This window comes from Cyphomyrmex costatus, unplaced genomic scaffold (assembly GCF_001594065.2).
Source record: "Cyphomyrmex costatus isolate MS0001 unplaced genomic scaffold, Ccosl1.0 scaffold193, whole genome shotgun sequence".
NCBI classification, from domain to species: domain Eukaryota; kingdom Metazoa; phylum Arthropoda; class Insecta; order Hymenoptera; family Formicidae; genus Cyphomyrmex; species Cyphomyrmex costatus.
This window is the reverse complement of record NW_017275965.1, coordinates 6,204,532-6,265,479: the sequence shown is the minus strand read 5'-3', so window position 1 is coordinate 6,265,479 and position 60,948 is coordinate 6,204,532. Positions and strand designations below refer to the sequence as shown.

Genomic DNA, 60,948 nt, shown 5'->3' with positions numbered 1-60,948 from the left:
TTTTCACAAGAATAAATTGCCTTAGAACGGAGCGCATTACATTTAGAACCCTGGTCTTAATTGTGTTAGTCGAAATTTATTTTTCTTCACCTTTGCATTAAGCAATGCTGGAGTGAGCGACGTACATCGCAAAAAATAAAATACACAAACATATATCGAAATTTGCAAAAGCGACTTTTTGTCGAAGATTCAGAATAAATTCCCAAGTGTGGGTTGTTGAATGTTCAATTTTCCAGAGATATTTCAAGGTTTTTTTTTATCGCAAGAATTTCATTTCTGTTAATGAATGCTTTTGTGTTAATTGTAAAGAGCGGAGACCATTATTTTATGATTTATGTTTGAAAAAGCACCTGTGTTTTTTTTTTCTGGTGCACAGCTCAGTGCGGCACGAATGTTAATGGAAAATTGCATTCGAACGTATATTCTATTCCGGATGTATTCGCAAGTATAACGGAAAGGTCGGATATATGCGATGAATATATTTTTAAAACTCCGGAGATGCTGCGAGATTTTCATTTCGCAACAAACAATTGTGAATAATAAAAATATATACGATCCTTTTTAATTACGTCATTTCTTTATTCACGATTCTTAGCTCATTCCTTGAAATATTAACGGTAAAATATATGATACGCCAAAAGTACTTGTTAATTATTGGTACCATCCTAGTCTCAGTCCCTTGAATAAGCCTGTACGCTACTCGTTCGAAAAAGACTGAGTTATACAGTAATAGAAATGACATTGAAAGGAAAATTGCTTTCTTCCCAACTAATTATACGGAAGATCGCTCAAACATTCGACCAACATGAAACGTCACGCTGAGACGTTAATTAATAGCCAACTGGCACACGCCAACTCTGACGTTCGAAGCTTGAAAGAGGGATCAAGGAAAAGCATCGCATAAGAGTTTCCTGAAAGTCCATCATAAATAATAATTGTCACGGACATCATAGATGTGACACGACCTCGCACTTCTGTGTATACTTGCGGACGGATTTCCCGCGAAACGGTGCGCAAATATATTTTGGCAAACTACGAAATCACTATACACCTGTCCGTTTCCGAAGAAAGGAGAGATAAAATATGAGAGATCCCGAAGAGCCGACAATTCTTTTAACTGAAAAAGGAAAACTGACGCGTTTTGTTTCGTGGTAAAACGTCGCGTTGCAGCGCGACGATGACGTGCGACGCTTAGTTATTTCGGATGTATATCAGCGAAGAAGATAGTGGGGACGACGGCGGTTGCCGTCTGATCTCCGTACGTCAGTGCGTCGACGTCGACGAAGCGCGCGAGACGTCGCGGCGATCAGAAGAACAAGTCAACGACGACGTGGAGCGTCGCGAGGACGACGACGACGTGACGACGCTGGAGATCGACAAGCAAACCGTGCCATCAGGCATCCAAAACAAAGTCAATGATTTCGAATCACCGCCAAAAAAACCACCGCGAGAATTTCGCAAGAATCAATCCTTGAAGGGTCCTTCGCGAATTGTTCATGATGTGCACGCGTTTAAAGGATCTCGAAGCGCGAGTTTTGCCTTGAGTCAAGAGGTTCACGGGACGGCGACGTCCGAAGCTCTGGAGATTATCGATGGCAGAAACACCGTGGAGGAGGATGGACATACGACGGTGGTGAATCCGCAGTATCGCGACACGTTGACGCGCTCTATCCAGGCGTCCTCCAGGATCGAGGCACGAAGACGCGTCTTGAGGAGAAGCGTCTCCGCGCCTGGAACCGGTGAGCAGATCCCTGCGAATGATTCCTCGAGGAACCAAAGCGACGAGGCGACGAAGGATACCAAAGAGCACACTTGCGTCGAAAATTCGTCTTTAGAAGGAAGTGTGTCCCCTTCCTCAAATCACGACGTCACCGACAGCGTTCAGGCAACAAGATATCGTTCGAAGATTGAATCACGGTCGGGTAGATCGCAAGAATTTGCGACGAAAACGGAGCAGTTGATCGCTAGACGGATCGTGCCGCAGCTCGATCTCGCACGGCGTACGAGAGCCTCGTCTTTCGTGATCGAACGAAAGAGACATCGACCAGGTTCGAGAGCATTTTCGAGATCCACCGAGGATCTGTCACAGTGCACGATAACGAACGACGCGAGTGCCGATGGAATGCGGAATTGCGGCAGCACCGTGGCGGGTGTCGATGAGGAGGGAGGTTGCGTTCTGCTTGGGATGCGATTGCTCGAAGACGCACCCCAAATCATCCTGGTGTCTCGGCAGGACGGCAGATGCACCAGAAGAGATCGCGAGCGAGCGAGGCTTCTGAGACGCAGGAGAGTCAACGGCAGATCATCCTCGGTGCCCAGATTGAACGTGAGTGGAATTTTTTTGAGACTTTTGAGTGTTGAGCACCTGTTAATTTTGGTAACGAGTTGTCTACGATGGAAATATGTTTTTTTTTTGCAAAGATGATAAACTCTGTCCATATGATTGATAAGTATGGACAGAGAGAACAATGGACATGTGAAGAGTGAAAGGAATAGAAAATAGTTGTGATGTATAATATAAACATGCATTATATTATAATATTCATAATTATAATTTTTTTAATCTGCAGATCATTGAATTATTTTATTATTAAATTGACATTTGTATAAGTTTTCAGTTTCTTACATCAGATATTTAACTGGATTTTTAATATTTTTTTATAAAAATATATATTTTTAATATTATTAGTATTAAATAGCTTAATAATTTAACACGTTTTTAAAGTAAAATTCACATTATATTGCGTGTGCTCGATACATTAATATATTATTTTTGTGCGATCTATGTAGCAGCTAGTAATTATTAACGAATTACAGACATGACTGTTTAAAACCCGTTTCACCAGTTCATAATTTATAATAATCCGCTGCGAATAACCCGGAAACGCATGCCGGTTTTGGATAAAAAGAAAATAGCAATTTTTACGGGATAAATGTGATAGAACGGCTCGTCCAATGATAAAATATCGTCACTGGTACATGCAGGTCCGACGACGTATTTCACAAATGTTGAGAGTGGTTGACCGCGCACAATTTTCAACAGCCGCGTTGCATTCTGCATCGCTCGATGAGACGCGAAACTGTCTCCCCGCGTCTATCTTGAATCTGCCTCGGCTGTTGAATGGATGCAAATCGAGATGCATTATTTCCGGCGGGCCGCTTCGGGGAAGGTGGTTTGTTCCGCGCTATTCAGAGCGCACGTCTTCCACGTGCGAATAAATCGTGTAAGACGATGCCTCGTGCAAATAAATCGTGTAAGACGATGCCTCGTGCGACAATCGCGCCGCAAAGACGCGCTCATGTGAAGACGCTCTGCGTTCTTCTTCAGAACTGCTGCACCTACACAAGCATGTCGCTGGAGTATTTAGATGCGAGTCGATCTCGTTTGTTATTGCGCAAAGCTCCTTCGGGTATTTGCGTTGGCGAGTGCCTCGACCCAAGCGAGAATTTACCTGGCGCGACTGACGGACGCGCGAACGTATACCTCGCGCTCGACACAAACGCGCGCGTTAGCAACCGGCTCAGAATGTGCACTTGAATTTATGCACGCGGGATGCTCGCGAGACACGTTGCGAGATATTCGCGCATCCATTAACCTTTTACATATTTTAACCCTTTCATGTGTCGTGCCGCTCGATCGTGATGGCTGATCCGTTAGTTAAACGCGTAATTATTAGACCTCGGTATTAGCCAATGAATTTTAATTAATATTTAATTGAGGACAAACTTGCGTCGATGGATCTACTTTATTGTGGTCATAAATTATTAATGTTTTTAATCTTTTGTCACTTATCCGTCAAATGTTAAATTTTCATCCTTCATCTACAATTTAGATTTTCGAACTTCAATGCGGATTTTTACATTGTTCCTACATAAAAATCTGAAAAAATTCTTACAACAATTACTTATAACAATTTTAACAAGGAGTTGTTATAAGAACAAATTTGAACAAATTAAGGACAAATTAAAATATTTTAAAATGTAGCTACTCTCTAAAACTCTTAAGAGTGAATTTTGTAGAGTGAAATCTTATATTATTAAACATTGAACATTGAGCCACTCTTTTTTAAGACTGGCTCACTTTTCACTTTTTAAAGTGAGATTTCACTCTAAAGAATTTAAAGAGTAAATACAGATTTAAAAATAATTTTGTTGAGTCATTAAAATAATTTTATAGAAATCTGATACATGATGAACAATGCAAAATGTTTTGATATTCTAGTAACCAGTTCTAAAGTTCTACATAATTATTTTGATGGGGTCCAGCATTTATTATCTATAATTTTCAGATTTGTATCTAGCAAAAACTTAGATATTTCAACAAAAACATTCTTTTTATGAATTTACTTATTTTACAGATTTAAATTTATATATAAAAAAATAAAATAGCTATATTAAAGTACAGTTGTATTAAAAAATTAAAACTCTCTCTTGTTGGCTAATTTATTCTGCCAAAATCAATCTAAGCATACTGATTTGATAATTGTGTCTTATCACTTTGTTTTTTTCGAGCACACACAATACATTTGTTTGCACAAATATATCGTATTTCACATTCCGATTCCGTTCAGCGGAGCGTTATCTAAGCTTTCGCGCGTGATCCTCGATACTCTTCGGAGCGTCAAGAAACGTACGTCAGAGATAACGAATCGTCTTTCGCAAATGCCCGTGTCCGGACTTACGTCGATGTGTCGGCGAGAGCCACAATCCGGAGAAGCTAGAATTTACCTGGTGAAACTGATGCATCTTCTCAATACACGTACATGGCGACGTGTCTCGGATATCTTGACATAATACCTGCTTTACGGGAGTGTAGTACGTGTACTTGAATTCAAGTGCGTGGGTGAATCGCGTATTGCGTTGTGCTCGCAAACATGCCTAAAGAGCCGCTTGTCGAGTAGCTTGAAGCGACCGGCTTAAGTTTGTTATCTACATCGGCATACGTCTTATCACCGATGAGTACGCTAATGCTACTAATAAGAATTGCACTTGGTGCATTATAAAGTGACGCTATCGCCGGTAAGGCATTTAAAACCGAGGCATTTAAAAGCGTATTCCTTGATAGTGCACGTATTCGCAGTACAATGGAATGTTCTTCTGCCACTGTATTGAAATGTTCCATAATTCAAATATCTAGGCGCAATAAAATTGTGGCAACCATTATCTTCTCTATTAGTCATCACGAGTGCGTTCTCAAGTGCGAGAACTCAACAGTTGAGCGCTCGCTGTTAAGCCCGATCTACCTACCATACGTAAGACGCAGAACGCGGGTTGTAGGTCGCAAAATTAGAAACTAATCTAACATATTTTAATTATAATAGGTTGCAGGATGCAGAACACAGGACGTAAGAAGTTGAATGAACTTCAACTTTTGCGTCTTGCATCTTGTGTTTTATATACGTATTATGATCTACGACTTATTATAATGTGAAATACGTTTTATTTGCGACCTGCGATCTGCGTTCTGCATCTTATATGGATTGAACTTTATTGATGTAGTCTTCTATCGATTATGCAATCAAAGAAAAATACTCAAATATGTAATTAATGCTCACTCAATTACAAAGTCTGTTGAACGGGCCTAATTCTATTAGGAATTAAAAAATATTTTCAAAATTGTTTGTTTTTGTTATCATATATGTATATCTATGATTCTAAAAATTTTAATTTGTTATAGATGTAAATAAATAATATACATTTTTAACATTGTGTTTTAATATTATATTTAGAATTTATTTAACGAAATAAGAACAAAAATCAAAGTACGCAATTATTATAATTTAATAACATGGTTTACATGCAACACAAATATAAATACTTTACACATTTACTTTATTTTTGTTTTGTTTTGTTTAACTATGTGTTATTATAATCGGCAGAAACAGGTTTTTCAGTCTTGCAAAATCGTGCGTGAGGTCATCAGGCGATGATGAGCTATTTTGCAGAGACTACATTATCCCAATCTAAAAATATGTGAAGTTTACATTTCATATAATCGTATAGAATTACACAATATTTTTCAGATTTTTGCACATCACAGTGTTTGTTTTCGCGTATTGCACGTGTAAGGATTGCACGTCAATATGCATGTTCAACATGTTTAAAAGGATAAAAATTATGTTATTTTTCATATTCTATATTTAGAATTTTGTATTTTTTGATTTAGAACAATATTTATTTTCTTTATTAGCAATTTTCATTAGTCTAATTATTATATATAGATAGATGTTCTATATGCTAATCATCAGTTATATTTAAAAAGTTTTATGGGAGGGAGCTATTTAATATTAATTAACATTATTCTTTTTTATAACTTAAAAATTGCGATGCACAAAAATATTCCTGAAAGCTTTTAAAAAATTTGTTTGAAATATGTAAAGCTATTATATTGCAATTACAGGCATGTATCTCATTAAAGATTTGCTGTTCAACTATATCAAATGTAACGTTTACCGGTTTATGTATTTGATATACATAATATATAATATATAATATTCTAAACATTGTTTACCAATTTATATATAAACTGGTAAACACAATGTTTAAAATTAAAATCGAGACTTGCAGCGAATTTATCGAATAAAATACGATATTTAGCGAGGCAGAATAGTTGGGCTGTATATGTTAAGGTATCAGGTTACTAAACCAGTAAAATGATTATCAATGTGCTTATGCTTATCGTCGTTTATTCTGATATACGTCAGGGATCTGCGGAACTTTATGCAAATCCGGCCGGCAGGCCACGTATTCGCGGAATGTTAATGGACCAATGAAGTGGTCTCTCGTGACCGAAGGAAAACAACATGTTGCTTCTAGGACCAGTCTAACGTTCCGATCCAGTTTAAAACCACTTTCAGTTTTTAGAGGAGCCCTTTAGAAGGCCGTGGGAAAAACGTTCTCACGTTCGCGATCACGACAACGTAAAATATCACTTTTAAGTCTCACATTTTTGCTAGAAATTTTCGACTACGTGATATTTATAACGTTGTACTTAATTTACTACGAATATCATATATATACTAATAAGACTCTTAATATTAAACAATAATAAGTAAAGTTATTAAGGGCATGTAAGAATCAAGCGTTAATTTGTTAAGCATAATTAGATTCGCTTGAAATATTTTAATTGCAATTGTTTTAAATATATTATTTTTTACGATATATATAACACATGCTCGTTCTCGAGTAGCACTTAGGATGCATCGATATGACGTAATTATTGATGGCGATCGCATTTAGTGTAAGCTAAAGGCTTCTTCGTTACACTTCTACGACTTCCGACCTTAATATGTCTCTTTACCTTGCACTATTCTCTCTTAACCCTCAATTCTAAAGAAAATTAAATCTTTGTAATTGTACATTGAAATACTGTATATATATATATATATATACCCTTTTTACAATTTTTCTATTCTATAATTCTATCTTCTTTTTCAAACGCATCCATATTGTTCCTGAATGTGCTTTAAGAATCTTTTACTATTTTCACCATATTATAAATCTTTTAGATAAAATCATATTGAAAGAGCGTCAGTTATAATTCCTTGTATAATTACTTTCATTTGGTTTCTGAGATTTATTACTTCTTCTATTTGAATTTATGTGTCTCACTTCAATGCGTAGCGTATTCTTGTTCGGGAATATCGGCAATGAGAATAATCTCGCATCCGTTCCTGGAGAATATAATCTCTCATCCGTGGGTGCATCACAGGATGTCGATAAAGAAAATGTGCTCGGTTTAATGTACTGTAAAAGAGTATGGGAGTATATTAACGTTCAATGCACTCGATATAATGCTCTTAGGACGAAAATATAAAGTGATGTAACCAGGGACGATTTGTCGGCTGTTCCTATTCACAATAAGCCCAATTGTTTATTTTTTACACAAGCCTGGATTTTTCTTCCGTGGATGGAGCGTCTTGTGGGAATTGACGAAGACAATAGATTACGTGAGTCAGGTTGAAAGGATGATTGATCAGGAGAAAGCTTTTATGCGGATATAAGTAGTAGCGCGCGGTTTTCTTTTTGTTTAACAAGTGTTATGGGTTTTATCATTTCTTTGACATTATTCAATAAATTGAACTGATATCTCAGATGAAGCATTTGTCGATAAGCTTTGCAAATCAGTTGCTCGACGTTTCCGAAGGAAACTAACTTTCCCTTACCGATTTAACAAGAAATATATAAACCATGTTCTCTATTATTTTGTTCTTTTGACATCGCAAAAACTCTATTAACAGACGCGCTCTCTTATCAAGAAAAATGTGAGACCTGATTCTGTTTTATCTTTCATGAGTAATCTATTGTGGCCATTCGGAAACATTATCCGATGTTAAAGTTTGTCATAAAAAGATCGTACGATGCAGATACTTTGCTGAATAACATGTGAAGACAGGAAACTAGAAAAAACACACGGAACAAAGCGTAAAAGATTGGAAAAAACGCGTGTCGCGTTACTTTAGCTCAGCAATGTTTTCAGTTTCTTCGTATAAGTGGATTTCTCTTTATTGACAATAATTCTTTCATATAAGTAGCAGAATATTATTAAATATCGACGATTTTTTATTATACTGTTTTCAATAGCAGTCAGATTTTTGATAAATTTTTTCATAATAGGTAGAATATAGGTCTGCTTTTTATTCCTGCACTAAAATGCACTAGAATTCTCTTTCTCGCTTTTACTAAATAAAAACCATATGTATATCTATCTCACTTTAAGTTCTAAAAGTGAATACTAGTTCAATTATAAAAATAGATCTTATGTTTTATATGTGCATTTCTTTATTTTGCCTCATTTGTTTGTACACGACTTTCACTTTGTTTCACGGTGCATGTATTGTGCATTGTATGGTGCGTTGCTATTCCTACATTTTTATCATGAGACCGTTACGAGCTTCTGCGAACAACGGCCGATAGTAGGAGACGAAGCTGACGGTACTGCTGACGCTGAGATAGTTTCGAGTAATCGAATCGTTCGTTTCAACCGGCTTAGGTATCCGCTTCTACGGTTATACGATCATTCTTAGCTTCCGCGAATTCATCGACGTGCAACTCCGGAGCGTGTCTATCGAACGGAATAGTGCGAGTCCGACGAAGCATAACAAAACTCGGTACGCCAGATTAGCACGCACCTGACAACAGGTTTATTTCCGGACTAATTTTCTAAAAGAATTTCTGTGTTAGCAGGTTTCAGGTTTCAAACTCTGAAAAATGTGCGTCGGAGGAAATGCATGTTAAAACTCGTCTAGTTTGGGAGCCGAGAACGTGAGATGTATTACGAGTAAAAGTAAATGTCAAACGTTTCAAGTGTCATTTTGTACATTCGCCGGTTTCGACAGCAGATTTACTCGCGAAACTTTCTAATACTCGTAAAATGGCATTCCTAATAATTGTGTAACTGGCTAACTTTATAAAAATTTAAGTTACATAGAAAAAATCGTTACGTATAGTAGTGTGTATCTAATTATATGCATTGAGTTTCAGGAAATAAAGTAGAACTCTTTGAAGTTTATTACTTTAGGAGAGAAGAACAAAGTTTATTATAAACTTTATTTCAAGTTTCACAGTAATTACATAAAATAATTAGTTAAGTAAAAAGTTAAGTAAAATGGTATAGTAAAAGGATCTTTAAGACAAGTTCTTCAGATTGCTCCTTTGCGGAGAGAAAGATCCAGGCAAATTGCGGTCACCAAACCGAGGCTTTATATATTTCTCTTAATGCGCTTTGATCAATAAAAACCAGAAACATCTTGAATTTTTGTCGAATATATATTATCGGTATAGAAAAACTGAATGAATAAGCATATAGTACTTGAAAATAATGTTACCTCCGGGTTGCGGATTATACTTAGAATTGAGGTAGGATGTTCGACGACATTCCTTAGAAATGGTTAAAATCTGATTTTCATGTATAAAAAGATAAGAATGAATGTATAATCATTATAAATATACATATAATTTTTTAAGAGACACGAATTCGCTTAAAATATCGAGAGATTGTTCAAATATATTATTAAAGTTTGTGATCTGACTGTGGCATCAGGAACTTTGTTACATTTAAATAACCATTAACTCATTCATTATTAATTAGATAAGATCGTAAATAATATTATTCGTCAGCAAGGAAGTTTTTATCTGATCAACTGTATTAGTTATAATTTCGCGAACTTGCGGAAACTAAAAACATGCGGAATTATTAATTTCTTCGTAACTTGTTACCGTTTAATATTCTGCGCACGTAGGGGCGGCGTCTTTAAAATGCGTCTATCTAGTGCATGTAATTTTAATCTAGTAACAGGCGAAAACGTCGATATATCACTTGTCGGTTATTATCGATATGTATATTATTACCTATCGAATGCAATTTCTAATTACGCAACGATACGACTCACGTGATTCATTGCGAATGAAAAAAACACCGATCGTAAAACCATGTTACATCGCTGGGTTGCGTCTCACGCATGTATGCAATTGCATTAATTGCAGCTCATTTTTTATGTTAAACGATTTTTTCCATCAAACTGCTCTTTACATACTGCAAACGAGTTTTCAATCCCGGCGAGCCTTTTGAGTCCATATTATTTTCGGCGAATACACGCGAATACGTAAACAGAAATGAATCTCGTGAACTTTTGCGTAACATCGTATTTTTTTTTTTTTAGTCGAACGAATAACTTTATGTCGTTCTGTCTCGCGTAAAAATTCGCAATATTTATCATTCATGCAACCATGTAGCATAATTTTAGTTTTATTTGCTGAAAGTGTTCTGGATTAAACTTGAAACGTTTCTGAAATTTAATTTAAAAAATTTTAATATGAAAATAATTCTATGTGAAACATGCTAACATTGGTGATTTTTATCTCTATTTGTTTTAGGTTCGTGAGAATAAAGAGAATTTTTTTCTCGTTGATAAATATATGTGTATCTATGCTGCGAATTAATTTAAATTTTCCTAAGACTGTAAAATTTGTATTTCAGTAATTTGTGTTTCAGAATCTATTTCTACGACTGTTATAATAGTCGTCGTAGTTTATATTTATAAACACGTTTCGAGTTCAAGGTATGTGATGTAGTTGTAATTATACTATTTCGTTCCGTAACGTAGCAAGAGGGATTTGTAGATTAATGTGTTGAGTAAACGGGGGTAACGAGCCATCATTTTTCACCGCTGCTGGAGATTCCTTTCGAGTTACCTCCGCACTATATTTGAGGGCTTGCGTACGAGAACAGCTATTTGAAGCTAAGGCAACCGGAATTTTCCTCCCTTGTTTTACCCGCTTCGCACGCGCGCCAAAAATTCCTTGTCAAAGGTGCGCCGAATAATTTCGAGGGTAAAAGCGGATTCAGCGGATGTCGGGGAGGCGCGGGATTCATCGTCTTTCGTTCATATATTTTTAGCGTTGTGCTTGGTCAACATACTCCTCCGTGTTGCGCCCTCCGTGTATTGCCCCAGCCATTATTCTCTTTCCTCTCAGTCTTCGTTCTCTCTTTTGCGTACCAACGGCCGCAGCTGTCGCGCGGAATTGCACTCGTTTGCGCGCATTTTAATTGTGCACGTCACCGTGCTATTTCAAGGTATGCAAACGTTTGCCACGAGAACGCTCTATGATTAACCGCGAACTCGAAACGGCGCCAACGCAACCGATATACCGTTCTTTTGTGGATCATCGTCCAGGCATGAAAGCTGCAAGAAAATATTTTTCCTTAGCCAACGCAGTCTCGTAATTTTATATTTTTATTGAAACTGATATGTTTATGAGAACATTTTCATAACTCGTTCATAATATTTCGTTGTAATGTGTCAGACGTTGATATATCTTGAGGGTTTTACAACATTCTAAAAAAAATAACATTTTATTTCCCCATGTATAAAATTATACGGTATATTGTTTCAGAACGTTTAATAATATCGAATGAAATCGCATGGGAATGTCTGAAGAATTGCTTAAAGGAAACGACAACTTCATTTATAGTGTAAGCTGTCTGCATTTATCTCGGCGCTCTCATTACTTACAATCCGAGCAGTAGATGGTCACTCCTTGCGTAAACACACAGGAGACCATAAGAGTACGCCGTTCGAGGCTTATTAAAATTCATGTTCAATTTGCTTGACCGGTGCAATTGCATAATATATAGGTATCGCTAGGCACGCCGGTTATCCTTCGAAACAATCTCCTCGTGACGGTTTGGCCTTTCGCTTTCGTTCCAGGATGGAACGGTCGAAAAAATCCCCCGTCGATTTTGCGTCTAATTAATAAGACGGTCCCGCGGCATTTCTATCACGCGTTCGTTTGTCGCGATAAATATAGCGTGTGCGATTGTGCATGCCGCTAGCGCAGCGCAGCATCCCGCTAAAATGACGTGGAAAAACGTTTATGAATAATGCCATGCTGTATCTGATTATTCGCAGATGCTCATGGTACAAGCATCTTCGTCGCTTGCATCCCGCTTTATTCCCGCAGCAATTCTTTAACGTCAGGTCACCTTTGGCGGTCTACAATGTACTGTTTTTTTTTTTCAGCATGCCTAGAGATCTTTAAAATTTACATATCTGTCCACGTTAGTTATGAGCATGTCGTTATGAAAACGTAAAAATTTCACATAAACCTAGCATTTTATCTAACTAGCAAGAGAATGCCTTCTTGTGGTAATCTGGCATTATATATTTATGAAATCTCGAACACTTGGATTAATAATTTGCATTGGAAATGTACGCTCGGGGACATTTACGAAATATACCAAGGTGAAAGAAAAGCGTTGTTGAAAAAAAATTCTTGTACGTGTTTCTGTTCCCGATTGCGTATGATATGTAGGCGATGCTTCATTATCTGTCTGATTATCGGGAATATATCGATGATAATTAATGCGCGCACGAACTGAGTCACATATCAAATAGGATGTCTGATGCTGATATTATAATATGTAGAACAATAATCGAGAGATTCGCATCACTAAGAAGGAGAGAAGCGTGAAGGCGGTGAACCACAGGAATTTATTCACGCAAATAAATCTGTCATAATCGAGGATTAAAAAAAGGTGTATACTAAGATCACAAGATAAGCATAATTCGTTCATTTCATAAAGCCTACAAAAAAGGGAATCGAAAGAACAGGCATTCAAGCATTTTGATGAATAAAAATCAAATAAAAAATGTAAAGCTTCGTGGATGCAAAGTTCAAAATAATTAATAAAGATATAATATCTCTTGCATAAATGTTTAGTTATAAAGAATGAAAAAACTTGATTTAATTATTTTAAAACTTTCCGTCAGTAATGTGAATTTTTACCCTTTGTTTCCAATCTGGATCGTCGAACTTCAGTGCAGATTTTGATATTGTTCCAGCCTTTTACATTTTATTATTCCGATTTAAATTTATCTACTAGAAATCACAATTAAAACATTAACTGTGCCTTTAAAGTTTAACATTGTTGGCGGAGTGTTTAAAAATGTAGACATTAATAGCAAGTATAAACTTTTGATTATATTTATGTATAATTATGAGTTCATTTATCATTATTATTTATTAGCTTGCGAAAATATTTGAGACTTTTATTCAATTTATAAACGTACTACTTTCATTTATACATATCTCTTTGCAAGCCATTTATATGTATAAAGCACATAAGATGATAATTTATAGTGAAAACTTAATAGATGTGATTAAAATTATCACACACGAATAATGCGATTTCACCGTAACCTCCTGTGACATATATAATTTATACACATTAAGATTACGGCAGGAAAAGATATCACTAATGCCGCTGAGATGAAAGCGTTTAAAACGAAATGGTACAATTCATCAGCGATAATTTACGTGAACCTTCCTGACCATGATAATTTTGATTGTTTCTCTCACCGCATTCTGGTATTTAGCACAGTAAAAATATATTCTCTCCTGCATGCCTACAGTGGACAGTACGAACGGACTCTCGACCATCAATCATCCCATTTTCCTGGAGGAGCTCTCGCATCTCATACGATGCGTTCTCGGTGCAGCGACTGCATACAGTAATAAATGTACCCACTGCGAATACACGGCGTGTATTAGCGTGCGAGCCCGTACTTATTTGCGTGACAAAGCGTGATATTCAGGCACCGGCGTGTTCGCAATACGCTTTGCCGTTAGCTATTATTCGTGTCGCATGAACAGGCTAGGCATGGCGACGCTCCCGGAGCTGAGGCCCCCGATATTGGTATGTCACACCGCAGACGTACGCGAAGGCCTCCTGGAGCGATTCGTTTTCAAATGCACCGTTAAAGGCTTGTCACTGTTGATGGAAAAAAATATATATCGCGATAGAGTAATAATAACGTGACGGGCGATGAATCCTTTTCCCTTTCGAAATTGGCATTCACATGTTTACGATGATACGCGCTATTTGGCGTGTTACGGGTAATTTGGCACTTCGTTTGAAGGTTCGTTGACCGATCCACGCAGGCAATCCAGAGAGTGCAGACAGACCCCTCTGACTTTTTAAAAAGCGCAATAAAAGGAAAAAGGTGTTTCGATCTACTTGGAAAGATGTAGATATAAATGAATATGATGACGGAAAATTACATCAAGGCTAAAGACTCACGTTCCAGAGAAAGCGTAATTGGATATAAGAGAGTAACTATTTCCTTTGATGATTAGGAGAGTTAGTTAGATTGAGATGGAAGTGAGTGGAAGCGGAACGGCTTTTAATGTAAAATCCGTATCCCTCCCCCTTCTCTTCACCCACGATCATCATAGGCGCAAATTCAATGCCGTCGTCTAGCTGATGGATACGAGGTAATTGCTGTACTTGAACTCTGCGTGCACTCGGCGGACGAGTTTTGATTTCGATACATTGCGAGCGGTGACTATATACCCATCCGCCATGACATTCGTAGAGCATTATCTCTCCGAGGCTGGGAATTCCGTGGTGTAGAGTATGGGCGCGGTCATTGCGGTAGGATCTTTTTTACCTGATGAAGCTCGTTAAACCGAGCTCCATCAGAGACGGATTACAGGCTGCTTCGCGCTAGACAATTAAGTCGGGGCGAGCTGATTGTATCCCACGCTCGCGCGCCACGTTCGTATCCTTTTTCCCCTCCGCGAATCACCGGCGGATAGATCGCACTGTAATGCAATCAGCAGTTTGCGCACCGGTCCGCCCGAGTCACTGCGTTCGTGATCAATTACATCAGAGACGCTTATGTAAACGTCAATACTCTCGCCTTGCGCTCTCGCAGCAACATTGTACGAGCATGGACTCCTTTGATACTCGCGGTTGAATCGAGACCGATTACATTTGATCCGCACCAAATTGATCAAGTAACCTCGGATAATTCCGTTAATATAATACTTATCCTAATCGCGATTTGCTTGCGCCCTTTGCAGTTTGTAATCACTCGATTAAATTACATAAACATACCAAAATATTAAAGCTGAAATTAAAAATTCTCTTTCGTTAAACGATAATTTGTAACTAAAATCGCTAAAATTATACTTAGTATTGACAGTATGAACGTAAACATATACAGAGTGTCTCTGAAATTCAAATTAATCGGAGTGAAGTAAAATATCACCCAAGAAAGTTGAAGCAATAAAAAAGAATTTGTTATTTTTTTGTCCAAGCTGTAGTTTTTTAGGTTTAAAATTGGCCAATTACAAATCACGATTAAACGGTTGTTTATCTACGAGTCGCCACGCGCAATTATTAACTATTCATGCGCGTCTCACGGACAGATAGTCGTTTAACCGTAATTAATCTGGCCAGTTTTAAACTTTCTTTTTATCTTAAAAACTACTGTTTAAAAAAATTACAACAAATCTTTTCTTCTTTAAATTATTTATTTTTTTGAAAACTTTCTTGTGGTATTTTGATTCACCAGGACATTTTGTATATAATTTCATTAAAGTTTTTTTGAACACAGTTTAAATAAAATTGAATGTTACATAATCAAAATCCAAAGGGAATCGCGACATTATTAGGTGCGACATTTTGTAATTTAAATGATAATACGGACAGGACATTCATTTAACTGATGCGAATATTTCGAATACTTGATGTAAAGGAAATTGAATTAGTCGTCATTTATTGGGGATAATATAATCGTGACATTCGCTGAAATTATTCAATGTGTTGACTCTCGTGCATGGAAATTTATCATATCCATTATAACTCTTATCATCGTATCTAATATATACATTGCCTTGTAATAATGCTTTATGTATTCGATCGCAACACTATCTTATATGCCATAGTCAGATAGAATCTTCAGTTTACACAAGTTACTAAATGCGTGTGGATTAAGATATCGACCTTCTTTTAGAAAAGCTCAAGTCGGATAGATTATTCTCGCGAATAAGTGGACAAGATATATTGATATAAAATCCTCAAAACTAGAAGCTATCGGAATTCCAATATTAATCATTTTTTTTAATATTTGAATTTCTAGTTAATATTTTGTTTTAAATAAAACTCAAATCAAAGTTGATTGAGAAATAATTTTATAATAATTTTTCAATAAGATCATTTTTGTCACGCAGTTAATGTAAAATTTAATTTATTAAGAATCCTTTAAATTAAAATTGTTGATTCAATAATTGTTTGCATATTTTTGATATCGGAATAATCTAATCCTGGAAAGTTTGATTCTTAATGTGAGAGCTCTGTATTTGAAATGATGAAGTAAGCTATTTCTTGGTAATAATTACTACTTATTGTTGGTGTATTAATATATCAGTGATCTTTCAGTCAGAAATCCGCGTAACGATCGACTATTAATCATCGTCGCAATAGAATTATATAAGAAAAGGTCCCGCGAATAATCCTGTGAATTTCATTATTACTGTGCGAAGGAGTCTTGGTTGAAGAATTTATAGCTTCTATATGTGCATCACTGACGATGTGCGTAACATCGTCGAGTTATTAGAGTGCACGTATGTGTAGACCCCATAGTTTGAAACCTTTTAAGCCGAGAAAAATAAACGTTTTACGGTCTAAGAATAACTGAGCAGTGCATAGGATGTTGCAAGTCACATGCAACCAAGACGAACGTCGAGAGTTGTCGTCTCGTAGCTTGTAGGAAGTCTTTGTTGAAGGGAGAGAAGCGTAGAACAACGAAATACTAAAAATGGAAATAGATGTACATACATACTTGGCGAACATTTGATGTTAATACAATTTTTTCTACTTAGGATTTTGTCAGATAAACTAATAATTGATTTATATGTAATAAATGCTGTATCAGGAGATTTTCAATGATTGTTACAGTATTGCTTTGCATTCCACTACATTGCATCATTAATCACGACCTTTTTTAGATATGAAACACGATATTTCTATCTACTAGCATCAGCAATCTCAAAGGCTGACATAATCGTGTTGGCAGAATTAAGTAAGCACAAGAAAATCTGGGCGAATCTATGACGAAATGTATATTTTTGCTCGCTTCGATTAAAAATAGAGTGGAAAAATGTAAGGAATAATTTACTATCGCGTACACACAATACCGAGTAATAATGCTGTTTTTACAAATATTCATATAGCAAATATTTGTAAATGATATTAAAGAAATATAAATATATATAAAATTAATATATTAGAATAGCTTGCAATGATACAATGTAATTTTACATTTTATTGAATGAAGAGAAAAGCAATGTATGGTTATTCGTTTAAATTATTTATTCTTTGTATAATGATTTTGAATCATTACCAGGTGTGATTACAATAGTCGAAACTCGAGCATACCAGAGAGCAATTTTTGTATTATATTTTTCTGTCGATGTAGCGGGGCCGCTGTGTCGCCGCCACATGTTTCATGCTTTTGCTCTTTAACTGGAGCGGGTAACGTTGAATTAAAGGACGGAAGAGGGAGGGTGCTTATAGTAAATTACAAAGCGATAATTATAATGCATTCTCCCGTGTATTCTCTCATAATCACCTGAATTATATTTGGTTGAATAGTCACTCGACTGCTTTCTTTCAATATTACATTGAAATTCGATGATTCTCTTTAAAGCACTACACGTAAACTTTCATATATTCTACAACATTTTTTATTAAACATAATTATCCATCATGATATCGTAAAATAACCGAGAATAAATAAATAAAATTGTTATTATGTGTGTATGTAATTAATAACATAGCGCAACATAATTTTTTGTCGAATGTAAAACAAGACGTATGATCTTTTTTACTGTATAATAAGTCTAAGTAAAGTATATCTGTAAACATACATCGTACAAGATTTACGATGCTGTAATAATCTAAGAGGCGGTTTATAGAAACTATTTACGGCCATTCACCCTAATCGCCTCTCAGCACTGTTATGCGAGCACGATCCATCGATTGCAGAGGCTCTCGCTTTTCATTCCGAGGATCATCTGACAGCTGTAAACTTTCGCGCTAAACGCGGACTGTAGAGTTTTTCGACAGGTTGACACCACTCCCTAGGCAGTAAGAACGACAGATGCGAGAGTCTTTTATTCTCATTGTGCTAACATGCTTTGTGGTAATGTTTGTTTCATCATGAATGACGAACATTTTCTGAACCGTTAGAATATGTGTTTATGTAGTCATGGTGGTCTCGAGTGTACATTTGAAAAATAATTTATTTCAAACTGAATAGACAAATATATACTTCAGGCGGCAGTAAAATGTATAAATCTTGTTTTAAGCTAGTATCGAAGAATATGAAGAACAATTTTTGTAATATTATATAAAAGGTATTTTAATTATAATAAAATTATGTAATAAAATTTTTTTATAATAATAATATAATAAAATTATGAAGATGCAAATATATTTATACAGTAACATTTTGTATTTATATTGAAAATGGTCCATTCAAGTTTTTGTTAAAATTTTTTGTGTTGAATTCTTAACATATCCGAGTATCAATTTAACATAATAGGATTATATTATTTAAATATTTTATGTTAAATTGATATTTAATATTTTTTAATATCAAAATAGCATAATTTATGAGTAAATAAATAATATAAAAATAATGTGTTTTACAACATAAAAATTTTAAATAAATGAAAATAAAATAATATTTATATTAATTTAACATATTATAAATATTAATTGTACTGTGCTCTCTGAAAAATATATCCTTATCATAGTTTGCTTACAAATTGCGTCACTATTATCTTTTTATATTATTTTCAACATATTCATTTATGTTAAAATAACACCAAAATTTGAGTTGTGATACGTTCATCAGTCCGTGAAATATGTTAAATTTAATACACATTTTTCAAGATATTTTTCAATTGTGTATTTATATTTTTGTAAAATTAAATGTTTGATTTTTTGAATTATATGTATTGTATATATTATATGTTTTCTCATTTTTTATGTTAACTTTTTTTTATTTTATACGCATTTCAATAAATATAAATAAATACAAGTTTTACATAGATTATCCTACAATTCTCTATCTGTTTTCTTTGAAAAATTTAATTTGTACTTAATCTGAAGTATTCTTCTTCGCACACACTGTACATTAAGATATTTGAAAATAATCAAAATAAAGATAGTATTATATGATTATGTCGAATGCAATTAATATCTGCGTTTGTTGACGTATCCCTGTCGCTTGGATGGCATTTTTCATGGCGTGATGGCACGTAAGTCGACCACAAAAGTCAAACATTCGTGTGCAGTTTTGCGGTTCCTCTGGCATCAAAGCACGTAAGAAGTTCGTAAAGGTGCACGACTGAAAAATGACACCCCGTGTGTGTTGCGCATAAATAACGTGTCGCGGCTCAAGGGTCGAGAATCGAGTAACCACTGAGGGTGCATCCTCATCTTCTTCCTGCGTTCCGACCGCTTCTACCGATCATAAATCACTTCTTTATATACGTTTCAACGCGAGATCATGCTCTCGTAAAATCATTCTTCCTTCCACGTGGTTATCCCTGACAAAAAAATGTGACCGCGAGTGCGGTTGCAACGCTAGTCTTCTCACGATTCTCATTGGTACCATCAGCTCTTGGTCTGCGGTAAGATTTTGTTATAAAGGATAACTGTAAACACTAAACGACTTAATAAAATTGATTATAACAATTTTTTGTTTATGGTTTGTAAAATTATAGAATATTTAACTTACCCCCATTTTTCGTTACGTGGAAAATATCGCGCATGAAATCGTTATTTCTAGTATATTAAACATTTTTTATTGTTATCGCTTAATATGTTTCGATAATTTCTTCGCCTAATACTTGTACGAAATATTAGATACCTGTTTTATTAAAAAATTTTTCTTATCGTCATACGTATAAGTATCAGGTTATCTTTCGTAGTCCGTAATGTGGTCTATATATATTAGAATTAGACGTGATTATGTCTCACGAAATCGATTTCCAGATCATGTTACTCGGTTACGCAGGCGATGAGCGTGTCGTGTAAACTACTTTACAGAACCAAATCTGTAACGAGATCCACTTGGAGCATTGCAAAACCACGAGATCTCGGAATTCGACCTTCTCACGAACGATTTAGGTGAATGTTTCCCGCGCGCGCAATATATCTGCATCTATGTGGCAATAAGGATCATGGCCGATCAGTAAAGTGGTCAATAAAAATCACGGATAGAAATCGAGAAGCGCATAAAACGAAGTGTAGATCGGATCGATCGATCATGCTTAGAGCCATCGACCTCGATCCGATTCGGTTTGATCTTTTCTCACACTTTATAGTTCTTCATGCATGTCTTCCTGTTGAAAATAGCCTTCGCAGGAATTCCAAGCAAGTAAGTGATGAAGGAATAAGATACCATAAAATATATTTACAAATAAAAAATATAATTACAAATTAAAAAAACTGCGTTTTCTATGTTAATAAACTTAATATTTCATATTTAATAATAAATTTTAATTAATTTACCTGATGAAATATGTAAAATTAATTCGAGCGTTTAAGAAAATTAAAAAAATCATGAGCTTGTTTTATTCGTTTACTAAAGTTGATCTTTCTCGCTTCTAGAAGACTGATTTTTCTGCAGGTAAACTTTTAATAATTAAAGGATATTTAGTCTTAATTACAAGCACTGCCGGTGCAGTAATTTCGCTTAGCAAATAAATCTATGAAAATGATGCAGCGAATCAACGCTCATGGCTGAAATTACGTCTCTAGTAATCTTGACGAGGCGCCACGAATAAAATATGAGAGACCATTTATATGATCTTTCAGCCTAAGCTCAGCGTTTTATGACGAGCGTAGGTTTCCCATTTCCTGCCTTGTTTGGAGAAGACCCATTTGATTCGAGCTACGAACGTGCGATATTTTTCGTAATGAAGGCGCATCTTCGTTAAAGTTTTCTCGACCGTAAAAGGTCCGTCGAGTACAGAAGGTAAAATCTCGCAACGATTAAGGCAAGCGTGATCCACGTCGACGGGAGATGCGTCGAAATAGGGAGAGAGTCGCGACGAATGCAGACGACTTCGAAAGGTACGACCTTTACCGCCGCGGAATGCAATATCTCGAGACACTTGGATCGTCCGTGGCTACGACTATTATCGATTTCACGTGCGACCAGTACCAGTTTTCATCGTGAATACCTACATTTCTGCGGCTAATCGCGCGACATGCGCTTAAAAAGGTAGGAAGAGGAGAAGTGAAAGTGGTCGGGTGTGGGAGGGAAAGCAATAAAAGTACTCTTGAACTTTGCAATAACGTGATTGGTGTCGAAACGTTCTGACCGAGGCGTATTTAAGTGCTCTGTTGCGTATACGAAACAATTCATAAAGAAACATAGATGCGCGTATCTTCTCGTACGATTTCAATGAAGAATGCATTTAATAAATTTTATCGTAATATATAGCAATTATCTTATCTATGTGGTGTCTTATACTTTTTTATATTTTGATATCTTTGATTGATAAAGAGAATTTTTATTTATACATTGAGAAAAATTTCTAGTTAGGAATGAATGAATCTGAAAATTTTGGTTGGTTCAACTATTTTTAATCAAAATTCCAATTAATACAACCAGACTCTTTTTCTAATATATGTTTTATATAATTAAATAATTAAAAATATTATTGAAAAAAAATGTAGCAGAAGAATAGTTTTTATACTTTTAAGAAGTCAATTTGCAGCTGTATAATATAAACTGTTATAAAGTAATTGTATGCAACAACGTACTTTCTCTGTTTTTAAATGTCAGACTTAGACACGCTGTTATTATATTTTATTGCATAAATATATATACGTCATGTGTGCGATCGAAAGTAAAGTAACGATCCACTATTATTGTATAAAATATTCCATACACAATCGTGTTACATATATTTGTTTTATTAATTAAGATATTGTTCAACTTCGTAGCATTTCTCTTTTTCCTCATTTAAATTGCGAATTAATATGCATATTTATTCGCAATTATTCCGTTTTTCTGTTATTAATAGAGAGTGCTTATGTGTTTATATTAGTCGATATATTTTCTATCATCATTTTTTTCTCGCATGCGAGACTTTCAACATCGTGCCAATGGCAAGATGAATGGAGAGAAGATAAAAATATCTCGCGCGCGCGGTATAAAGACAACAAACATTGTCTGATTATTTCACTTGTAATCGCGATATTTGTTATTTTTTTGTAGATAAATAAACCTTTGTTGCAATATATATATTTATAATTTAAATTAAACTTAATATACCTCCCCGGTCAAGAACAAATTTGAGCTATACTAGTTGTTAGAAATATATATATATAAATTTATTATAATAATAATACCGGTATATACGGAAAGTTTCGACTTCACAGAGTCCTCAACAGCCGCAACCGAATTCTTAAAAATTAATTTAATATATTGCGAAGAATATCACAAGTTGGCGTTTCGTCCCGACTTCCACTACTGGACTCATCAGTAAGATAACGTAGTGGAAGCCTACCTTAGACGCCTGTTTTAGTTCTTAAATCGAGATTTTAATGCAAAAAATCGTTTGTTCTTTTAATTAAACGAATCGCGATATTTGTTATTTTTTTTAGATAAATAAACCTTTGTTGCAATATATATATATTTATTTAATTTTAATGCAAAATCGTTTGTTCTTTTAATTAAACGAATATAACTGATATAATCGTGATGTAATTGTGAAAATAATTATGTTATCAAATTAATAATTAACATGTTAGAGGTGTAATTATATCTTTGTATACCATTACAATCTCCTTGTCGTTTCATGAATATTCAATGATACTTCATTCTCCCTCTTATTTAACTTATCTACCACGATCATAAATCGAGTCAAATAGGATAAAATGAAGCGTTTGTGGATCCATGCCATGCGAATAAGATGATGAATCTTAGGCTACACGTGCGCTATAATATCCCATGTAATTCTACCTTTTCTGTAGCATGCAATAGGATTGCAGTAGGAGAAAGTATTGTGACAGGTGATTTGTTGTCGCTAGAACTGACGTTGGAGCCATCCTTGAATACAAAGAACAAAATTCCCCTCGGCTATTTCGGTTGAAAACGAGAAGTCGTTGCATCGTCACCATCCGAAATTTGCATCAGGAATTGAATTGTGCGGGAAAGGAAGTCGTGAGCATAACTTTCGAAATGCGTCTGCTATTCGAGTTCTATGTATCTTTCATAGGAAGATTCTCGTGATTTACCGCAATGAAAGTTCCCGCCATAAATATTCAATGCCGTGAGCATAAACAAGTTACACATGTAATTTATAAAATTGTTTCAGAAATCCCGTAGTTTTTTTATTCTCTCAGACGAGCAAACTTTCTAACGTATTTGCGGGAAGATGATTACTTAGCAGTAATGACCATTTGATTGCGTTTTTTTTTTTGCAACATTTACTGCATATGATGTTTATCTGTATAGCGAAAAATTTTACCTTAACTTTTGTCTTATAAGAAATTCCGTTTTCTATTTTATCATCAATTGTGCTTTTTTCTATTATTATATTGCTGTATTAGAAACTATTCTTTTTAAGTGCTCGACGAACACGGAATTTATCGCGGAAGTGTTTGTCGCTTTCTTTTACGTGTCACACATTCGTATCTTGCAGATATGCGAAGAAAGTCATTATTGATAACACATACTATCAGTTCGCTGAACGGATTTAACGAGTTCATATTCCGCTACGATATTTCTCGCACAACATTCCGTGTTGGTCAGCAACCTGTTCCAATGATGAGGAATCGATGTACTGTGATTTGTTTAACCATATCAACGGGAAAGTTCTCGTCAATTATTTATGGTCTTGAAGAGAGCTGGTAGAACTAGGAGAACTTCTATAGCAGTAAACTAATCGTCTGCTAGCGTTTTCTAATTGCGTCTTATCGTTCGTTAAACAGTCAGGAAAATGTTGCAACTACCGGTTGAACAACTAGTATAAGCCAAGAGTCAAGAATGCTTGACTTAAAAGCCCATCTATAGTTAACGATAGCATATGATTACTTTAACGGTTAATTAGCGTTGTTTAATAGAGCACGTAAAGTGACAGAGAGAGGAGCATTAAGACTCACTTTGAAGGTTCGTCGCAGTGTACGATAACAATTGGATAATATTGCAGCCACGTGTCTTGCATCATTTTTATTTCTTATTATAGTACTAATAGGACCTAACTATCGGATGGCAGAAGGATAGATCAATTTAAATCGACTATGTCGATTTACTAGCAGTCTGACATCGCAAATGGGACGTCGCATAATACTATCAAAATAAATTGCTCTAACTCATGTAGTTATGTATTTTGTAAACTGCACTGAGAGAAAATTATTTAGTATTTCTAATTATAATTGTATGAAAATATGATTCATTTATATTACTATTATAATATTAGTAATAATAATTATATTTGTAGTTCTATAAAAAATATATACATAGTTGATACCGAAAATGTATAAATTATATTAAATTATGGTAATTGTAACCATTTTTTCTCAGTGTTATACTATTTAATCGAATGTTTTAAATACTTAAAAAGTCTCGGCTAAATAATTTAATCAAAATTAATTCAAGATTTTAATATGCTCAAAATTATCATTATCTTTTATCGTACGCCCGCAAATGATCATATTGTTGATCAAATACTTGTACTTGCTTGCAAACAGATAGAATAGTTTACACTAGGAAGAAATAACTTGCGATATGCTTGAATCACAAGGTGGAATTCAACTTGTTAGCATACCATCGCTGCATGAAGCGCGACGTGTATGGCCCGATTAAGTCGGACCTCCTAAGACCATCGTGATCAAACAAAATGTGAGTCATTGTATTCGTTGGCGTTACAATGAGTTGCGTTCGTACAGCTCATCTAAAATTAATTTCGTCACAGCATGTTAAGTACCTCGATGCATTGACTTGCATTTTTACCTTGCCCATCCTGTGCACCCGTTTTCTTTCGCATATCAATCTCACACATCTGCTCACGTCTGCGTTACGCCAAAATACACTCAGTCGCAGGCAATATTAGAGAATCGCACACACCAGCTGTAATTATTTCCGTCGAACGTGAAGACATGAATCTTTGCACTTACGAAAGATCATGATACGCGTATCTTTTATCGATAGGGATGTGTTAATTAGCTACTTTCATTGCCTTCGAAGAGATATGTCGCGATTGAATCCTTTCGAGATACCGAGTAATCTATTTAAAATAAGACTTTCCATTCTTGCCGTACAGTGTATTACCGTAATTAGAAAGTATAATAGGTGCCGTATGTTCAGCGCTGCCAGGGGTCTTTGTCCGAGCGCCTACGAACTTCCTTGATATTAATTGACAACCTATTATGATAATCAAGTATAGGTGTCAATTAATGAATGCACGAACATAAGCATGACCGTTCACAGGCAAGGCACGAATCTACGTATCCGCGAAGTTGGTCACGTTTTAGCTAATCTGGTTTCACGCTCCAACAATTATGCTCCGAGAGGCGCCTTTCTACATTCCACCGTAATAATCACGAATCGTTCTACTAATATTGTTCGTATCTACTATTTTCGTGTTATAATAATTTATTATGGAATTGTAAAATAATTTTGATATAACGTACATTTAATAATATAATCGATGATGTCGAGGCATCTCAAATTAGGCATTTATATGATCGATGCGCATTCGTCTGCACTTTCTTATACAGGAATACTGTAATTTACGTCAGTTGAACGCAATTACCGTAATTTATCACACTTGATTACATTCATTTATATTCAATATATACGTGAGAAAATTGTTATATCGTTTAAACAATCATGCTAGTCTTGAATTTTTATATACGCATATAAACGTGTGCGTCTCACGTAGCTATTATTTCACGGTACAAATCTGATGTCCTTTTAAATATGTAAATGCAGTTTAATAATTACACTTTCACGATAATCTAGCATTCGTGCCATTATCTCCATTATTTCACAATATTTGTTCGATGGGTTTTTCTATGTGTAAGTGCAGTTAAGTAAATACACTTTCACGATAACCTAGGATTTGCGCTGGTCTGAATATACGCGTCACGATGAGGGCGCAACAATAAATTAACAAGTTACAGATAAACTTCCATGAAAATGCGGGTTGATTTTCTCGTGTAGGTAAACAATTGATGACATTGTGAGATAACGCGAAACACTTCGGAAGCGGAAGCAGAGAATGCGATATGTGGACTTTTAAAGAACTGTGTTGCGGGATATTTGCTGTTGGGGTATATATATGAAATTTAATAATCACTCTTATATGCACGCGCATGTACAATGCGTAAAAGGGTCGCACGCCTATTTGGAGAGGATTATAGCCTGTACTGAAACGGACGATCCCTCTGATTAAACGACTCGAGGAGAAAAAAGAAAAGGAAGAGGGAGAGATATTTATCATGACCCTTGAGGCAATATTTCATATACTCTACAAACCGCTTATAATCATGAAGATGGACCGGGCGCAAATCGATCTGTTTCGATAGAAGATTCAATATCCTGATTGGAAAGTGTGCAAATCGTACGGAAGTAAAAGAGTATTGTCAGCACACGCGTGAATTTACGTTGATTTACGATTTTGATCGACGATCACTTTATGGAATCCGGTTTGCAACGGTGCTCGCAATTACCTTACATTGTGCGTCGAGAGAACCGTATGTTAAGTATCGACGATTTTAGCACTTTAGGGTTTTATTTACCCAATGCTTATTTCTGAAAAAAATAATTTTTGAAGAATACTACCTCAATCAACGCATGATATTAATAATATTAAGAGAATTAAGGCCGTTTTTGTTGCAGATGAAAATAAGTGGATACACGATTTCTATTAATAACACAATTTGAAAAATATTTATATATATATATATAAAAATAAGACACTATAAAGTAACGTGATAAATTAATTGGACGATAATTCCTTACTCTATATGGATTGACAGGAGATTATATATTCATACTGCTTATAGTTATTCTTGAGATTACTAGCAGCGTGAAAAAAAGATAACATTGCACGTGGCATATAATTCTCTCACGAGTCTAGTGCTTCGTCGTGAGACGGAGGGAAAATAGTTCTAATAATTCGAGATTCTTGGGGGAGTCAGCCACGTGCATGTAGTACGTGAACGAACGCCATCAGGGTGAACAAAGATTATCCCGCGTAACACACGTGCTGCGTTCAATGATCGATCGTGAAAAAGATACACAGCCGTTTCGTGTAATTATATTTCCAAGGACGATAGAATTTGATTTATAAATTTATGGAATACGTATAGTACAAGATTTATCGCTGAATTAATAAGTAATGTCTGGTTCCTTAAGAGATTAATGTGTAGTTATTGTTGAAGATTAATATGCACTTGTAAATATCTTTAACAATTATACTTTCCATGCGTCAGAAATGCGTCAATGGACTTCTTGAAAAAAAAAAAAAAAAAAAATAACGAAATAAAAATATCTTTATTTTCTTTATCTCTGCTCTCTACATGTGTATGTCTTCTTTGTTTTCTAAATGTGTTGCCAGTATTGAAATTATTAAATGAAACATTTTAAAAATAACGTAATGAAGTAGCCCATTTTATTTACGTTTGCAATTTATAATCTACAGATACAATCGTTTTATTGCATAATAAAATGTAGTAACAATAATGCAACAACTATAGTAAAGTGTAATAAAACTTTTAATAGCTCGCCACTGTATCACCTGATCATTCATATTTGAACTTTTGCGCATTTCTCTTCTCTGCTGCCCCGACAACAGTATGGTAACGCGTCTAAAGCGCTCACGTGCCGCACACTTTCTACTTACGATATTAAAGTGTCTCACAACGCTGCGGGAGACGTGATATTTTATCAGAGTACAACATGACGCGTATCATACGCCGACCGACGTTACGTGTGAAATACTTTCTTCTTCGTCGACAGAAGTCTCCGCGAGCGTCCCCCGCACATCTCATCTCGAGCGTCTTCGTTCGCATATTAATGTGTTATTATGTATACCTAATAAGTAAAGCGCCCGGAGAAATTTCTTTCAGTCGCGGACGACTTATCACGAGCGCGTTACGTATAGTTCGATATTGCGCGTAATCGTGCGTGGAACGCATACGATTCTTATCCATGACGGCAGTCTTTCTCCATATACGATCGCATATTGTATCCCGAGCTACATTCGTGGGACGAGATACGAGAGCGTCTTTCGTCACGGACACTCGATCGAGCAGTTCGTGCTCCAGGATGCAGCCGAGCCGTGTCTAAATGGATTTCACGCTCGCACGAATGCGAGAGTACGTGTATCATCGCGTCGAGATGCGATACGCTTGTGGAACGAGCGTGCACGCGGGATTTTCTGTGTAAACGCACGTGTTAGCCATCCGGACGGAGTTGACGGTGGTGTTGTACGGTAGCGGCCGGTACGGACCCTCGAGCTTATCGCGACATTATTTACCCCCATATGTCGATTTATGGCCCTTCCATTAGGGACGAGTCCGCCGGGCACCACGGGAGTTCTACAATTCCGACGCCAGGCGGAACCGGGGATACCATCTCATTGGGAGACGAGAGATTCTTGTTCTTTATCACGCCCTTCGTTATGAGTTGGTGGATGAAATATTCGTCTGACTTCCGTTACAACCTTGTATTCATCGCGAAGTTCTAAATGAATCTCTAGATGAAGTTCCGAATGGAACTCTCCGGCAGTAATGAACAGCGCAGGAATGTATGGCATCAGATCTCGCCGAATTAATATTTCGTACTGATATAATAGAAACTTGCATGAATGTATCTGTCATTTTGATTTGTGTTCTTCTTCTTTGTGTTACAGAGACACCTCGACAAGGGAAGCGATCTTGCCGAGGCGGCGAGCGCAAGCGGACTTCGGGAGCTCGCGAGATCTTTGAAGCAGCACCTACGAGGATTCGGCTCCCGCTTGGAAGATAGACGGGAATACCTGGAGGACACATCGAGATGTTGTCTCCTACAGGATCGCGCCTACGAGTGGGCGCAGGAAGCTCGACTAGCGAGCGAGAGGAGGTCTCAGCAATTCTTGATGGCGAGACCACCTCTACCACCCGAACACTTCACCGAGATGATGGCTCTAGCAGAGAAGCTCGGTAACGAAGTCCTTCTAGACCAATGTCGTATTGCCCGGAATAAATGCGCGGAAGCCCTCGAGATTGCCAGGACCACGTCCGCTCCAGGAAGTCCTGCGAGGAGAAGATCCTTCATCGCTTCCGAGTCGACTTCTTGGGACGATACCTTGGCTAAAAGTGAGGCTTCTTCTTTTCTTTCTCTTTTCTTAAAACCATTGCGAGAAGATCCACAAGTTGAGATTAAATGTATTCCAGGAACATCCTGGGACGACAGCGACAGCAGCGCGTCTTATGCTTGTCCGATGGAAAGCGTCGGATCAGGTGGTAGCGGTGGTCGACCGGTGTTGGACAACATCGCCGAACTTCGAGAGAGTGCCGAACAACTTTTAGACTGTTCACCACCACGTACACCACCGCGAAGTCCGGCACCACGAAGGCTGGTTAAGCCACCAGTAAACTCGCACCTTCACAGATCAGCTAGTATCGCGCCAGGAATGAAGGCGAAAAAGTATGATACTTGTACATCTATATCATTTCTTTATCTTTTTTCTAAGATTAATCTGCAGCAAAAATTTCGAAAAAATCAAGATATGATAAAATAATTAATAAAATGAATTAATATAAAAAAATTTTTTAATTTAAAATGGAAGAGAGAGAGAAAGAGTGAAATCATTAGTATCCTAGGTGCGACATTTTATTGCTGTCATTGCTATTTTAGTAGCGACCCATTGTTCGACCGTAATTTCCGTTATGCCATCGTACCGATTGTTATACGATCATAACGAAGAATTTCACCTTGCAGAACAATACTGCTCATAATGAGGGAGATGATACAGACTGAACGAGACTACGTAAAGTCCCTCGAATATATAATAGAGGTAATTATTATGTACATATTGTTAAAGTTTATTCTCGCATAATTTCATTATTTGCCGCACGTGCTGAGTAACATCTGTAAACTTTTTTGTGAAGAATTATATTCCGGAACTCGTACGGGAGGATATCCCACAAGCTCTCAGAGGACAGAGAAACGTAATCTTCGGGAATGTTGAGAAGATATACGAGTTTCATAGTCAACACTTTCTACGCGAACTAGAACAGTGCGAGCAATCGCCGATGCTGGTGGGACAATCTTTCCTCCGACACGTAAGCATAATCTATATCACACTATATTGAAGATCTTGATAAATCCAAGACATAAAAGTAAAATGTCACGTTAACTTTCTTGCAGGAGAAGAAATTTTATCTTTACGCCTTGTACAATAAAAATAAACCAAATTCCGATTCGCTAATGGCAGAATACGGCACGAGTTTCTTCAAACAGAAACAATTAGAATTGGGAGATAAAATGGACTTAGCTAGCTATTTACTGAAGCCGGTTCAGCGAATGGGAAAATACGCCTTGCTACTTCAGCAGCTGGTCAAAGCTGGCACAGATTTATCGGAACAATTGTCTGGCAAAGAAGAGAAGGAGGAGAAGGAAGATGGTATGAAACCGATGGTCGAAGGTGAAGCGGATTTGAGGGCTGCCGAGCAGATGGTACGATTTCAGCTTCGACATGGGAACGATCTTTTGGCAATGGATTCACTTCGTGATTGTGATGTAAGAGAGAGTTCCATTTTATTATGTTTAAAGTAATACAATCAAATTGATAAATATCTACTTCAGTAAATGAGTGAGGATTATAATAATTTACATAATTATATTGCACAATATAAAAGATGTAATGTTATTTTGTAGGTAAATGTAAAAGAACAAGGCAGGCTGCTACGGCAAAATGAATTTTTAGTTTGGCAAGGAAAAGGTAAAAAATGCCTACGACAAGTATTCCTGTTCGAAGATCTTATACTCTTCAGTAAAGCAAGAAGATTTCCCGATAGGAAGGTAAGATTTTCCACATATTACTGCGTGTTAATTTTAATGTTATATTTTTGTTTTATTTCATTACTTATAAGTATATTTTTTCAGAATCTTGATATTTACATCTATAAACATAGTATTAAAACGACAGATATCGGTTTAACAGCCGTTATCGCAGATTCGCCTACAAAATTCGAAATCTGGTTCCGCAAGAGGAAACCAGGAGATACATACACGTTACAATGCGCAAGTGAAGATATTAAGAAAGCCTGGACCGAAGAACTGAGCAACCTCCTGTGGAAGCAGGCGCTTCGAAACAGAGGTGATTCACTATCTTTACTACCTTTATAAAAAAAAATGTAATCTATATTTGGGAGAGCGCAAATTACTACGATAATGTTTCACTTTTTAGAAGTGCGCCTGGCAGAAATGTCGAGCATGGGCATTGGGAATAAGCCGTGTTTAGATATAAGGCCTAGTGCAGATCAGATAAATGATCGCTCCATCAGTGTGGCTCAACTCTCTAAGAGTGAGTATATAATTTACGAATTATCAAGAGCCATTGATTTATATTATATCATTGTTCTGAATATTAAAACAAATATTTCAATTTGTCCGTATAGCACCTAGATTTAGAAACTCTATAGCAGTGTCAATGACGGAGGACTCCAGTCGTTGCAGCAGAAGGCCGCACAGCGTAATTTCCGTTAGTTCATCCTCGAGCAGCGGTGGAAGCAGTGGTCCTCCTACGACGCTTAATCTTGGGTTAGATACGAGTCCACGACCACATCATCGTAGTACTACACTGAATAGTCAGTGCAGCGTCGGTGAGTATCGTACGCTTTGATCTCGATAATCGTTTAAGGAAATTCGATATGTTAGTACTAATTCATAACATTCTTATAGAAAGTGGTATTATCGCCGATATCTCAATCGTGTCGGATGATGGAGGTGACGGCACTGAAAGAAGTCATTGGAATTCAACTCTGGAAAGTCCTACGTCGCATCTACCTACAACTTCCACCCCACTGCAGTCACCAACCAGCGCAACTGCGGCAACAGTTACCCCTGCTTCCTCGACGGATACGAATCTCACCTCTTATGACCAAGACATGTCTATTAATCTGTGAACTTTGTTTGACACGAGGGAAAAAACAAGTCTGTCATTGATTCACTTGCAAGTTTTTGTTACGATTACAAAGATGTAACACATTATCGTGGCATATTTAGATAGGTATAATGAGGTAATATCGTTGCACGCGTACTGTAGCACTAGAATACATTGTACTCTTGAGCAACTATAGTTTAATGACGTAATGGAAAAAATATAAAGCATGCAATTCGGTAGATCACCGCATTACGCTTAACACGTGTGCCCAGCTACAAACTTGTAATCGTATTACATAAACGTAGATTATCTTAAAGTCGCGGAGATGTGGTACCGAATTTTAATATTTTTAACTTTCAAGTGAATCCGTCTGTAAATCTATCTTTTGATACGCTTTGAAATATCCAGATTTATGAGAATATAAAGCTATTACTTATGAAGCTCACTAATAACCGGTTTCTGAAGTAATGGCAACGTGTATTTTCTTATTCCGTCTATTAATTTTATCAACGTGCTCAAGACAAGACAACCATGTTCTATCAGATGTACTCTCATATGTCGAGATATGCTACAGTACCATAAACGATATGCACTTGTCGCCATCCTCATTTACATTGGCATTCCTGATTACAGCGGCGGAAAATTTCGTGAAATTTCCGATGACTTATGACAGAGCGAAAGAAAGAGAGAGAGCGAGAGAAAGAAGAGAGTTTTATACATTTATTTATATTATAGTTAATAAATAGTAATATTTCAATTCCACATTGTGTTCGCGCTTATCTTTATATTATATTAAGGAAAATATATGATCATCTTAAAAACATAATGCATACAGAAATTGAAGAAAATATATATTTTCCTTAATAATCATCCATATTATATCGATGTTATCTCTCGAGGAGATGCATCTAATAAGTTGATTATGGATTATATATTCAGGAATGTCAAATCAATGCGCACACATACATACTAATTTGTAATATAATGTAATATCAAAGGTTTATACAATATAGCCGCAAATAATATAACCAATAGTTTATATATTATTTCCAGATTATATATCAAATATATATATTAATATAATATTATATTCTTTTTATGTCGGAGTCATTTGTAAAACCTTTTATCACCCATCGTAGATGTAAATCTAACTCTGGCCTGTACTCGAAAGCCAAATTTTTTTATGAAATACTATTATGTTTAAGAAATAAATTTGTTTTTATGTATATGTGTGGATAAATGTTTTGGAACAGCTTAGGATCAATTAAAATGGTAAGCTTGCCTTAAGACAATCCACACTATATGTTCTAATGTTTTCTTTCATAAAGCAATTAATTCAACTATGCAGAATCACTCATATCTTCTTACTTAACAACTAGCCGGAAATATTTATTATAGATACAATAATTATATATCAATATTATTGTTAAAAAACTGTAAAATTTGCAATTAAGCAATTTTAAAAGATGATATTTGAGGAACGAAAAAATTAAGATCAATTTCACGAATCTTTAGACAGTCTTTAATACTAATTTAAAAAAATATGAATAAAATAATAATTGTTTGCTAATACGTGATTCTGCATTGTTACATTTGCTTCCAAATAAGTCGATTAATTAGCCATCTTTATTGCCAAGGTCTGTCAAGGTACTGTAAGTACCTTATGGATAGTGACCAAACTGTTTATTTTATACCTTGTTTTGAGGATAGTCCCAAGTATTTAGAAGTATAGCTGTAGATTCTAGAGTATTACAAAGAATTTGGCACAGTCCGATGCACCTTATTTTATTATGCATTTAATCACAATTTATAATGATTTTCAATCACGTAATTAATTGTGTTTACCTGAATTTAAATTATAACATTAGTATGCCATACGTACATCGGTGCACCTGGCTGAGCATCCCGAGCTTCGAAGGTAAAACTAAACAAAAGAAAGTAAACAATCTCTATTTTCCACATGTCTGTGAATGCGTGTTTGGTGTTGCTTTTGAATTAGGGATGTGGAGTAACAATAACAAAATAGTACCTTATAAGAAAATATGCCTATAGTCATTTAATATTATACGTTCTTAGATATTTATTAATATTTTTTTAAGTAGAACATTTTAGTCTCTCTAGATTAAGTATTTCCGTTATAAATGACATGTATATATTACATTTAATAACACACCATTATTTCAGTATTGTACTGTGTCTAACACCGATGTATTTTATTACTTGCTAAATATACTGTATTGGGTGCCTTTTGTAGAGAACTCAAATGTTTTTGTGAAAGTTATCACACCGTATTATCTACCACGTATGTCTACCATTTCCAGTATGTAATTATTTGCCGGAATAAATATTTCGATGTTTCATATGTTTCGAATGATTATTACAATCGTCATTTCGGCATTTATCGAGTTTTTGTACGTAGTAAAATTGTTACAAATAATTTAATAATTTAATTGTAATTTGATCACAATGCAAGACATTTTTATTTATATCTTACGTAACTCACATTTCTTAATTGAAATATGGAAAACAATACCTTTTAAAACATTTATACTATAAAGTGCAAAATATATAGTTAATTTTTGTTAATTGTGCATTTGTTAAATTTTATTTTTGGATATGATTAATTTGAGAAAAGCAATTATAAGCTGCTGCATAGTTTAAAACGTTATGGAGTATATGCCAAATATCTTAATGATTTGAAGCAGTTACAAGGCACGCGAAAGGCATATAAAAGTCATTATTTTATAAGAGATATTCTTTAGTGTTCAACCTAATGTTAAGCCATGCATATATTTGAGTTCTATGAAAAAGTACCATTATCTTGATAATATTAGTAAACAGATTACATATATTATATATTTTTTTTAAATTTACAGTTTCAACATGTGACTGGTAACTGTTTTTTTTTTTAAGTATAGAAAGTTACAAATACTACGTCAAAAACTAAAAAAATCTCCTCCTTTCAAAAAATTTTTTAAACTACAAAACTTTACAAAATCATAGAATTTTAAATATGTACAAAAAATATATCTACAAAAAATTAAAAAAATGTACAAATATCTTAGCAGTTTGCAATTATATAACAGTGCATTTCGTTTTACGTTTAAAGTTAATATCACAGGCCGAAAAAGTCATCGTTTGTCACAAATGTTTTTTATCTTGTTTTAAATCATCAGGACAAGAAGCAGATCTCTTAACACTTGTAAGATCAATTGTCGAATCATTTAAACATGGTTCTTGTTTTTGCGATTCTATTTGTTTCTTTTTCAATAGTGATCCTCCTGTAAAACCTAAAGACGCATAATTGCTCACAATCTTTAATTTTTATACCATTATCTCTTATGTAATTATTAATATAATTATTTCATTATCCAATTTAATTTTATACACTTATCATATAACTTACCAAAAATAAATAACTAATAAAATTAAGGAAAATGAGAATATAACGTAGGTATTTTAGCATAATTAAATTTATAATGTAGTTTCGAGTATTTACTTATACATAGTCCGAACATTTTGATTCTCTTTGTAGTCATTATCAGCGCTACAAAGATTCTTAAATTATCTGACACTTCACTCATTCTAATATAGAAAGTCACTAACAGATTAGATGATCCCCAGTGAGATATAAGAGTTTCAATTTAAATTATGTACAGAAATTCATAGAAAGATAAGAGAAGTATTAACAAATGTCGTTATACTTTTATTTGTCTTAATTTTATTAGTTAATTTCGAGAATTAGCGGGAAAGTCCTCTTTTCTATTATCACTTACCTAAAATACCACAACCTACGGCAGCAAGACCCCCGATTTTCAGTCCAGCTATTAAACCTATTGGTCCTCCAATACATGTGCCTAACATTGCACCTGCTAGAGGATACGCAGCAACTTTATACGCGGAAGCCTTTTGTAGATGCTTTGCTCCTTCATTCACATTTATTTGAGCATCTTCAATATTATCTTCCATATTATCTACCATCTCCTTCTGATCCTGTGATTAAAAAATATGCATTTAAGCAATCAAAATTAACAATCTGTTTCTTCTTTCTATGTGCTATTATGTAAAAAAATTTAGGTACTACTTTTTATCTAATTATCTTTTTGAAATGTATCATGTAATACAAAGTAGAATTATACTTACATGTACAACTTTGTTAAATTCAGTAAAAAGTTCATGCAACTGTTGTATATCTCCTTGCAAACGATTCCAAACATGCAGACATGTCTGTTGACGCTGCAAATTTTCTTGTTCTACTTGCAGTTGAATATTTCTGTCGTCAAGTGGATGTTGAATTTCATCTGGTTGGTTCTCTTTGCTTGTAGGTGACATAGGTGGTGATGCCGAAAAATTCAGTTCCATTTCTACAAACAACACATTTGTGTCAATATTAATTTCTTAGAATTTTATTGACCAAAAAGAGTGTTGCGTTATGTTTCTTACGTAGATATTCCTCGATCGCGCTCATGATACTTGACCTTGCATTCGTCGTCAATTTGTCAAATTTACCAATGTCAACATCGAGAACCTGTGCTCTAAGAGTATCCATCTGATATAACAACTCCTTCAATTGCTTGACGATCCGAGAGACATTTACATGTTCTTTCCGTACCTGCTCCCAATCGTGCTGATCTTGATACTGCAAAGATTAATTGCTCGTATCAAAGTCTTTAAAAGTATAAGATATGTAGAACTGTATATTTACCTTTTTAATGTTGTTCTTGTGTCGCTTTAACAAATTCACATGATGTGGAATAGCAACATTGAAATTATTGATCTGAATTTCCAGACGTCTAATAGGCTGCTTAATTGTAAGATTCTCTAATGATAACGACATTCTTCTCACAATGTTTTCCCTTACTCAGTTATAATGCTGTTTACTTTTTGTATTTCTTTGTGGTTTTTTTGTATCTCTTTTATGCCACAGTGTCAAAGTCTACTCTTCGTTTCAGTCTTTCTGTAGTTCTTATTAAGAAAATTTTTCACGACAAAAATGTTGGAAACACAATAACAGTTTGGTAACTACGTCTTATTATTTTGCCAAATGCACGCGTCTCTGTCCAAAATAAATAATCAGCTGTTGTCGCTGTTGATCTCCATATACACTGATATAAACACGCATAAAACTGTCAGAAAAAAGCCTGATTTTGTCCCCATCTGTAGTAGTAAATTTGTACTAAGCGGCTACAAGTTTTAATGGAACATTGTAAGATGGCAGGTAATGTATCTTTTATGTCCGTTTCTATTTTTTTATCGATGTAATATTTCTATTAATTTTTCTAATATACTTTTAGTATTTAATTATATAGCAACTATATATTTTATTATACAGAAATGAAAGGTATTCGGAAAGTCTACACAAATTAATAATTTCTAAACTGTTTTATTTTAAAATTATTAATTTATGATATCTCTAAAATATTATAATTTTATTTTTCAATATATATATAATAGTTATTATGGACTTCAGTGCATTTGGTTTTATCCTTTTTACAATTAATGAGATATATTTTACAGAAATGTATATTAATCTAAATTTTTTTACAAATATTGAAGAAATATTATATGTAATATTTGCTTGCACAAATATTTTTATTTTTTTCTCAGTTTAGCAGAATTAAGGATATAATTGATATGGTCATACTTAAACACACACTGTAAATATATCTACTATATAACCTTGTTATATTGTTACAAATAAGGACTGAAAAAACTTTACGCGAATCCTTTAGCAGATACATTTAGTGACATTCAAAAAATAATTTTCTTTATACCTATTAGCCTTGTATTTTAATCAGTTTCCTCATATCTTTTATATTTTTTATTAAATATGGTCCATCTTTGTTTAGACTGTATTATAAATTATATAGCATTGCATTTTCATATCAACTTCAGACAATCTTTAATTTTATCACATTTTTTATATACAATGCTATTCGTAAATTTGTACTAAATTTATCAACTTTGTGTGTATTTTAATATAATATTAATGTATGTATGACACTATTCATACTCTAACTCTCTTTAACTAATCTTTCGTTTATTACGCAGCTAATAAAACTACAAATAGAATTTTATCGCGAATTCCAACACGAATTATTACGTCTAGAGCAGACTTTGTTCGTAAAATACAGGAGAAATATTGCCTCAATGAACGCGCATATTTCGCGTTTATCGCTCGTCAAAAGTGTGCTTTTGTACAAATGATCGCGAAATGGAACGGCAGGCGATGTGACATTTCACCAAATGTCGTGAATAACGAGCTGTAATGATACAAAAAGGAAAATCGCTAATTGCGATTAACCCTAATGCTATAATCTTTTCGTTATGGCTGCCGCACACACTCTAGATTTGTTCGTGTCGCAAATGCTCCAACATGCTCCTATCATAGTTCTTACTTTAACGCGTTCATTGGAGTGAGTAGGAGTTATGGTAGGAGCATGTCGGAGCATGCGACACGAACGAATACTCTTTCATCTATAATATTAAGATATTACCTTAAAATGTCATATAAGCCAATCACAAAGCCATATTAGCATCTTGAGACAATACTTAAGACGATTTTCAAAGATAAAAACTGAATGTGAATACCAGCGATAATTCGTGCGCAATACCGGCAATGCATGCATGGAAACCAGCTGTATTCGAAAACTTCATCCGAATTCTTAAGACATATTATTTTAACCCTCTTTTACGTCTAATAAATAATAAAAGTATTATATTACAAATAATATAACGCATAAGGCACTCTGATGAATAGTTTCCGAACGCAGCCTGACGAGCGCGGTGAGCTGCGCATGCGCGGCCGCGGCGCGAAGTTTCGCGTTTCGCCGCCATTGTTTCGCGCGTTTCGCGTCGTCGGCACGCGAATTTCCGTGGTTTCCGTGTAAAAAAAACAAATAGTCTCGCGTACGAATAAATATCGGGAGTGCTGAATAAAATACCGAATGCTAAAGGTCATCCTAAATGCGGTTAATTAGCGCACGCGAGAACAGGTAACGCGGGTAAACCGCTGTTTGTGTCAAACGTTGCCGTGTCCGTTGTGTGTATGTTCGTTGGTTTGAAATCGTGCGTTTGACACGTTCCGTCAATAACGTAATCGGTTAATCGTCGCGTGCACACCTTTATATCGTTTTCTCGCTGCACCGCGCACTGTGCAATCGGGTATTAAAAGTGTCGGCCGGCCTGTCGGACAGACGAGTTAATTCAGGTACGTACATACATACGCGCGAATTGTAATCAGAGATTTCGGAGCTGCGTTGTATTAATTCATTACCTTCCAGTCAAAATGTGAAGCTTGAAGCTGACATTAATTTTCTTCTTGCTTCCTTTTTTTAATTCTTAAATTTTTATTTTTAAATGCTATACTATGGAAACAACATACATTAGATATAGTCATACTCAACTCAATTCAATTACTTGTAATTTTTACAAAATAAACATATTGTTTTAATATAAAAAACGTTGAAATTATTTAATTTGCATAAATGTAATGGAAAGTTGCTTTTCTAACGAAAAGATATTTAAGGATGAATACAGCGTAACTGATACATATTGATAACTTTTTTAGATTAATAAAAATTAAGTTTTTAGTAATCTATATGTAATTATATTTATTGCAGACATTTAATGGGATCGTCGAAAGGCAACGCCAGAGGATTTGTGATGTATTTGCATGTAGAGCTGAGATGCACATAATACAAGCGTCTATCTTGGATATAAAGCAATCTTGGGTACGTCTGATTAAAGATTCTTTTTGTTAGGCTTATGAGAAGAATAATTATTAAACTTAAAATCTGTTACATTAAGAATAACTAAAGTAAGAATAGAATTTTTAAGAATTTTCTTACTCTTGGAAGTTTAATAAAAAATTTCTATCAAAAATATAGTAAAATGTAAATAATAAAATGAAAAATACATAAAATATAATGCATATAAATAAAATATATGATAATATTATATAGTATGACTTATATAAGAATTGAATAAGAAACAACTTCAGTTAAAATATTTTTATCATATTTATTTTTTTATAGATGTAATGTAATTTAGCTTTGCAAATTTGTATTTCTGGTTATGTAGAAAATGAGATATCTTATAAATGTAATAGCTTTCTAATTTTAAAATATAAATCTCGTTATTTACATATATAAGATAAAAAGGATATTGTATAAACAGCATTCTACTTGAAAATAATCTCATTAATTTAATAATAATGCTAATGAAATAAATAATATTTTATTAGAACAAAAGTAATTAATATTTATTTTATTAATATTATTATATGATTAACAAAATTATTTTCAATTAGACTGCTATGTTGTTAATATATCATTTTTCCCATGTAAATATTCAGAAAATCTTGAAACAAAATAATTACTTTTAATATCAGGTAAATATATTATAAGTTATAATCACACGAATTTTCTTTCGATGCGAAGGTTTTCAGATTCAGTTAATATTATTTAAAATTTTAATAACGTATGAGAGATGCATAATTTATCATAGAAAACTCTTGATAAAGGATCAGGAAAGAAGTCACGAGTGGAATGCACGAATTTTACGAGAATCAGTCGATATGTCGTTTTACCGTATTAGCTTTGACACACAATCCATTTCCGCGAATTGAAGATTTGACGTGAACAGCACCCGGCCCGCGTATTTTTATCCCGCATCCGATGAAAATTATGGGCAGCACGCTCGCGAGATGTATGCACCGAGATTATCAATTATGTGATTCCGGTGCTCGGTGGGTCCGCGGAATCCCGGTGAGTTTTACAGGGGGTTGCCGAATGTACAATTTGGTATAAAGCCCGGCGAAGCTTTTGGTAATGAAAAACCGATTGCGACCAAATAGGCTCCGGGCTGCTGGTGACGTGTAATCGAGTCTTCTCTTCTGTCGCTTCGTCGTATCCACCCTCGGCCCCTTTTTGTCCTCCCCTTCGTTTCACCCTTCCTCCCCCCGTTCACATCTCGTCCTCCCTCTGTCCCTTGATTTTCCCCCTGTCCCATCCGTGCTTCTTCTTCCACCCTTGATTTCTCCTCCGGCTTCCATTAGCCGCCATACGTCGTCTGTACACAGAGATCCGTTTTGTCCTGCTTTCGCATGACCTTTTATTTCAAACTACCGTATTCAAATTACCGCGGGCTATCTGGATATTCGATCCTTTGACCTTTTGTCGCTGGACGTTTAGAAGCGCTTTTAAACACTGCCCAGGATTTCCTTCATCGTTCACCGCTACCTAGATTGTGTTAAATACAGGATAAAAGATAATTTATCTTTTTCTTGAATTAATTTCATTTGGGATTGATTATTTAATGATGAATATGCCCGTCTTTTATGTATACATAATTTTATTTTGCATATATAAAGTATCATTAATTTTCTTTGAGATATTTCTCAGTGATTCGTCTTTAATATTCACTTTTAGCTTTTAGCATATTTTCTTTAATATAAAAAACGTTGAAATTATTTAATTTGCATAAATGTAATGGAAAGTTGCTTTTCTAACGAAAATGTTTTTTTTTTGTCATAAATTTTTAAATCCTATAGTCTCGTTTCTGACTTCGATATTCCTACAGATTCGCTTCTGTGAGAAATAAATAAGTCCTAATTAAAAAAAATATTAAATATTTGATTCTCAACAGAAATATAAATTTCTTTTAATAGGTATACTCTAAATATTCCTTAATTTTATAGCGATTGTGTTACATGATGCATACATTATTGTGGTTAAAACACCCTTCTTATTATTTTTATTAATAAAAATATTAATTTGTCATATCGATTGTTCATCAATCATATTAGAAGATAATTAAATTTTAATTTTGTATGGAGAAGAGAAATTGAGATTGTAAGAGGAGTTGCAGATAATTGTACTATTCGAACTTATTTGATTTGCTCATATCCTTATGTCAAATTAATTATAAGCCAAAGAGAAGAGAGAGAGAGAGAGAGAGAGAGAGAGAGAGAGAGAGAGAGGGGGGGGGGGCGATGGTTGCGCTTTGTCTTCCCTTATTCGTTAATTAGGGAATCCGAATCCAGAGTCTCTAAGGCGGAAGTTAGGTACGTATAAATTTGGAAGTAGCGTTATCTCGTAACAAAGTCACGTGCTTGGCGTTCAAATGCAGTCATGTGGCTAGCAATGGTTAGGAACTGTTTCCGTTTATTTGCTGCAGTCTGTATTTATTTAATATACTCAAAAACTCATTTCTTCATTATTATCAATATAGGAAACTGTACATAATACAAAAATAACGATTCGCGTAACTTTATATAATTAAGATCTTAGTAAAAAAAATATCTTAGTAAAATAATATCAATTTTAATTAGTCTATACTTTTTATCAAATATTTCTAAAACATGATAAACGTGATATTTGATTACTTTAACAAAGTTTTAAAGATGAATGTTTGAAATATTCACAAAACGTGTAACTTAGAGTTTGACGTAAGTTTATATCCTTTACTACATTTGTGGATTTAGTTAGAAATCTTACAAATCTGATTAAAAGCCAACATGCTGCATTCTAATGATAGTATCTTCTTTTTCTTGTGTATGTAAAAATGTTGTGATTCCTACATTTTTTTCTCTTTAATTATACATTTCTTTCTTATTATAAGTAATTACCTTATTATACTCTAAAATAGTATTGATTTAATTTTAAATTGGTTTTGTTTGGCATTGTCAAGAAATAAACAATTTTTTCCTTCAACAATATGTTAATACGTGTCGTGAATTTGTAAAATTGGGAAGTTTATCGGGTATACATCATAATATAAATTGTATTGTATAATTTGTGCAGCATATGTTATATGAATTATATTAAAGAAAAATTTGAACTATAATATAATAATGACAAGATAGAATATTAATATTAATAATATTAAAAATGAAATAGGTATAGATATTGAAATGTACGCTTCGCAACTATTTCATACGGCCGGCGACAGCTTCACGAATAATTTAGTACACAGCGCATTTACATGGTGAGGCGTTAATGACGCGACATCCGGCTGGAGAGTAATAGTCTGCCCGAATTAATTTTCTCGACTGTGCTTTTAGTAAAGTGGATTTTATTGCCGTCTTGCATTCGAGAACGAAGTCGCCAAATTGTAGTTGAATAACAGCACCGTAGTTCAACATTGACCGTTTAACTAATCCTTCCCGCAGTTACGTCTCGCATGACAATGTCCTGCCGATAAACTTTCGCATATATTCAAATAATATTTCTGAGTATAATTTTATATCACGTATAACCATCGTCGATATTGCGGTTTCCGCAATCAAATTCACGTTCTGTTACATACACACGTTTACGAGTTAATTAAACAGAAATTTTTTATACGTTGAAACGTTTCGCGAAATGACTCTAGAACAAGTTCGATAGTCCGTCATCACGAATTATCAATATTGAAGTTTGTGTTCAATTTTCCAAGCGACGTAGAAATTTCTAGCGTTTTCGATAACGAGTTTACCATTTTGGCCAAATCAAATGGCGAGTTGTGAAATTCAACGTAGCCACGACGCATGTTATCATTTGTGCCATTTGCACAAATTTTCCCATCTAAAATGGATTTTGTCATCTATATGTGGAATTTATGGAATAAAACTCGTAGATGGTTTTACAGTTTATGAACTTTTTGATCGCAACGTTATTCTATTGATTATCTTGTTGTGAGCATCGCCTATACTGTGTTACGCGGCGCTTTGTATTTTTTAAATTTTTGAATTAATTTCTTTATTGTTCTTTTTTATTACCGTAAATACAATCGATGCAACATTTCGTAATAAACTGTCCGACTGTAAATGAAACTACGGAAAAAAAAAATTCTCTTTTTTCTGCGATCATCAACAGATATACGAATATTAATCAAGGTTTTTACTGTCTGGATAAACCTGAAAAATCTGGAATTTTTGGTGGATTTTTTTTTTCTTGAAAACGAAAATTTTATGTAATTTTACTTATTTCGTTTTTTTTAATATTCTTTTTTCTTTGATCTTTTTTTTTATAATACATTAATAACAAGTGGGATATATATTCGCGTACATTCTTAAGTGTCTCGTGAACTTTTATTAAAAAATTATTATTAGTACAAGACATTAGTACTCAATAAAAGAGAGTAGTACATACACTGAGATACTATATATTATAGCAAATTTTTCTTCTATACTATCTCATAGATTTCGTGGCTCAATTGCTGAAAATATGTTAGATATAGTAGATCTCGGGAGATCTCTAACTTCGATTAATTTACAATATACATGTAATTTATTTGTTCCACTTGCATTCTAATTCATTTTAAAGTTGCATTTAAAAAATTATCAAATTTTATCTATAATTTTGAACAAAAATACCTGAAAAATTTAGGAATTCTCAAAAAAATTTTTTACAAGATTTTAATAAATACTCTATTAATGAATGTCGTCAATAAGATTTTTCGAAATGGAACCTTCCGCATGATTTTTAGAGAAGCAGAACGATTTCAACCAACGATTTAATATCGTATGCGTAGAACTGATAGGTGTCTATTGAACATGTAGGTTGTATCGGCAGATCGCCCTGATACTTTATGCGGGTGTTATTGAAATATCGCTGCGAGAAGAAATATTGTTGCACGCGTTTTAAATTTTCCTAATATTGTATTAAGCGCGATGAGATTGCAAGTTACAAAATCAACTTTTGTCAATAATACATTGCAAGTCATTATTTAATAAAATATTTTAATATTTGTTAAATTATTTAATTCAGCTTTGGAAAGACAAAAATATGCGCAATGTATTGTTGGCAAATTATTGACGATGGTTGATTTATTGTTTTGTTGCATTCAGCGATGCATTTTGTTAAAAATGGAACTACTAAAATGTTTCTTTATTGCGAAAATAATCATACGGAATACAATTTACACCCGACAGACCAAAAATTAAGGACACGTTATTGTTCTGTTCAAGCTAATAGGAATTACTAATACGATTTTACGCTTTATGATTAATTAAACAAATTAAATTATTATTAGGATAGTACGCATTCACTTCCCTGATGTTGACAGGAAAGAATGTAACTTGTCATGTGCAGCATGTAGCGTGTAATAACGTATTAGGAATTGAAGTATAAAATACATGATCATTGAAGCTGTTAAAAGTGTTCTTCGCTTGTTTTCGAATGCTACTGTAAGATCACATTTTTAATATCGGAAATTAATTTTGCACTATTTTTTCATTATTTTTTTAAATTTAACTTTTAGGGAATTTTTAACTACTACTACAATAAAATCGAAAATTATTATCTGTTATAATATCTATAATCAAAATAAAAAAAATTGCTATTTATATTCAGACAGAACATCCATTGGAGACAGACAGAGAGAGAGAGAGAGAGAGAGAGAGAGAGACATCCAGAATTGGTTTCAATCTGGTCTAAACGTCCATGGATTTAATACGATTGTTTTAAAAACGTACATTATTCAACGTACAAAGTATGTTTACATTTAAACATTTAAAAAATGTTTATCTCATGCAAAACATTTTCTAAGTCTGTCTCAACGTGTTGCTTTCGCTGACTTGCCAAATACAAATTTTTTTAAGTCCTCACACGAGGAGTTTTACTTTTGTTACTTCCGGTAACGCGAAAATTTACCAAATTAAAGCTTAGTTCAGACAGCACGCAACAAGCGGCAAGCTTCAAGCAACAATATAGCTTGTTGCTCGCAATGATAAAAGTTAGGAATTTGCTTCTATAACGTGCAAATTTGTCTGGATTTAAAATTTGTTTAATGTATTAATTTAGTCCAGTTTTAGTTTGCATCCTAAAATGGATGTTTTTAAGAAGTCTAGTTCAAAATGATAACACTGAATGTTTTTAATATATCCAAACGTCTAACATGTACGTTTTAAATACATTTTTTAAACATTACTGTGCTGTTTGGGTATATCATTAAAATTAAAAAATGACTATTTTTAATTTCTCTGTTTTTTTACTTATTAAAATTTTTATGTACGTATATTAATAAGGTCGAAATTTTTGAAGAAAATAAAAATTCATTATATATGTACATATATATTAAAATTCGAAATTCCACAAGTGGAATGTCTAACTTCAAAGATATACATAACATTTATTGGCATATGGCAGAGCAAGATCACTTATGCAATGAAAAGAAATTGCTTTCCGTCACTATATGAAATCAACTTCTCTCTTACATGCTTTATATGGCACGTGCAACAAGCAAATAGCGATGCACGGCAGCCATAATACCGTTTCCACGAGATTAAATTTAGCCGAACGAGCAATCTTTATACGTTCACTAGAAGCCATTTGCGTACATGTCACGTATACGTTGTGCAACAATTTTTAATTGCCCATCAGTGGGAATTTCGTTAAATTTTTAACGTAAATGATAGTTTATTTGATCGATGCATTTTTTATTTTCGGTAAATGTTGCGTTACAAATTGTTGTATCGAGAAAAATTGACTTAATAATTCGTCGATTATATTCTGTATTTTTTTGAATATTGAGTACTACCGAGTTTGCAAAGTGGCAAATTCAAAGACATGCAAATTTATCGCTTTCGATCGAGAATAACCCGAGAATAAATTTTACATTTAAGGGTAATCGCGCTTTACCATGCCATTCCGTTCGTAAAGAAAACGTCGACCTTATTTTCTATTATCGGAAATAATAAAATTCAATTCCTATCTGCACATTAAGAGAAAAAAAAATTATTGTAATTACCATACTTTAATTGTAATTTATAGTTATTTTTTAGAATAACTGTACGTTTATAGTTGTTTTATGCAAATAGAGTTAATTGTACTATTTAATACTTACATACTTTAGTTGCTTAAAGATTTTTAGGTTTTTCTTAACACATTTTTTAATTATTTTTACATAAATAATAAAAATTTAAGAAGATAATTATTTTTTTTTTTCATTAATTGCGATTGCATTCAATGAATAACTAATAAATAACTAATGAATAACTAATTAATGTATGTTTATATTCAAGTTATTGAATATCACTCTGTCTAAAAAATGTATAGAATTTGTATAGATACGAGCAATGCGCATATCGTACGTCTGTCTGGATTTGCTCACCGTTTGATGCGCGCACTTTTATTAGAAATGAATAAACTTATCAAATATTTAAGATGGAAATAATTAAGAAATATCATCGTGAAATTTGATTTTAACGACGCGAGTAAACGTGTCTCACGATGCGATTGATTTACGTACCGATTTTATGATTTCCTATGGACGCGATAGAAATCAAACATGGCAAAAAATGAGTGGCCGTTTAAAAAGGTAGGTAACACGACATTGATTCATGATGTAATCTATGAAAGATTTGTTACACGCAATAGAGGAGAATAAATCAATATTGCGGTGACATTGTGCTCTCTAGTGTAAATAAATCTCGGGCAGAATGCGCGCGGAAATTTTGTGCAATACAAGAAAATTTTATTTTAAACGGTTATTTATATTATTTAATTTTTCTGATTTAATTTATTATGCTATTTAAATTTATAAAAAATGTATCTTAGCAATAAAAATATATCTCAACAATAAATTATAAATTAAATTAAAAATATTTAAAAACCAATGTTCTTTATATTAAATCGTTTAAAAAAAACGTCCGAAATATTATAAAAATTTGAAGAAATGAAAAATTAATTAAATCAAATCATATTTTTTTTGGAAAAATTTTAAGCTCTTTTAAGCTAATCAAGTTTGAATTATATTTTAATTCTGAATATATTTGTTTTATAATGTTATTATTACAATGATATTATAAAATGTCGTAAACATCGAATATTATCGTTTTCTTAGTAATCACTACTCGCAATCCATGTGCTATGTGAACGATTAAAAAAAAAACATTTGTACGAACACTGTCCATAGATTATTGGAGCGCTGTGACAGAATAATATCCGCTTGCTGCCGAGAGTACTTAGCCAGACCGATCCAGCGCTGTTTATCGGATGCTTCAAAAGCAAATCCATGACAAAAATAGTCAGTCCGATCGGTTACGTAAAACTGCAAACATGTATCGAGGAAGTATACTCAACAGAGAAAAATTTCCGTTGATATCGTATTGAATGATCAAAGTCCATATAATCTATGTTATACGCATATTGTGAATTCGAAGAAGGTGATCGGAGAGATTATTTGAATTATAGACTGAATTTCTTTAAGTAGAGGAAAGGCACCGATACTTACATACATCTCCTAAATCGACATCCCTTTATTTCTTAAAAACTATTGCACTTTATTAATACAATAAACAAAAATATGATTTATTTAACTATAATTAAAGATTAATTAAACTCATAATTCATGTATTCATGGCTTATTTTTATATCAAATCAGCTAAAAAGAAATTTTACTAATACAAAAATAAAATTCTTACGATTTGTTTTTGCAAATTGCGTAGTTTAAATAATAGCAACTATATTATGTCATTTTAAATGCTTCCTGTAGTTTCCTGTAAGCTTCATTTTTCTTATTCTTCAGTTTTACCTATATTATTTTCTTTTTAATTTTTTCTTAATACGATTTTAAATATAAAATCGGAATGCAGCGTAAACCGCCACATCTGTTTGTAAAACAGATACTAACTTAATCTTTATAATGTTGCTTTGTGTCTCAAATAGCTTTATTGGAGCTGAAAGCAACCGTACATGTATGAGAAAACTCTTGAAAAACTGTCTCGTTATATATTTGCATCTTGCAGAATGGCATAAAGTAAATATGCAGATAATTCAATAAACACGTTTTGTAACGAAGTAAAAAGATACTGAAAAATCTTATACCAATCTTAGAAAAAACATACATGCCGTGACCTGTCGTGTTTAATTTATCTTTTGTCTCTCAATCGTTACTTATATATATATATATACGGCCTTACTTAAGATTTATTCAAATTAATAAACTGTTTCTTTTTGTTATAGTTCAATTGTGCTTTTCAATAGAAGTAAAACAAACCAACAAACCGTTATCATAATCCCGAAATTCTGCATCTCTTTTAGTATTGCTCTCTTTTCTACTTTTCTTCGTTAGAAAGTTTATAATTTATTTACATATATAGAAATATGATTTTTAATTTTTTATGAAATATTTATTAATTCGAGAAATATTTTAGAAAGTATGAACTTTTATATTATGTTGTCGACGTGAACTAGTAGTTATAGGTACATATACTAAAACATTTCATTAATATTTTCTTTTGTTATAATATTTGTTAAATCTATAAGAGAAAAGAAATAATTATATGCATTAAACTTTACATAAAATAATTTATATTCTACTGCCATGATACTTTACTTAAAAAATCCTTTATCGTGTTTTTTCTTCATTTTATGTTAATCAATGTATTTATTATCCTATTGCTAAAACCGAAACACTCTTGTATTTTGCTATCGATTTTCTCTTGTACACTCTATATAAAATCGTCTAACTTATCAATGATAAGACAATCGTATTGAGTAAATAACAGTATGCAGCTTGGAGTACACATTGAGTACGATAGGGATATGATGTGATCGTTCTGATGATATCTTAGAGATTCGATTAGGTACAAGGTATTTGTACTCAGACGTCGTAGCAGAGAAGAAAGCAATTGTGCCTAATATGTTTATCCATTCATAAGAAGAACAATTCTTAAAAATATGTATTGTAAAACTCTCTCTCTCTCTCTCTGCGCGCACGTGTATATATAAAGTGTCTAGTAAAGACCGTAACAAAACGTTTAAGTAGATTCCAGCGATTATTTTGAGAAATAATTCTAATACCAAAATATGAAGATTATAGTTTTTTAATTATAAACGTTTAAAGTTAACAAATTATATCACATAAAATTAGCGCGTTTAGGTATGACTAGCATTTTGCGTTAATATCCATACCTAAACGCGCAAACTTTATACGATACGATTCGCTAACTTATAATTAAATGTTTACAATTAAAGAATTGTTATAATCTTGATATTTTGGGGTTAAGATTCTTGTCTAAAGAAAAATAATTGCATTTCAGAAATCTATCCTTAAACATTGTTACAAGTGTATTGTTTCTAAGGGGATTACTTTGACAATAAGGATTATTTTATAGGTATATTAAGTGATGTTTATTTTCTCATAACATATATATTATGTTATTTATTTATCGAACTTTATTGCGTTCCACGTATATTTCTCTTACTTAAAAAGATATTTTTGATTAATCTGTTTGTTTCTATTCTGTGATAACAGATACCATACAATAATTTTTTTTAAATATAGAAAATATGATGATTCTAGGCTGTTTTCTCGCAAACAGCCTTATCTCTTTACCTTTTTAGCGTTAAACGCAAATGGTTTGACGCCATTCTGTTATAATGTTGAAAGAAAACTATATAAAAATTGATACAATTTGCAAAAAACCTTATCAGAAGATACAGTGGAATGTCGACTCAATCAATATAAACTTCAGAGACATGGCTGTGTATTTGTATCGTTTATTACCATAATTGAGTATTTTACTTTCTACGTTCCACAAGAAATGTTACTGTCTCTTATCGTTTTATTTCCATTTTCAATTCAAAACGGATTTAATCGTTAAAATACAATAAAGTTCTTGCACTTTATTGTTCTCTATCGTTTTATTGGAGTTTCTGGAAAAATGATTGATATTGAACCTATATGTATCGGTGTCCAGTATCGATTTGACACTGATGTGCAACATTGAGCCGACAATCAGAAGTCCAGAGTTAATGTTAGGATTAGCACCGTAGGTCCAACTATAAAATCGTACCTAAAAAAGAATCAATCGTAATTACGATTAAACCGATAAAATCATTCTCTATCGTTTTCTTTCAATTTTCTTAAACAGAGTATACGAAAAAATACGCGACTTTACCATATATGTTAAGTGCCAGGTGGCGTAGCCGGCCGTTTTGTCTACAGAGAAACACGACAAGTCGAGAAAATCCGAAGGGGGTGCCTTACTCGATCCTGGTAAGTTTCTTTCCTAACGCTGGTTTCTGCAAAAGAACGAACGTTGCGCAACGAGGCAAGAGGGTGCAAGAAAGGCAGCAACCCTGGCCCACGCGCGCGGCTTGTGAAATTATTTCCTCCGCGAAAACTGAGAAACTTTTATCCAATATCCGCGGCAGCATCTGGCATCAAACGGTTCTGTGCGCATGTCTCTCTATGGGGTTTCGGAAAATGTTCACTAGAGAGGAGAGAGAGCACTAGGAGAGTGAGAGTGAGAGTGTGTGTATGAGAGAGAGAGGCAACGGTAAACTGCATAGCCCATTGGCTTCTAATTGAATCTTACGGCATCCACGCGGGTTCTGACACTTTAGGCACGTGACGTAAAAGACCACTTCGCACTCCGAGGTGAGTTTGTGAATTAACTTATCGACAATTACAATAGACACTTCTCTCGAAGTTTATTCATCGGAATATATCGAAGAAATAAAGAAGAAATAAATTAAGAGATGTATCCCTCGAAAAAATTAATAGCAATAAACATGCAAACAACAAATATATTTATACATTCCGTTAAGTATACATACGTTTTATCTAAATTCTTTATTGTATCAATGTATAACAAAATGTTAATATTTAAACATTATAAATTTTGTATTTTTTGACACATGAGTAATTGTAAAGATGACACACAGACACAAAAACAGATTGTGAAAGCATGACTAAATATATATTCTCTCGCCAGGGAAGTGCGACATAGAAATCGTTTTGATTTGAAACGAGAGGAAAGTAATTATTTCTGGATTTGATATCTCTTGCGTCATCCGAAATATTGGAAACAAAAGTGAAGGTGATCTTCTTTCCGTTACCCCGGTGGAATATATATTTTCTGTCTGATAATAGATTTTTCCCTTTACATGCAGAACGATACATATATGCCCGAATATGCCGACCTAGTTCAGCTTGCGGAATTGCTGGCTCGCTCGCGCAGTGTAGGCAGTCGATTTATCGTTTGATTAAAAAAAAAGTTAACCGAACTTTCTGATAGCTTTGATGCAACTGAATGGTCAATTTGTTTGATTTCCATTGTCGATACGTAGTTATACTATATTTGTTGTTATACATTGTAGTTTTGCTTATTTAGCAATATTCGACTATGATTATATTTACGAAGTTTTGTAAATATGCTATTATATACAGTTTCATATATCCTGTTAGGGAAGTTTCAGAAATCCAGAATTCTAGGAAAGATTTAATAAATTTTCGAAATTTTTTATCATCATAAAAAGTAAGAACTCACATCGATCGTTCGCTGGAGTACACCATGCTTGTAGTAATTTACTATATTTCGTTTATAGCACGATGGATTTGCTTTTTTACGGCATTGAGAATTATCGTCAATTTTTGCAATAATGCTGTGCGAAAATCTTTTATAATGTATTTACATTGTATTAGCGCGAAGAGTGATACTATTTTAAATTTCTACTGGCACTTTGTACGAGCGTATAGAGAAATAACGGCAGCACTGCACTGCATTAAATTTCACTATCGTAGAAAATAGTCGGATCAAATGAAATGGCGCTTCGTCGTGCACCTTAATTGGCTTCTTGTATCTAACGAAGTAGTAGGATTTAATTTATGTCGCAAGGAAACGAACAGAACAATGCCTCAGATGCGTAATGACACTCTATCTGTTACAGTTGCACTTACAGTTACGTTTTTTACGGTCAATATAATATACAGATAGTCTTTTAAAGGCATGAAGTGCACATATACATACAGAAGAGAAGCCTTTGTGTTTCTACATGATATATAAAATTTAATTAATCTTTTAACTTGCGCATCGGTGCAAGTTTACGAATTTAACGTGCATTGTATTAAGGCGCATGCAGTGGGACAGCTGCTTTAAGCTCTTAAGTTTTTCCGCGTACTAGCAGCCGCAATCTGCAGACGAAGGGATCTTTTTGCTGCGACGCCCTTAACAGCAAACGACAAAAAAGGTCTATTCGTATTGCGTAATAATATCGCACCCGCCTTACTTCTCGCCATTGATCCCATCCCTTTTGTCCGTCGATGAAACTGCGGTAGCCCCAAGGTTACGAGACACGATGAAGCTTTATTTCTTCTTCATATATATGTATGTATATATATATATCTATATATATATATATATACACATATAAAGAAAAGCTGCGCGAGCTTTATTAGCTCGTCATGTATTTTGGTGCGTCGCCCTTCATCAACCCAGTTTAGTGGCAAATCGAGAAGGGCGAGAGAGATAGACCTTTCTTCTCTTTTTTCATACAAAACAAAAATTGCAGCGCCGATTTTTATTCCACGATAGTACTCCGTGTACGAGATAGATGAACAAAAAACAATATTGTATTGTTGCTAAAGCGAACTACAGCCGCGGCTCTATACACATGCATGTCGCTAAAATATTATTTCCTCAATTTCAAGAGAATGAGCTATCGTCGGAAATTGTTACACCCCCAACATTCGCATATCGTATGGTTAAGAAATTATTATCTATATATACATGTATGCACGGTATTATTAGATAACGGTTTTCTGTTCAGTTTACGATTCTACTTATCTCCCCAAGTGGGAATTGAATACCGGCGAGATACTGGCCCAGTACCAACTCTTAGTATTCAGTACCGGCGTGATATCGGATGCCAGTATTGGTATTGTACTGATGTAATATTGGGATGATAGCAACGGGACAAGACTCGAAATATAGTACTCTTATGGTACGGGATTACGGTGTCGTAATGTATCTAAACGTCGGTACCATTATAGTACGATATTACAATACGGGATTACAGTACCACAATAATACCGAAAATCAGTACACATATTGTACCTAATGCAGTAACAATATTATACCAAAAATGGTTACCGAATCATAATGCTGCAGCAGTACTAACAATGAGAAGTCAGCATACCTAAATGTGAATTTTGATAAAATCATTATTGCATTCGTTTGTCCACTGTTTGTCCACGTTTGTCCACCCGTTATTTTCATTTGTCCACCCTCCAAAAAAAAGTTATAAAAAAAAAATTGTAGTACCCCCAAGTGATTATTTTTGATTATTATGAAAAATATAATAATAATAGGGTGGACAAACGAAAATAATGGGTGGACAAACGTGGACAAACAGTGGACAAACGAATGCAATAATGATTTTATCAAAATTCACATTTAGGGATGCTGACTTCTCAGAGCTGCTCTGAGAAGTCGGCACTCCTAAATGCGAATTTTGGTAAAATCATTATTGCATTCGTTTGTCCACTGTTTGTCCACGTTTGTTCACCCGTTATTTTCATTTGTCCACCCTCCAAAAAAAAGTTATACAAAAAAAAAATTGTAATACCCCCAAATAATTATTTTTCATTATTATGAAAAATATAATAATAATAGGGTGGACAAACGTGGACAAACAGTGGACAAACAAATGCAATAATGATTTTAACAAAATTCACAATTAGGGATGCTGAATTCTCAGAGCTGCTCTGAGAAGTCGGCACTCCTAAATGCGAATTTTGGTAAAATCATTATTGCATTCGTTTATCCACTGTTTGTCCACGTTTGTCCACCCGTTATTTTCATTTGTCCACCCTCCAAAAAAAAAGTTATACAAAAAAAAATTGTAGTACCCCCAAGTGATTATTTTTGATTATTATGAAAAATATATTAATAATAGGGTGGACAAACGAAGATAATCGGTGGACAAACGTGGACAAACAGTGGACAAACGAATGCAATAATGATTTTATCAAAATTCACATTTAGGGATGCTGACTTTTGACAATTTCAATATAGATGCGGTTCTGAAAATCTACCGGCAATGTACTGGTTCGGTACAGTGGCTTGACATGTTCCTTTTGTCAATTTCTATACAAATATGGCACAGATAATCCGTTGGCAATGTACCGTTTCAATACTGATATCCGATAAGTTCCTTTTGACAATTTCAATATAGATGCGGTACTGAAAATCTACCAGCAATGTACTGGTTCAGTATTGTCGCTTTACATACTTCTTCTGTCAATTTCAGTACGAATATGATATCGATGATATATCGGCAATATACTGTTCCTGTACTGATATGTAACGACATTTCTTTATTAATTTCTGTAAAGATATCATACCGAAAATCTACTAATAATATACTAGCTCGGTATTATTATTCAATACCGATTCACACGCTGGAAGAGTATCATAATGTTGTTTATTTAATACTGGCCCAATATAGAACTAGTACTGAAAAACAAAATCCGTTTTTCAGTACACAATCGGTACGTTGCCAGGAGTCAATGCTGGTTTATAGTATTCTGTTCCCATTTGGGTCACAATCAATTTTGACAATCAAACAATTATGAGCAATCCATTGTTGTAAGAAGAATGTCTTAATTTATTTAAAAACTTATTTTATTGTTTATATATAATTAATATTTACGTTAGTGTAACTGAAATTAGTTCATAGCATACTCATGTATATGTATATATATATGATTTCAGACCCTCTGCGCGCAATTCACTCTATAGTCAAATCCTATCTATTTCACAAGCTTCTCATCTCGAATATACGTGGATAGGATTTGGGGTTGTCCTATCACTTGGTCGAATCCTTCGAGCTAGTTACATAGAGAGAAACGGGATATATATATGCTGAATACGTCTTGTATGCGTGTGTGCGCAATGCCTACCAATGTTGGAATTTGCCATCCGCTACTATCTATGCTGCTTCAATATGTGCAGTGTATTGATTACATACTGTATCTAAAGCGCGAGTGTAAATAGCAAAACTTGTTAATTTAATGAGAAAATATTGAGAAGCTTCTTTGATAATTTGTTTTTCCGTGCATTTGCTGAATGTATATATCAAAATTGATTTGCGATCGCGAAAAACTGTTGATTTTTATTAGAAGAATCTGACATAAGCGCGTTATGATACTTGTCAATCACAATATTTCTCATATATACTTGAGAATTCTTTGAAAGCTCTCTTAAAAAACTGCAGGATAAGCAAGGCAAACCGAGGACGCCGTTTCAAGTCTTGTCGCGCGATAGAAGCCGTAAAGGTACAAAGAATGGAGAAACAGAGCTAGCTAGGACAAAGTAAGAGGGTGAAAATGGGGCGAAGGGCAGAGAAAGAGCCGAGATAAATGTGGAAGCGAGCTCACCGTAAAACCGGTCGAGAAATAAAAAGGTCGTTCCTCGGCTCGTGGCCCAGATCGTTTCGCAATGGGGATTACCTACGGCACGTCATATAAAATGGCCAAAGCCATCCCTCACGCGTATTTCCAACGTACCACGGAATCCCCCCTTACGAAGAACGAGAGAAAGATGTGACTCTGACTGTTTAACCCTCTGGCAACATCTAATGTACGATTAAACGTCATAATAAAGATATCATTGACGGCGCTATTTAATTTAACACACCTGGAACATTTACAAGTTTATTTGATTGTGTACACTCTATCAGTTAATTGGAGAAACGAATAATAATTGTCGACACTAATCACGAATACCTCTTCCATAGCTGTTATTCTCGTTAATTACGTAATTAGATTTTTATTGGAGAGAGAGAGGGCCGAGTTTACCGCGTGCGTATGTATATTTTATTGAAATTGAAGCAATTTAGTATCAATTGCGACAATGTAATCAGTGGTATATTTACTAATAATGTTATGATAAAACAGTTATTAATGCAATTACTAATTAATATCTAGTAATAGCGAATATATACTGCTTTGAACAGTATAAAATATGAAAGAGTTGACCATATTAATATTATTATTTATAATAAAATTTTGTCCAATTCTCTTCAATTAGAAAAAAAAAGTAAAAGATTTTCTTTGGATAAAATTGCAATACTTGTTCATATTATACTCTTAATATACGTAAACACGCGCCAACTATTTTATTTATTTAATAATAGGTATAGAAAAAGTTTTTTTTATAAAACAAATTTCTATTTTATCGAAATGATGTTATGTAAAATGTTTTCTTTTTAATATGTTCGCGCAAAAAAATTAATTTTTCGTAAAAGTTTAAATCACTTCATTAAGTCATTCTTAAATTACGAATGCATTTGTCATTATTTAAAGTTTATTAGCTTGTACTTAGTAATTTAGTTTACGTAATTCACACTAATTTGATAAACAAACCTTTCTTGAATATCAAAAGCAGGTAACACAGTAAGGCAGGGTACACCAGGACGTAAACGCGAACTATTGCTTTCCAGATTAGGCTTGGATGCACGTTCACCTCCTTAGTGTCAAACTACCTAATCTAATGCAGCGGCGGTTTCCTTAGAGGATTCATGAAACTGAAGTTCACCTTGCTGCTGCGGTAATTATTGCCTGTGGCAATATAAAGCAAAGCACGTATTGTTACGCTTATAGACTGCACCCGTGCATATTAGCCGTGACGTATCGCGGAAGTCGTGGTGATACAGCGCCTGCTAAGTTTGAAAGCATTTCGCTGTTTTGTGCAATTTAATGTCATTAATACGCAAAGATGATATATGGTTCATTTATTAATCAACAATCACCGAAGACCCATACTCTCGAAACGTTTAAATCAATCGCTCACATATGTACCAAAGTTGCGTAGATTAATATAAGCGATATAGTTACATTATTATTTCATATCACAACTAAACAATAATTTATAACTGATGACATATATAGAATATACTTTATAATTCTAGTACATTGAATTTTTTAAGTGATATACATATTTGAATTTAATTAATTAATTTTATACATTGTTTCAGATTATTTCCTAGTGATGTCAACTAGATTCCTAAGTCCAGTGCTACAGTGGAGGTGTAAAACGATAATTCGACATACTTAGTCGCAACCTGGGCGTACGGTGAGTCCCTTGTAATTTTTTTTAATCTTTAGCGAGTTATTTTAGTACTATTACAGACTGTAAATGTTAGGATTAAGTTGTTTGCAACGACGCGATGAATAGTGTCGCGTTTCATGATGTATTACGGTTATCAGATTGTGAAGTACAACTTTATTCTGAAATTTTTATAGTTGTGACTGAAACCTCGTAAATATTCTTTTATTACCACTTTGTGTATGTAATACACGTGATATTTCGATGACTGTTCTTCCTACTTTTTGCAATATCTGTCAAAATTTTTACATAATAACAAATATATTGACAAAAATCTAACAAAAATCTTGCGTAATAACAAGTAAATTGTCAATTATAAATTTTATGAAATGGAGGTAGAGGATTTCATTATTATGTATAAAATTGTTCTTTATAACAATTTAATCGCTGTTTTGTAATAAGTATTCAAGCATAATCGGGATTAAATAATAAAAGCTTTTAAAAGCTTTTAGAATGAGTATTACGACTAATTAAAAGGATTGCAAGCAAAATTATTTTCATTAATATGTATAAATCATTATTATTGATGTATACATTTTTTGGGTAATATAATTGAATTTTTCTGTTCAAATGTTACGTGATTTTAATTGTATTTAGAGATAAAGATGATATACGATAAGCTATCGTCAATTTATCTCTCACTGGATGATCAATATCGGTTCTGTACTTGTAATACTTCCTAATGCGCGTGTCAACGTTTACAAACGATGGTACATTACTATTGGTGGTAAATTTATCGTGGAGTAATTTATAATTATGTTCCGAGCAAAACGTCCGCATGCCGGAACAATTGTAAATATCGCTTTACGAATATGAATTATTTTATAATGAACGTAACAATATGAATTATTCTGTTGTGTGTATTATGGATATTTAAAGTTGCGACAATAAAATCGCATTGTTAGATTTAATGAAGCAGGAATACATAGTTTCTGATGTGCAAAAGTAGTCTACGCAATTCTCGCTGAATATAAACTAAAGTAACATAGCAATGTTATAATTATCTACTCAACGGTATAATTGTTATATACAACATGTATTATATTACATTCATATCGTTAGGAAAATTATAATATTAATATAATGTTACTGTTAGTTTGGTTTTTACGACATATCTTTGCTTTAAGCAAAAGTTGATATACATATCTTGTTTTTATATAATATCTCTCGTTTCTATAATTACTTATATTAGACTTATAAGTAGTTAATTTATCCCCTAAAGCATTCAAGAAAGACTAATTGCTTCTTAATAATAGATTGTTCGATTAATTTAGAGAGAATTAACTTTTTCTTAAAAGTGTAGAGAAAGTCATTATCGTAATTTCCAATTTTACATAAAATTGATATTCTATTAAAACGCATTTGTTTTAAAATTGGCTGAAAATGCTTTGTTATCTACAATGTTTAACTTTAAAATTTAGATTATAAAAAGTTTTTTTTTAATTATTTATAATTCGGAAATTAAAGCCTTAGTAATTTCTAAAAGAAGTTTAACTCCAAATTGGCTAAAAGATCTTTCATTAAAGAAATATAACATATATTTTTTTCTAGAAAATCATATATATTTATTAAATTGACGATTTATTTTTGAAATTGACTTTTATATTGCAAAATCGATCATTTGAGTACATTTCGATACAAAAGAGAAATATAATTTGAGGAATACAATGCAATGGGAATATCATGTTATATAATATAATATATAATAAATTGCAAATTGCGTGCAATGAGCATGAAGAAATGCTTGATTTTGTGGGTGTGTTGCTGATCCGCAATGTGCTTAACGTAAACATTCAATATTTTCCGCGAATGCCGACGGTGAAGCTAACGCGTCTTTCCATCGTGCGATACGATAAGCGTGGGATAAGTGACGCTCTCCGTAGAAGCTTCGAAATTAATTCCAAGCAAGAAGCCCTTCGTCGTTGCGCTCGTCCTTACCCCACAGCCTTCCGCAAACATACGGGAGCGGTCTGACGGATATAGCCCGGGCTAAACTAACCTAGTCTAACCCAACCAAACGCAAAGCACCGAGGTTGTCCTCTCACCGCGTGCAAGGTGCAGCCTACTGTCTATCTGAAGCTGCCACGAACCATCAGGAACGAGATATCAGCCAGGGAACAATTCCAATCAATTTGAGGCGGATGTATTCGTCCGACCCCAACCCCTTCCAACCCCCTTGCACTGGTTGCTCGTGAATCGGCCGATATGACGAGAGTACATTCAAGAGCCCCACAAGGTATACATACTGTATACATATAATCGACCACGAATCGAGATGCTATTGGAACAATCGGATTTGTCGTTGATCGCGTGGCCTCGTGCAAGATCCTCAGATAGTTAACTGTTTTGTTGACCGCAGAAGTATTAGGGATATATAGATATATGTATAAACCACGATAAGTTGGGAAGCTGCCGGATTGGAAACTTTAGTAGGACTTGGAAGGCTTTCGCATTCGTCTTCGAATACGACGGTATTGGTCCAGACGAGATTCTGATATTTCCTATATTTTTAGTCTAGAATATTGCCATTTGGAAGTCCCGCATTTCACTGTTGAGCTTTCTTATTGATATCTCGCGATGATTTGTGATGATTA

The 60,948-nt window shown here is 34.0% G+C and overlaps 2 protein-coding genes across 2 annotated transcripts; one reads left to right on the top strand and one right to left on the bottom strand.

The window, feature by feature from the left end:
- Positions 1-1,204: 1,204 nt before the first annotated feature.
- Positions 1,205-33,394, top strand: LOC108772661 (puratrophin-1). The gene is made up of 11 exons (XM_018538233.1): positions 1,205-2,326; positions 29,236-29,680; positions 29,759-30,011; positions 30,306-30,381; positions 30,476-30,649; positions 30,735-31,106; positions 31,245-31,388; positions 31,473-31,686; positions 31,777-31,893; positions 31,988-32,191; positions 32,271-33,394. The coding sequence occupies exons 1-11, from the start codon at positions 1,205-1,207 to the stop codon at positions 32,492-32,494; spliced, it is 3,345 nt and encodes a 1,114-aa protein (XP_018393735.1). The 3' UTR covers positions 32,495-33,394.
- Positions 33,395-35,613: 2,219 nt separating this feature from the next.
- Syx17 (syntaxin 17) lies at positions 35,614-37,555 on the bottom strand. Its single transcript, XM_018538490.1, has 5 exons — positions 37,178-37,555; positions 36,916-37,111; positions 36,616-36,836; positions 36,249-36,465; positions 35,614-35,762 (listed from the first exon to the last, which is right to left on the bottom strand). The coding sequence occupies exons 1-5, from the start codon at positions 37,307-37,309 to the stop codon at positions 35,614-35,616; spliced, it is 915 nt and encodes a 304-aa protein (XP_018393992.1). The 5' UTR covers positions 37,310-37,555.
- Between the last annotated feature and the right edge of the window lie 23,393 nt (positions 37,556-60,948).

Coding starts and splice junctions, on each gene's coding strand:
- Syx17 (XM_018538490.1), bottom strand. CDS start 37,309: ATGTCGTTATCATTAGAGAATCTTACAATTAAGCAGCCTATTAGACGT. Junction 36,466..36,615: donor AATTTAACAAAGTTGTACAT/GTAAGTATAATT, acceptor TTTTAATCACAG/GATCAGAAGGAGATGGTAGA. Junction 35,763..36,248: donor CGTAGGTTGTGGTATTTTAG/GTAAGTGATAAT, acceptor ATGCGTCTTTAG/GTTTTACAGGAGGATCACTA.
- LOC108772661 (XM_018538233.1), top strand. CDS start 1,205: ATGTATATCAGCGAAGAAGATAGTGGGGACGACGGCGGTTGCCGTCTG. Junction 30,382..30,475: donor CCCTCGAATATATAATAGAG/GTAATTATTATG, acceptor TTTTTTGTGAAG/AATTATATTCCGGAACTCGT. Junction 31,687..31,776: donor GCAGGCGCTTCGAAACAGAG/GTGATTCACTAT, acceptor TTCACTTTTTAG/AAGTGCGCCTGGCAGAAATG.